General features: G+C 47.4%; 1 protein-coding gene and 1 long non-coding RNA gene across 2 annotated transcripts; both read left to right on the top strand.

Moving 5' to 3' along the window:
- The first annotated feature begins 19,864 nt into the window (after positions 1–19,864).
- Positions 19,865–24,315, top strand: LOC109781791 (uncharacterized). Its single transcript, XM_020340394.4, has 6 exons — positions 19,865–20,219; positions 20,307–20,369; positions 20,682–22,085; positions 22,708–22,905; positions 23,014–23,165; positions 23,619–24,315. The coding sequence occupies exons 3-6, from the start codon at positions 20,687–20,689 to the stop codon at positions 24,084–24,086; spliced, it is 2,217 nt and encodes a 738-aa protein (XP_020195983.1). The 5' UTR covers positions 19,865–20,219; positions 20,307–20,369; positions 20,682–20,686; the 3' UTR covers positions 24,087–24,315.
- Positions 24,316–36,210: 11,895 nt separating this feature from the next.
- LOC120962960 (uncharacterized) lies at positions 36,211–40,767 on the top strand. The gene is made up of 2 exons (XR_005754319.3): positions 36,211–40,203; positions 40,287–40,767. It is a non-coding gene; the product is annotated as an uncharacterized lncRNA (long non-coding RNA).
- The last annotated feature ends 31,322 nt before the right edge of the window (positions 40,768–72,089 follow it).

Here is a 72,089-nt window from a genome sequence, read left to right on the forward strand (position 1 = left end):
TCTGCTGTGCTATACTATCGGGCCGTGATCACCTGGGCGGTGATCACGGGTATATACTTATATACTATATACATGACACATGTGATGACTAAAGTCGGGTCGGCTCGTAGGAGTACCCGCGAGTGGATCTTTGTGGCGAAGCGACAGGGCAGGTTGATACCGCCTAGGTGAGAGGTGGGCCTGGCCCTGGTCGGCGTTCGTGGATACTTAACACGCTTAACGAGATCTTGGTATTTGATCTGAGTCTGGCCATTTGGTCTATACGCACTAGCCATCTACGCGGGAGTAGTTATGGGTATCCCGGCGTCGTGGTATCAGCCGAAGCCTTCGTGACGTCAGCGACTGAGTGGCGCGCGTCGTGTTGGACCGCTTTGACGTAACCGCCGTGATCGTGTGGGTTGCTAGGTCTGCTCGCGGCCGCGTTCGCAACATGCAGGTGTGCATAGGGCGATGGGCCCAGACCCCTGCGCGCTTAGGATTAGACCGGCGTGCTGACCGCTCTGTTGTGCTTAGGTGGGGCTGCGACGCGTTGATCTTACGAGGCCGGGCATGACCCAGAAAAGTGTGTCCGGCCAAATGGGATCGAGCGTGTTGGGTTATGTGGTGCACCCCTGCAGGGAAGTTTATCTATTCGAATAGCCGTGTCCCTCGGTAAAAGGACGACCCGGAGTTGTACCTTGACCTTATGACAACTAGAACTGGATACTGAATAAAATACACCCTTCCAAGTGCCAGATACAACCCGGTGATCGCTCTCTAACAGGGCGACGAGGAGGGGATCGCCGGGTAGGATTATGCTATGCGATGCTACTTGGAGGACTTCAATCTACTCTCTTCTACATGCTGCAAGATGGAGATGACCAGAAGCGTAGTCTTCGACAGGACTAGCTATCCCCCTCTTATTCTGGCATTCTGCAGTTCAGTCCACTGATATGCCCCTTTACACATATACCCATGCATATGTAGTGTAGCTCCTTGCTTGCGAGTACTTTGGATGAGTACTCACGGTTGCTTCTCTCCCTCTTTTCCCCCTTTCCTTCCTATCTGGTTGTCGCAACCAGATGTTGGAGTCCAGGAGCCAGACGCCACCGTCGACGACGACACCTACGACCCTGGAGGTGCCTACTACTACATGCAGGCCGCTGACGACGACTAGGAGTAGTTAGGAGGATCCCAGGCAGGAGGCCTGTGCCTCGTTCGATCTGTATCCCAGTTTGTGCTAGCCTTCTTAAGGCAAACTTGTTTAACTTATGTCTGTACTCAGATATTGTTGCTTCCGCTGACTCGTCTGTGATCGAGCACTTGTATTCGAGCCCTCGAGGCCCCTGGCTTGTATTATGATGCTTGTATGACTTAATTATGTTGTAGAGTTGTGTTGTGATATCTTCCCGTGAGTCCCTGATCTTGATCGTACACATTTGCGTGCATGATTAGTGTACGGTCAAATCGGGGGCGTCACAAGTTGGTATCAGAGCCGACTGCCTGTAGGAATCCCCCTTTCCACACTCCTTGGCCGAAGTCGAGTCTAGACATTACAAAGCTTTTACTAACATGGCTGTGTGTCTTACGGGCCCACGTCGCCATTGGGTGGTACTAGGATCTTTTACTCCTCGACCTTTACTCTGGGACTCTGAACTCTCTTCTACTCGGGTTAAACGAATTTACTAACTCTAACACTAGGATCCCGTGACCGCATTCACCCCAAAGTTGGATAAGCCATAGTTGTTTCCTAGAATAGTATTTTGAACAATTCACACACTGTCATTTGACTCCTTTGAAACGTCTTTGCTTTCAGATGGAACCCACGAGGCAGGTCGTGCGCCACACGACGGCCATTGGTGCCTCGGGATCACCGGCTGTGCTAGCTGAGATGATGACCTATCTGGGTTATCGCTGGCACCCTGAGTACACCGTCTACGAGGAGTACCAGGACTTTAACCAGGAGCAGTACTGTGCCATCGTCCACCTCTACTCTCGGGAGTATGACTCCACTACTGTGCTGCACACCGCACATGGTGTTGGTGTGACCATCGATATGGCTGTCCACGATGCTGCCTATGCTGCTCTGACACGTCTCCGTGGAGAGTATCGGGAGTTGGACACCTCCCCTTTCAGGAACATTGCTATCACATCCGATGTTGGTGCGGAGGGATACTATACTGCTGCCTACTCCACTGTCACCCGAGAGCCCTTCTACCATCAGAACCTGGTTCTGCATGCTGATGGGCTGGATCGAGCTAACCGAGCTCTTCGCCACGAGATGTACACCACCCGTCAGCACCTTTACCGTGCTCTGACGCTGCTGCACCCCTTTGTCCGATCTGGAGAGGTACCACGTACTGCGATCTACCCAGCCAGGACCGTGATGCCCCACGGTGTCGGCTGGCCAGAGGTGGGAGGCTACTCTCCCGCACTTGGTCCTCTTCTGCCACCTGAGCGTCGGGCTCTACACCTGAGTATCCGTGGCCCCAGTCTGCTGACGTGGAGGGCTATCCATTGCCTCACTACCAGCTGTCGGGCTACGATTACCTCCATAGTACCTCTTGGGACTGATGTGGGCTTGCTTGTAGTGTTAGATGCATTCGCCGCGAGCCTGTGTGCCGCCTATGATGTTTTAGTCTATGTACTGAACCCTATGTACTGAACTCTATGCATGACCCCTTTTGTAAGTTATGCCGACTACTATGTAGTAGCTATCGTGCTCCTTCCGTTATGCATGTTTCATCATGAATGATTCTTGTCTTTGCAAATATTTCTCAATGCTGAACTACCCCTGTTATATATTAGATGGATGGTTAGACCAGGTGGTCGTGGTCGTGGTGGCGATGCCCCACCACCACCTGAGTACATGGCTGGTATGATCCAACAGTTTGAACTGAACCGCCAGTTCATGGAAAATATGATGGCTCAGTTTCCTCGCTCCAATATGAACCAGCAGCCAGCCCAAGTGACTCTTCAAGATTTCATACGCCTCAACCCAACCATCTACCGCAGCTCAACTCAGCCTCTGGATGCTGATGACTGGCTCCGTGACATCACCTATGAGATGGAGTCTGCTGATGTAGCCCCTGCCAGCTATGTCACCTTTGCTTCCTTCTTCTTGAAGGGACCCGCAGCTCAATGGTGGGACAGCCACAGGCGTACTCTGCCAGCTGGAACAATCATCACCTGGCCAGACTTCCAAGCTGCTTTCCGTGCCCGCTTCATTCCTCAGGGAGTCATGGACCGGAAGAAGCGTGAGTTCCGCAACCTCACCCAAGGCAACAAAACTGTCGAAGCTTATCAGCGGGAGTTTCTGGACTTGTCCCGCTATGCTGAAGAAGACATTGCAACTGATGCACGCAGACAGGAGAAGTTCCGTGATGGACTACAAGCTGACATCAAGCTCGCACTTCTAGTGCATGACTTCGCCGATTTCGCCACCTTGGTGAATAAGGCCATCAATGTCGAGACTGGTCTGCAGGAATACCAGAGCTCTCAGAGGCGCAACCGTGACACGGGCTCATCTTCGGGCTCGCCCTCACAGAAGCATAAGATATGGATCCCGAACAGCATGTATCGTCCAAATGCACCTGCTCCAAGGAAATCTTATGCTGCACCGCGTCTGCCTCCTCCACCATCTAGGCAGTCAAAGCTACCAGCTCCCCCACCTGGGGCTCCTGTTCCCACTCCCGATAATGGTCTGTGCTTCAAGTGTGGTCAACCGGGTCACTTTGCCAGGAACTGCTATCAGAACCAGAATCAACTGGCCCTTCCAGCAGCTGGCCGTGGTAACAACCAGCCCCGCAACAACAATGCTAAGTCTTATGGTCGTGCTCATGCCAACCACGTTGATCTCAGCGAAGCTCAAGACCAGCCTGCTACTGTGATGGGTACACTCCTCGTAAATTCAGTACCAGCATCCGTTTTATTTGATACAGGAGCATCCCATTCATTCATATCAGCAGAATTTGCATTCCTGCATGGCATTAATTACGAAGAGATAAACACTCCGCTAGTGGTACACACCCCTGCGGGCCAATGTCAAACCTCTACGGTTAGTCACGACGTTACTGTTGAAATTGAAGGACTGGAATTTCTTGTCTCTCCCATCGTACTGAAGTCCTGTAGCATTGATCTCATTCTGGGAATGAATTGGTTAAAAGCGCATACTGCTTCAATCGTTTGCACCACTAAGACCGTCCATCTGCTACACCCTTCAGATGAGATAGTTACTTACCAAGCCCATCTGGTGCAAAATGCCGAGGCAAGGCTCTATGCATTGAATGCATTGAACGCTGCACCACTCGAGGGCATTGAAAACATTCCCGTCGTGCGTGAATTCCTCGACGTCTTCCCTGAAGAACTTCCAGGGATTCCCCCTGCTAGAGCTGTCGAATTCATCATCGACTTGAAACCAGGCACCACTCCTATAGCCAAGCGACCCTACAAAATGCCGCCGCATGAACTCCTTGAGCTTAAGGAGGAAATCGACAAATCTCTTCGCAAAGGATTCATTCGCCCAAGTTGCTCTCCTTGGGGAGCACCTTCTCTCTTTGTCAAGAAGAAGGATGGGACAAACCGGTTAGTTCAAGACTACCGTCCTATAAACCAAGCTACCATCCAGAATAAATACCCCCTTCCTCGGATCAATGATCTGTATGATCAACTGGCGGGTTCGTCAGTGTTCTCTAAGCTCGACTTGAGGTTGGGCTACCACCAGATCCGTGTTCGCGAAGAGGATATCCCAAAGATCGCCTTCGTGACTCGCTATGGTTCATACGAATACACCGTCATGTCTTTCGGTTTAACCAATGCTCCAGCCACCTTCTCTCGTCTGATGAACTATATATTCATGGATTACCTCGACAAGTTCGTCGTGGTTTATCTGGATGATATCCTGGTATTTTCCAAGAACGAAGAAGAACATGCTGAACATCTTCGACTTGTGCTGGAAAAGCTACGAGAGCATCAACTATATGCCAAGTTCTCCAAATGTGAATTCTGGCTACCGGAAGTAACCTATCTTGGGCATGTCATCTCTAAGGATGGTATTGCCGTCAACCCCGAGCGAGTTCAGGCTATTCTTGATTGGACTCCTCCCAAGAACGTTAAGCAAGTCAGAAGTTTTCTCGGTCTCGCCAGCTATTGCCGTCGATTCGTCGAGAACTTCTCCAAGATCGCCAGGCCTCTGACTAACCTGTTGCATAAGGGCGTCAAGTTCCATTGGACAGACAAGTGTCAGGAAAGTATCCAGGCACTCAAAGACAAGTTGACTTCTGCCCCAGTTCTAGCTCCACCTGATACTAAGAAGGACTTCGTCATTTACTGCGACGCTTCCCGTCAAGGATTAGGCTGTGTCCTAATGCAAGACCGCAAAGTGATTGCTTATGCCTCTCAGCAATTGCGCCCTCATGAAGAGAACTACCCAGTTCACGACCTCGAACTTGCTGCTGTCATTCATGCGCTGAAGCAGTGGCGACATTACCTTCTCGGTAATCGTTGCGAGATCTTCACCGACCACCAAAGTCTGAAGTATCTGTTTACTCAGCCAGACCTGAACCTCCGTCAGCAGAGATGGATGGAGCTTGTTGCAGACTTTGACTTGGGTATTTCCTATACGCCAGGCAAGGCTAATGTAATGGCTGATGCCTTGAGCCGCAAGTCTTACTGCAACCACCTCCAGGTTCACAAAGTTCAGCCCTCGCTTGTTGAAGAATTCAGGAAGCTGAACCTCCATATTGTTCCTCCGGGTGCACTCGCTCCCCCTCCTAAGGAGTTTGGCAAGGTGAACCTCCACGTTGTTACCCAGGGTTCCCTCAATACCCTAGTTGCTAAACCAGATCTCGAGGACAGCATCAAAAGGCTACAGAAGTATGACTCTGAAGCCCACAAGATTAAGCGCTACCTCGCAGAAGGAAAGCCCTCATTCTTCACCATTGCTGAAGATGGCACCTTATACTTCAAGGGCCGCCTAGTGGTGCCATGTGCAGAGAAAAACCTGGATATGACACAGGAAGTTATGAAAGAAGCTCATGATACGCCTCTATGTATCCATCCTGGTAGTACGAAGATGTACCAAGACATCCGTCAGAGATTCTGGTGGTCTAATATGAAGCAAGACATTGCTCGTTATGTTGCTGAGTGTGACATTTGCCGTCGTATCAAAGCAGAACATCAAAGGCCTGCTGGAACTCTGCAACCTATCTCTATTCCTGAATGGAAATGGGACCATGTTGAGATGGACTTCGTCACTGGATTTCCCAAATCACAGAAAGGTAATGATGCTATTCTTGTCGTCATTGACCGGCTTTCCAAAGTTGCACATTTTCTGGCAGTCAAAGAAACGATCACTGCTAGCCAGTTGGCAACGCTCTATATGTCCAGGATTGTTTCACTCCACGGTATTCCATTGGTTATCAGCTCAGACCGTGGCAGCTTATTCACTTCAAGATTCTGGGCAAGTTTCCAAGAAGCCATGGGAACTCATCTGTCATTCAGTACTGCGTTTCATCCTCAATCGCAAGGACAAGTTGAACGCGTCAACCAAGTTCTCGAAGACATGCTTCGAGCTTGCGTTATTTCCTTCGGCAAGAAATGGGAGGAATCTCTCCCGTATGCTGAATTCTCTTATAATAATAGCTATCAAGCTAGTCTGAAGATGGCCCCCTTCGAAGTGTTATATGGACGAAAGTGCCGAACCCCTCTGAACTGGTCAGAAACTGGGGAACGTCCACTCTTCGGTCCGGATATTATCCAAGATGCCGAAGAACAAGTCCGCATTATTCGCGAGAATCTCAAGACTGCTCAGTCTCGTCAGAAGAGTCAGTATGACCGTCATCATAAAGACATGGTCTATCAACCTGGCGAAAAGGCTTATCTTCGAGTCACACCTATGAAGGGTGCTCACCGCTTCGGAATCAAGGGCAAACTAGCTCCTCGATATATTGGCCCATTCCTTATTCTCGAAAGGCGTGGAAAAGTGGCATACCAACTGGAGCTACCGCCGAACCTTTCTCAAGTTCACGATGTGTTCCATGTGTCACAGCTCCGCCGTTGCTTCAAGGACCCAATCCGAGCGGTGGATCATGAAGTGCTCGAATTGCAGCAAGACCTCTCCTATAAGGAGCATCCGGTCAGCATTCTCGACCAAGCTGAACGCCGCACACGTCAGAAGGCGATCAAGTTTCTCAAAGTCCAGTGGTCGCACCATTCTGAAGATGAGGCCACTTGGGAACGAGAGGATCGTCTGCGCGAAGAATACCCCGCACTGTTTCCTTCTACCTCCTAAATCTCGGGACGAGATTTCTTGTAGTGGAGGAGATTTGTAACACCCCGAGAATCATGCTAGAGTAACTCTCTGTGATTAAGCTAATCATGTTGCTAAACAGGGCTTGATCACATTGGAATCACATTTCTTTTCAAACTCCTAATTCAAACTTCAATTAAATTTAAAGTAGAAAATAAAAGTTTTCAAAAATTTAAACAAAAATGTTCGGGCCATGCCAAATATTACAAGGGTAATTATACTAAAGAAAACATATTTTTATAAAATGCCTAAATAAATTAAATTGAAATAAAACAGAAAAGAAAATAAATAAATAAAAAGAAAATACAAAAGAAAACAGAACAAACAAAGAAAAAAAGAGAAGAAGAGAAACCCCCCTTCCCCCCCACTGGACCCTGGCCCAACTGGGCCGACCCCAGGCCCAGCCGGCCTAGCCCACCTCCCCGGGTCGCCCTCCCCTTCCCTGTTCCCCCGACCGGGGTCGGAACAGGGGCAGGTCCCCGCCGCACCCCCTCGCCGGCGACGGGGGAGGATAAGGACGCCAGCGCCCCCCGCCTCCTCAGGCCCCTCTCCCACTCGCCCCCCCCCCCCCGCTCACCCTCTCGGCCTCTGCGCCTCTCCCTCTCCCCCTAGCTCCACGCCGCTCCCTCCTTCCCCACCGCCCGACGCGGTCGCCGCCGTTCTCCGTCGTTCCCGCGGCCACCGAGCCCCGTTCTCCTCCCCGACGTGTCCACGAGCTCCGCCGCGTCGAGCCCGTCCTCCCCGACCACCTGCTCGAGCCGGGACACCCCCTACATCACCCCCGACGTCGCCGTCTCCCTCCTCTGCTCCGACAAGCTCCGCCGCCGCTCTTCACCAACTCCGGCCGCGCCCCTGCAGCTACTAATCCCCCAAGGGCCACCGTGTGCGCCGCTCGGTGAGCCCCTGCTTCCTCCTCTCTCTCTCGTGCGCCCTAGCTAGTTGCCGCCGAAGCGCCCGAACGCAGCGCCGCGGAGCTCGTCGCCGGCGGGTCTCCGGTGACCTTTTGGTCACGGGCTCAAGCCCGTTGCACTCCCCACAGCGCGTAGATGCTCCCCAGCCCCTCCGCTTGCTCGATAGCATGCCGTAGCCCCGTTTCCGTCGGGCACCCGTGCACGCCGCCGCCTCCGCCGCTCGCCGGCGCCGATTCCGGCCAAGTCCGGCGAAGCTACGGCCACCACTGGATGCGGCGCTGCGAGCTCCTTCGAATGAGCCTAGCCCCGCTCCTCCCCGAGCCCCGTAGCGCGATTCCGGCCAACTCCGGCGAGGGGCCGCCTCTGTTTTGGTCGCCGGAGTCGCTCCGGCGCCGGCCGCCGACGTGGCTGGCCTGGGGCCACCCCAGAGCCACTACCAGTGGGCCCCGTGGGTCCCAGTTGACTGGGTTGACCCGGTCAACTGCTGACTGGGCAGGCCCCAGCCACTGACGTGCGGGCCCCACCACTTAATCCGATAATTAAAACGTTTTAATAATTAAAACTAATTAGTTTAGGTAATTAGACTATGACAGGTGGGGTCCAGTTGTTAATTAATCTAATTTTAGTTAATTTAATCTTCTGATTAGTCCACTGTCTATGACAGGTAGGACCCACCTGTCTGGTTTGACTGGTCAGCCGACCTGTTGACCTGCTGACGTCAGCATTACCTCATGCTGACGTCATAATTCATTTTTGCTAAATTCAAATAATTCCAGAAATTCAAATAATCTTCGAAAATTCATATCTTTTAAACCGTAACTCGGATGAAAATGTTTTCTACATGAAAGTTGCTCAGAACGACGAGACGAATCCGAATACGCAGTCCGTTCGTCCACCACACCTCCCTAACCTATCGAACTAGCAACTTTCCCCCTCCGGTCCGTTTGTCCGAAAACGCAAAACATCGGGAATACTTCCCGGATGTTCCCCCCTTCGCCGGAACCACCTACTGTCGCGTTAGGACACACCTAGCACCGCTCATTGTCATGTCACGCATCGTCTTGTTTATGTTTGCATTGTATTTACTGTTTCTTCCCCCCTCTTCTCTCCGGTAGACTACGAGACTGACGCTGCTGCTGCCCAGTTCGACTACGGAGTCGACGACCCCTCCTACTTGCCAGAGCAACCAGGCAAGCCCCCCCCCTTGATCACCAGATATCGCCTATTCTTCTCTATACTGCTTGCATTAGAGTAGTGTAGCAAGTTATTGTTTTCCGATATCCTATCCTGATGCATAGCCTATCCTTGCTACTACTGTTGATACCTTTACCTGCAATCCTACATGCTTAGTATAGGATGCTAGTTTTCCATCAGTGGCCCTACATTCTTGTCCGTCTGCTGTGCTATACTATCGGGCCGTGATCACCTGGGCGGTGATCACGGGTATATACTTATATACTATATACATGACACATGTGATGACTAAAGTCGGGTCGGCTCGTAGGAGTACCCGCGAGTGGATCTTTGTGGCGAAGCGACAGGGCAGGTTGAGACCGCCTAGGTGAGAGGTGGGCCTGGCCCTGGTCGGCGTTCGCGGATACTTAACACGCTTAACGAGATCTTGGTATTTGATCTGAGTCTGGCCATTTGGTCTATACGCACTAGCCATCTACGCGGGAGTAGTTATGGGTATCCCGGCGTCGTGGTATCAGCCGAAGCCTTCGTGACGTCAGCGACTGAGTGGCGCGCGTCGTGTTGGACCGCTTTGACGTAACCGCCGTGATCGTGTGGGTTGCTAGGTCTGCTCGCGGCCGCGTTCGCAACGTGCAGGTGTGCATAGGGCGATGGGCCCAGACCCCTGCGCGCTTAGGATTAGACCGGCGTGCTGACCGCTCTGTTGTGCTTAGGTGGGGCTGCGACGCGTTGATCTTACGAGGCCGGGCATGACCCAGAAAAGTGTGTCCGGCCAAATGGGATCGAGCGTGTTGGGTTATGTGGTGCACCCCTGCAGGGAAGTTTATCTATTCGAATAGCCGTGTCCCTCGGTAAAAGGACGACCCGGAGTTGTACCTTGACCTTATGACAACTAGAACTGGATACTGAATAAAATACACCCTTCCAAGTGCCAGATACAACCCGGTGATCGCTCTCTAACAGGGCGACGAGGAGGGGATCGCCGGGTAGGATTATGCTATGCGATGCTACTTGGAGGACTTCAATCTACTCTCTTCTACATGCTGCAAGATGGAGATGACCAGAAGCGTAGTCTTCGACAGGACTAGCTATCCCCCTCTTATTCTGGCATTCTGCAGTTCAGTCCACTGATATGCCCCTTTACACATATACCCATGCATATGTAGTGTAGCTCCTTGCTTGCGAGTACTTTGGATGAGTACTCACGGTTGCTTCTCTCCCTCTTTTCCCCCTTTCCTTCCTATCTGGTTGTCGCAACCAGATGTTGGAGTCCAGGAGCCAGACGCCACCGTCGACGACGACACCTACGACACTGGAGGTGCCTACTACTACGTGCAGGCCGCTGACGACGACTAGGAGTAGTTAGGAAGATCCCAGGCAGGAGGCCTGCGCCTCGTTCGATCTGTATCCCAGTTTGTGCTAGCCGTCTTAAGGCAAACTTGTTTAACTTATGTCTGTACTCAGATATTGTTGCTTCCGCTGACTCGTTTATGATCGAGCACTTGTATTCGAGCCCTCGAGGCCCCTGGCGTATTATGATGCTTGTATGACTTAATTATGTTGTAGAGTTGTGTTGTGATATCTTCCCGTGAGTCCCTGATCTTGATCGTACACATTTGCGTGCATGATTAGTGTACGGTCAAATCGGGGGCGTCACATTGCTGTACGTAAGGATCAATATCCGGTTCCTCGTCATCGATCTTGGCAACTGCTTCAATGAAGGTGCCAATCTGTTCAGTTACAGCCTTGCACAGGTCATTGACCACTTTCGCAATCTTTGCCTTTTTCTGCATCAACACAAAAAAAAGATTCAGTACTGATTCAGTTAGAAAAAAATAAAAAGTAAAATGTCTGTAACTGACCATGATGTGATAAGCAAAAACCGACTAAGACACACTTTCTGGCCAACTAAAAACATGATTCTAGCCAACTACACATGCACTGTGGCACAAACTAAAACATGCATTCTGCCAAGTTGATGTCAATGGTTGGAAACGAACACTTTGACTGTCCAAAAGAACATGTGCAACTACAGAAGCTTATATGTGCAACTGAACATACATCACAGCCAACTGAATCATGTATTCTCGCAACTACAAAAGTTATACATGTCCAACTGAACATACATCCCAGCCAAAAGAAAATGTTGGTAAGTGGTACAAATTTCTGTATGCAAAACACTAACCTGCGGATTGTAGGTTATTGGTAACTTGGATGCCACGAATGCTTCAGCTTTCAAAATTCCACCAAACAGTGGTGTCTGCTCCGTGCCTCTATACTCCTCTTTAAGCTGATGTAAAAAAAGAGAAAAAGAAAAGAACAAGGTTATCAAAACAGATTTGTGTGTTGAACGAAACCAAACATTATAACCTGTGCAACTACAAATAGATACTGGGGTAGACAATTCGACTATACATATATGCAACTGAACAAAGACACAAAAACTGTGCAACCCACATGGCACCTAATTTTTTTTCTACCAACTGATGCCACACATCTGTGCAACAAGATTAGTAAAACTGTGCAACTTAAAAAAGATGGTGTGCCTTTTAAAATGAACATGTGTGCAGATGCCAAACTTAAAGCTACAAGTTGTGCAACTACATGCATTGTTGTGCCAACTGATGACAGTTTTTTGTGCAATTTCCAAAAAAGTGACCAGACATCAAAAGAACATAAAAAGAAGACACTGTTGGAAAAAAAAACAAAGAGAACTCACTTGTAATTTGCCGAACACACCAGGAGAGATAGTATCCTTCTTGATCAGCTTGGCAATTAGAGTACTATCCCATGCATTCGATCGTATCGCGCAGTTGCTTACTGGGATGTCATGTACGAGCGCATCAAGGTATAGTATCTGCACCAGACCCAACAAAAGAAAAGCCAAGTTCAGTTATTGTTATGAGTATTTCAGCAAACTATAACTGCACAGAAGAACAAGAACAGATGGAAGTGGTCGTTTTGACTAACCATCAAGTGATACAAGCAGCAGCAGACAGTTTGCTTCTCCTGGTCCATGTTCCGGAAAGCTTCATTAATGTGTTCTGCTACAAAGAGGCAGATGTTTGTGTTCTTGAGCATTTGATGATCTAGCACAAGTCCATAACACTTTGGGCTGAGCTTCAAGGCCGTGGTTGGTGCTAGAAAAGTGCTGAAGGCAACCGCAAGCCAGGCCATAAAGAATGTGTCATCCGTTCTTCTAGCCATATCCTGAATCATCTTGAGCCATGTAGTGATCTGGGGATGAGAATTTCCAGTTATGTTGAAAGCCTGTCTGAATCTCCTAGTGGCATCCTTGTCAACTAAATATCTGACTTTTTGACCCCTGTTTGGGAGATCAAATACCCTCTGAACACTGTCAGCGTCGACACGGATCCTTCCCCTTCCTGGGAAAACCATTTCAGAGGTCTGTGGCTGGTAGGACTACACCAGGAACTTAGTGAGGTCCGCTGGAAGTGTGTCTGATAAGTTCAATAGCCCCCCCGAACAACCTCGAAACTAGCTCTGACTTCTGTAGTGGGGTTAGAGAGGCGTCGAAATTTGCAAACCGCGCTGGTGATGCCCTTATCCTGCCCGCTTGTGATGGTCGCTCCACATCTTCCCCTGCAGCCACCTCAACTCCTTCACCGCTGGCCTGTTGATGAGAAAATAAAAACATTAAGGAAACATTAAACACAAGAGAGAAAAACAAGAATGAAAAAAAACTAGCAATCATCATTTGGATCAGTATTGGAATAAGCTATATATTCATAAAATGGATCATGCCAACTAATATGATGTATTTGTGCAACTAATAAAGCTCATGAGGACAACTGCAAGACTGCCAGTGTGCAACCTTCAAAAAAAATACGAGACCTGGCAACTACAAAAAGTTCTAGCAGATGTGCAACAATAAGAAATGATATTGCAACAAGATAACAGCAACTAAAAAAAGGTTTGCAAGGAACTGTTCAATAGCTCATAAACACACACAAAAACCACATACCTCAGCATCTGCTTCAGAAGATGCGACAGCTCCTCCAGCAACTGCTGCCTGCACAAAAAATTGACCAGTGATGTCAACTATAAAAGATGCCAACTTGTCAACTACAAGATGCCAACTAATGCCAACTAATGTCAACTGTATTTAGATCAAGATGACTAGAGATGTCAACTACAAAAGGTTGTTATTGACAAACTAAAAACAAAAATAGTGGTGCGAACTGCTGCATAATTTCATCAGCGTCTAAAAAGCGAGAAACACTTATATTCGAGAATTTACTTACCCTAGAAGATGACTCAGCTCCCTTTCCAAGTGCTGCACGTCTAGTCCGCTTTACAACACGGAACTGATCAACATCCTAAGAAAAAATAAAAAACATGAGCATGGGAAAAAACAAAAAAATGTTATATGACCCAAACAAAACCGAAAAATGGGCTTGTGTCATCAGCATGCCACTTACCTCAACATCCTCTCCCTGCTCAACACTCCGCGCAGGTCGTGGCTGGCGATTAGCAGGACGCTTCGAGTTCCGGCGAAGCGACTGACTTCCAGAACGCTGATTAAGCAACCAAAAGAAAACATGAAAAAAAAAGACATTAGCATACATGCATAAGTTGAAAACAACTTAAAAACACAGAAAAAGTGAAAAAATACATCTTCTTCATTGCCATCCGCATCTCCTCCTATTATAACCATTTTTGCCCTGCGGGAGGAAATTGTAACGCCCCGAGACCGACGCTTTCCATGTTTTGCATTGTTGCCGCGTGTTATTTTTGTTTGTTGCATTCATCATAGCATCATCCGCATTGCATCGTTGCCGTCATTGTTTTTAAAACTTGCATCCGCTAGTAGTTGCCGCATCCCCCCCTTGCTTTCGTGGACCGTTTCGAGACCAACCTCACTTGCAACGTTGCTCCTCGTTTTCTCTCTTGTCTTCTCCGGGGCCTTTTGTCAGACACTTTGTCTTTGTCAACCCCTCTCAGACCACCCCTCGCGCGCGTCCGAAAATTGTCACGAACCCGACCCGGGTTGTTGTTACCGTTGGATTCGGATCATCCCCAAACATCTATAAAATATCTTCGTTTTGTTATTTGGACGCCCATAGCCTATTTTTCTCGACCGTTGATTTCGATCGGAGGGACTAGGTAGCCCCTAACCTAATCCCCTGCTATATATACTCGAGGTCCAACCCTAGAAATTAGGAGCCTTGTCCCATCCCCATTCGGCCGCCGCCACTCCAAGATCTTCATCGGGATCCCCATCCCACCAACCACCACAGCCCGAGCTTCCTCCTCGTTTTCCCCATCACACCGATTCGCCCGCAGCCTGCCCTCCTTGCTACGCGAGCTGCCTCCCGAGCTCGTCCTCCTGTGGATCCCCTCGATCCCTGCCTTGCCGCGTCTGCCTCCCACTCCAACCTCGTCCACCAGCAGCTCCGAACGCCGCAGATGAGTACAACGCCGCCCCTTCCCTTCCTTCTACCTCTGCCTTCCTCGCTCTCTCAACTCGCTCTCTCTGCTTGTCAACAGGAGCTCCGCCATGGCCGCCCAGGGCCTTCTCTTGCCTCGATCCGTCAAGCCCGCCGCCGGGAACGACCTCCACCTCCCAGGGCCCCGGCGACCTCACCGTCCGGGCCTCCTCCGCCGCGCCCGCCGCTGCAAGTCCCTCGCCGCGCCGCTCCTCTGTTTCGTTGGAGCAGAGACGAGGCGACTGCTTCAGCCGCTGCCCTGATCCGGTCGCTCCGCCTTGGGTCCGGCCGGATCCCCTTTGACTTCGCCGTCTCCCGCAAGTTCCAGGGCGCCGCTGCTCTGCCTCGTCCTCGCTGGAGTCCAAGCCGCGCCTGCTGCCTCCCCTGCTTCGCGTCGAACCGCTCCAGCCCGCTCGCGTTGACCAAGCCAAGCGAGCGCCTCGGCCTAGCCTCCCGCGCAAGTCGGCCCAGCCCCGGCTCCAGCGCGGCCTGCCAGCTCCTTCACCAAGCTAGCCCATCTTCTCCTCTGGGCCCAATGTGAGCAGCGCACCAATTCCAGCCCGATCTATTTTTTTCTGCTCTGGACGATTTATCTAATTTCCAGAGAAACTGCATGTTTACAGCAAAACCCTCCATGTTCATGCTTTAATAACTCCACAACCATGCATCGGATTAAAATGTTTCAAACATGTAAAATGCTTAGAATTTTGTGTAGATTAATATTATGCCACTCTCATCCATGTTTAAAATGTTTAAAATGCTGTTTGTTTAAATTTGCTCGAATGCCATGTTAAAATGATTTATTTCATAACTAAATAACCGTAGCTCGGATTTTAATAAACTTTATATGTAAATGGGGTAGAAAAATGCCTAGTTTAACTTGGTGCACTTCATTTTGCTGTTTAACAACATTAAAATTGTGTTTAGGGCAGAACAGTACCAATTCCAAAATATGCATATGGGGATTTTCCGGAATTGTTGTTTGTCATTCCGGCCTCATTTAAATTGCCAAAAATGTGTAGTTTACTTATGCTTCACCTCTTGCCATGGTTAATAACATTTAATATTGTTGGGTACATAACCGAGAGAGAACTAAATAATTGATGTGGTGTTTCGTCAATATGCAACTCGTTGCATATTGAGCTCCACTTAATTTGTAGTGTTGTTTGTTGCACTTTGCCATGCCATGCTCATTAAACCGGACATGCATCATACTTGATTGTGCATCATGCCATGTTTCTGTGATGGTTGTTTACTATGTTGTTTGTTTCTTTCCGGGTTGCTTCTCTCGTTACCTTCGGTTTCGTTCCGGAGTTGTGAGGATTCGTTCGACTACGTCCGTTTGTCTTCTTCATGGACTCGTTCTTCTTCCTTGCGGGATCTCAGGCAAGATGACCATACCTTCGAAATCACTTCTATCTTTGCTTGCTAGTTGTTCGCTCTATTGCTATGCTGCGCTACCTACCACTTGTTATATCATGCCTCCCAAATTGCCATGAAACCACCTCTAACTTTTGTCACCCTTCCTAGCAAACCATTGTTTGGCTATGTTACCGCTTTTGCTCAGCCCCTCTTATAGCGTTGCTAGTTGCAGGAGAAGATGAAGGTTGCTCCATGTTGTATTATGTTTACGTTGGGATATCACAATATCTCTTATTTAATTAATGCATCTATATACTTGGTAAAGGGTGGAAGGCTCGGCCTTATTCCTGGTGTTTTGTTCCACTCTTGCCGCCCTAGTTTCCGTCATACCGGTGTTATGTTCCTTGATTTTGCGTTCCTTACGCGGTTGGGTGATTTATGGGACCCCCTTGAGAGTTCGCTTTGAATAAAACTCCTCCAGCAAGGCCCAACCTTGGTTTTACCATTTGCTACCACCTATCCCCTTTTCCCTTGGGTTCTGCAGACTCAAGGGTCATCTTATTTTAACCCCCCCGGGCCAGTGCTCCTTCGAGTGTTGGTCCGAATTGAGTAGACTGCGGGGCCCCCTCGTGGAAACTCGAGGCCTGGTTTTACTCGTAGGATGTCTCATCCGGTGTTGCCCTGAGAACGAGATATGTGCAGCTCCTATCGGGATTTGTCGGCACATCGGGCGGCTTTGCTGGTCTTGTTTTACCATTGTCGAAATGTCTTGTAAACCGGGATTCCGAGACTGATCGGGTCTTCCCGGGAGAAGGTTTATCCTTCGTTGATGGTGAGAGCTTATAATGGGCTAAGTTGGGACACCCCTGCAGGGTTTAAACTTTCGAGAGCCGTGCCCGCGGTTATGTGGCAGATGGGAATTTGTTAATATCCGGTTGTAGAGAACTTGACACTCGACCTTATTTAAAACGCATCAACCGCGTGTGTAGCCGTGATGGTCTCTTCTCGGCGGAGTCCGGGAAGTGAACACGGTTTCTGGGTTATGTTTGACGTAAGTAGGAGTTCAGGATCACTTCTTGATCATTGCTAGTTCATGACCGTTCCGTTGCTTCTCTTCTCGCTCTCATTTGCGTATGTTAGCCACCATATATGCTAGTGCTTGCTGCAGCTCCACCTCACTACCCCATCCTTTCCTATAAGCTTAAATAGTCTTGATCTTGCGGGTGTGAGATTGCTGAGTCCTCATGACTCACAGATACTTCCAAACAGTTGCAGGTGCCGATGATACCAGTGCAGGTGACGCAACCGAGCTCAAGTGGGAGCTCGATGAAGATCTTATTCGTTGTGTTGTTTCATTTTCCTGTTGATCAGTAGTGGAGCCCAGTTGGGACGATCGGGGATCTAGCAGTTGGGTTGTCTTCTTTTATTTTGGTTTCGTAGTCGGACCTATGTGTGTATCTTGAATGATGTATGTTTTATTTATGTATTGTGTGAAGTGGCGATTGTAAGCCAACTCTTTATCCCATTCTTGTTCATTACATGGGATTGTGTGAAGATGACCCTTTTTGCGACAAAACCACAATGCGGTTATGCCTCTAAGTCGTGCCTCGACACGTGGGAGATATAGTCGCATCGTGGGCGTTACAGAAATACAACAAAAGAAAACATAGTTAGAAGATGCGGAAACAAACTAGAAAAATCATAGAAGGTTGCTTTGATCTGCACAAAACATGTGGACAACCAACTATAAAACGTGTGGAAAACCAACTACTACAGTGATGCAACCAACTAGGTAGTCAACCTTGTGCAAACTGGATAGCATATAAGCCAACTAAGTTTAACTGTGGAAAGTAATAACTAGGCAGAAAATAGTTAACTAAAGGCAACAAGCTCATTATGATAACTTGTGCAACTGGGACAAACAAAAAATGCATAGCCAACAGGAAAATATATTCAGCAAAACAATTGGGTATAATATATTGGAAATTGGCAAGCATTGGTACTGATTTGCACAAATAAGGGTCCCTATTTGCACACATCAGGTGAAAACACATGAACAACCACATCCACAACAAAGACTGCAGATTTGGGTAGACCATATTGAAAAATTGGTAAGCACTGATACTAATTTGCACAGTCAAGAGGCCCTAGTTGCACACAGCAGGGGAAAAGCACACGAACAACCAGATCCAGCACAAAGGCTGGCAGAAAAATCAGTAGACTATATTGGACAATTGTCAATCATAGGTACTAATTTGCACAAGTGATTATCTCTATTTCCACACAGCCGAATAAAAACACGTGGACCATCACATCCACCACAAGGCTGGCAGATTGGGTACACTATAATGCAAAAAATTGGCAAGCATTGGTTCTAAACTGCACAAACAAGGGTTCGTAGTTGCGCATAGCAGCGCGAAAACACACAGACCATCAGATCAATCACAAAGGCTGACAGCTTGGATAGAGAATATTGGGAAACTGGCAAGCATATGTACTAATTTGCACAGGTAATGGTCCCTAATTGCAAACAAGAGGAGAAAACACATGACCCATGAGAACCACCACAAGGCTGGCAGATTGGCTATATTATCTCAAAAATTGTCTACTACTGCTCCTAATTTGCACGCAAGGGGCAACAGAGTTGCACACCGCGGGGAAAAACACTCATCAAAAACACCAGATCCACCGCGAGGCTTCAATCCACAGACGAGGCTCTATCGCCGCGAACCGCTCATCCTCCCTGAACCACTCATACCGTACGTATATGCATGAGCTCGCCCGCTACTACAACGCAAAAACGACGGGATGAGCACAACCCTAACCCACCCCTGCCAATCCGGCGGTTTTCCAAACGAAGTAGTCCGCGGGGGTGACCTCAACCTCGCCGGAAAATGAGTTCGACCTCCCTAACCCCGACCGCGACCTTGACTTTGACCTGTACCTCGACCTCCCTGACAACGACCGCGACCTCACCGGAAAACGAGCGACCTCACCAGAAAAAGGGAGGGCGGGCGAGTGGAGAAACAAGCAGGGACGAAGACGAGGAGTGCGCGTAGGAGCAGTACCTGTGCCGCCGCGGACGACGACCCTCGCGGCGCGCCCCGCCGTCGACCACAACCCGGCGGATTTGGAACCGCCTCCGAGCACCAACCAATGGCGAAAGCAAAGGGGGAAAGAGGAGGAATGGGCGGCGAGAGGTGGGGGGTGGACGGGGTAATGGCACAAAATTCGAAACCGCCGCCCACTACGCACGACGGCTAAAACGCTGGAGAACTGCCTAATCCTCAATGACATGTGGGTCCCACGGGCGGTTTATCTCGCGCGGCGCGGCGCAATCGGACTAGGCGACCGGTCCACGCGCGGGTCTGAGCGGCGCGGCCCCACCACCCGACCAGGGGACACCTGGACACGGCGCGCCGTTGATCGGGACGAGATCAAGCGGCTCTCGTTCGGCCGCTCGTTCTGTCTGTTTAGCGCGCGGCCACTTTTTAGATTTTAGGCTCTTTTATTAGTAGGTATAGGTATATAAAGGTATAGATATAGATAGATTTGGGAAAAAAGATAACCCAGCGCAAACACCGAAATTACTAAATAAATTTTGGTTCGGTCCTGGTTTTTTTTGGCTCGGCATATCGGTTCTCGGTTAATCTGCATCCACAGGTGACAGGTCCCGCGCCGCTACAAATGATCCCAAACCCACCCCCCTCTGTCGCCTCGCCTCTCCCTGCCCAGCCCCCGCACACCACACGCGCCCGCACATCCTCTTCTCCCCTCGCTCCGCCGCGACCCAAACCCTAGGCGTACAGCCGCGGGCGGAGGCGTTATCACCCAAATCCACACCTTTTACGCAGATTCCCCTGATAATCTAGCCCCCCCCCCCCCCCCCCCCCCCTCCCCCCCAAGCTGTGCCATCCCCTCTTCTATTTTTTCCGAGATTTTATTTGGGAATTTCTTTGGTGTTTTTGTTTCTTTGTTTCAGGAGCGAGCGGCCTCGGAGGATTCGAGCGGCTGGTGCGTGCAATCCGCTCTCTCTAACTCGCTTGCTTGCGATTTTTGGTACGACTTTTATGGTTCGATCTGACAGCATCTTGTTTACAGGGCTAGGGTTTTGGCATCTCCGTCAAGGGTGTCCCGTTCCGTGTCCCGCGCCAGGATTTTCAGGTAACCCTACTTAGATGTCCTACTATATTCTTCGTGGCTAGCTTGCTTCCTTTTTGTTTGTGTGTGCGCCTTTCCTCGAAGGACAGGGAGTTAGGGTGGTCAGGTGTTGAAGCTTGAGCATGCTGCTATTATATCTTGTTGTTGCTATTGATTAATCTGGCCATCCTGTTAACTCGTAGGTTTAAATCGATGCATTAGGCCACCTAACACCACTTGACATCTTTTATCAGATATACAGTTCTAGTCCATAAAAGAGATCCATTGAGATCTGGTGATGGCGACTTTAGTTTTTATTTGTTTCTGTGTTGGCAGTTATCATGTCATCATTCCCTGTGCTGAAGAATCGACCTATCGATCAATGGAAAGTTACTGAGTTGAAGGATGAACTTCGAAAGAGGAGGCTCCCTGTAAAAGGTCTGAAAGAAGAACTTGTGAGGCGTCTCTTTGAATCTATTCAGAGTGAAGAGGCATCTGACGAATCTGCTGAAGATGTTGGAGCCAATGAAGGCACACCCATTGGCAAAGACGCGAAAGATGTGGGGGCGAACGGACCGGCTGATCAGGTACCTGAAGAACATACTGCTAGTCAGAAAACTGCAGTTTCTGCTACAGAAGTTTGTCAGGAAACTAGGGTTCATGCAACTCAGGAAACTGCAGTGCCTCTCTCAGAAGTTACTCAGGAAATTATGGCTTCCTCTGTGGAACAGTCCCCCGGGGATAATGTAGTGGCAACCCATGAGTCTCTGTCAACAGAAGCTCCAACAGAAAAAGGAGATCGGCCAGAAGCAGTTGCTGGAGAAAATTCTACAGTACAAGCAGGGCACCAGCATTTTGAAAGCAATAAGATGCACATTGAGGAGACACCAGAGGTTGTCACCAACGGAACAACTGTTGTCGCTGATGTGACAAGTGCTGATCTAAAGTCGGACTTGATCTCTTCTGAAGCAAAGTCAGATACTGCTGAAGCTAGCAAAACTGATAAACAGGACACATTACCAAAACCTGTGGATGCCCAAATACCAGATGCTGATCCTACGGAAACTGATGTTGCAGCTGCATCAATGAACAATGATGGGGAGAGGTTTGTTCCTAAGAATGATATGGGCGACAATGCTTCGATCGATAATGAAGTGTGCAGTTCTGACCTCATGAATGAGGATCACAAGCCCATTGTATCAAAATCAAATAATCAGGTACCTGAGGTTAGCCCGGATTTAGGGTCTCCAATTAAGTGTGAGTCAATTTCTAGTGATGATATATCAAATAACAAAAAGAATATAAAGGATAACTTGAATGCTAATAATTTTGATTTAGAACTAGAGGTTAAGCCAGAGATGGTCAAACCATCATCCGGCATTACTTCCTTAGGTGGAGAATTGCAGCCATTGGATGGTGATAAAGAGCTGGTCAAGAACCAGTTCTCTTTGGAAGACATAGATTCCACTGCCAATGTGGATGAAGTTGGCTCTCCAGAGAAATTAAATTTAGACAGGAGTTCAGGTGATGAGTCAATGGAGGATGATGTTGTGGAGATTAAGCAACTTGATTTCAATGTTAAATCTGATGATCTCAGAGGGAAGACTGAGCCTAACTCCTCAGAACATGTGAAAGAGGTGTGTCTTCCTGATTCTGTTGTCAAGAGCTCCTCTGCTGATACAAAGGAAGTTATAGCTGAAGAAAAGCCATCAGCTTCAACTGAAAAGAGAAAATTTCAAGGTTTATATCTTTGTCTCCTGCCCTTTCACTTTCTAGTTTCATTTATTACAACCGTTGGCTCCCGGAGTAAATTCCACCTTGAATGATGAGTGGGATTACCTTTGTAGTTCTGATTGCTCGCAAACATTGCACCAAAGAAACTAAAAAGTGTACTGCATTGGGTGTGTTCTTGTGAGACAAGAAAGTTTGTGTAGGCACATTTATTTTTATTGAATTTATGTTTATTGTTACTGTGTATTGGATATGTTTCACAAAGAAATCATTCTCTAAAGTTTTTTTTGTGTTAGCACGTTTGTTTCACATAAAACAAATTTTGCTAGTGCTTGTGAGTGCAAGTTAATTTAGCAGAGGAAGCCACAGATGCTCTGTACTCTAGTATTATTGTTAGCTGCTAAGTATGAACTGAAACCCATATATGTTAGATAGTCCGGTGACGTTCTATTGCTCACAAGTTGTCACAAGTTGTCTAATGCTACTTAATGGGGATTTGTTCAATATGTCATTAAATTTCGATACGGAATTAGAATGCTAGTGAAGTAATGAGCATACGATCGTTTGGTCATTCTGCAATTAAATTGGCAGTGTCCCTGAGTTTTGTATTAACTCCCTGTTGAACACACAGCTCAAGAAACTGTTGCAAACACTGAGCCAATCAAACGTCAGCGTCGATGGGCTGCAGATAGTGGCAATGTTCCAGAAAGACAACCGTTGAGTCAAAGTGGTTCTGATGCTCGTAAGGATATTCTCCAGCCTGCCTTAAAACGTTCTCTTGGCAGGTCTGATTCAACAGCAAGTGGAGATTCTCCAAAAGAGAGGATTGGTGAGTCCTTGTTTCTTTACTTGTGCTTCCATTACCAAGTCTTTATGCTTCATCAGTTCATTGTTTTCTTTTGGAAGCTAATTGTTTTTCTTTGGTTTGGTCTTGCAGTGCCACCATCTCAGAAACCGGCAACAACTTCCTTGAGAATCGACCGGTTTGTACGCCCATTTACCCTGAGAGCTGTGCAAGAGCTTCTTGGTAAAACTGGATCTGTTTGTAGCTTCTGGATGGATCATATCAAGACCCACTGCTATGTTACAGTATGTTCTATTTGTTAATCACAACATCAGTGTGTTCTTGTCTTTTATTTCCTTTTATCATCTTTGCAGCAGCATATATTATTTTCTGACTTGACCTTCGTTTTTGCTAGGATTGTTTTTTGTAAGGTCCAATGCAGCAGACTTGCAGCCTTTCTTATGTAACCAAATTAAAAACCCATAGATTCTAAATGCGGTTTCATAATGCTTATAGTGAAATCATTTTGACATTTTATATTTCTCAAGTGGACTTGATAGTCAGCAAAGCCTGATAACTGCTGCTACTTTCTATTAATGACTTGTGTGGACTAATTGGATTTTAGTTTGGAGTGGATATGGTTCTTAAAGAATGATGCATCAGTTGTAGATTATTCTTAGCTGAAAAGCATTCATTGTGATGATGCTGGTTATTGTAAATATTTGTTCGCTGACTTTGCCTCCATGTCTTATTTGCAGTTCTCCTCGGTGGAGGAAGCTACAGCAACTCGTGATGCTGTCTACAACCTGCAGTGGCCCCCGAACAATGGCAATTATCTGTTAGCTGAATTTGTTGATCCTCAGGAAGTGAAACTCAAGCTTGAACCCCCTCCCCCTCCCCCAGCAGCAACAGCAGCGGCGGTTCCTATTAGCCCAGCCACTACACCAAGGGAGGCTCCTTTTCAGCAAGGTCAGGCAAATCAAAGTGTGCCTCGCCAAGCTGCTGCTACACCAAGGGAGCAATTGCCGCCTCCACCACCCCTTGTGAAGCCTCCTACATCTGATCCAAGGGAGAAGCTTCCACCCACCCCAAAGAAGGCAGAACCTCCTGTGGTGACACTTGATGATCTCTTCAGAAAGACACAATCCTCTCCAAGGATTTACTATCTGCCTTTATCAGATGAGGAGGTGTCAGCCAAGCTTGCTGCACAGGGCAAAGCAAATTAATGAATGGCCTCATGCTTTTGTTTTGCGGTATGTAGAAGCAGGCAAAGACTGGTTTTATCTCCTTTAAGATTGTATAATGTCGTCTGCTTTTTTCTTAAAAAAAAAGATTGTATGTCCTCTGACCCGAAGTTGTTCCGGAGTACTGAGATACTGGTTTTTAGTTAGAACATCCTGGAACTCTACTGGTTTAGTAGTGAATAAACATTCAGGAGAATGCTTATTCGTGTTACATTTGCGTTCTGCCTCGATGTGCTTGGGTGCTGCTGTCCGTCTTATAAGAAGCAAAGTTTTTCTCTTGAGTTTGAGTGAAAAAACGAAAATGTGAGAAAAATTGCAATCCCCACTGTAATCTTTTTGTCATACGTTGTTGGTGTTTGCAAGAGAAAGTCCTAGTGAATTACATATTCAACCTGCAGTCCTATTTTAAATGGCCTATCCAAGAAAATGTTTCGTTTATGCAAAAACGACCTTGTGATTTGGGGTATTCAACCCGTGGTCCGACCAAGTTTGTAAGAAAAAAAACACGACCACAACAATGCACGGGCTTGCCTCCTCTCCCTCTTGCCCATGAAGCCGCCACCGCCACCACCCATGTTGGCTGCTTCTTCGGCGAGCTTCAGGCCATGCAGCACGCTCCCGAGCTCCCCATGGTCCGCGCTTCCGTTCCGTCCCCTTCGGCCAGATTCTTCGCTCCCGGCCTCTACAGACCGCTTGCAACCCTCGTGGCTAGGGTTTTGGGTAGGCTTTGCCAGCGCGTTTCCGGCGGCCCCAGGTTCGTCCCTCCTTCCTTCTTGGCTGGGATCCGCCACCCCCACACCTCACCTTCTCTTCATATCATCTGCTGCAGATGCAGATGGAGCACGTCATGGGAGTTCCCCATCCATCACAGTCGCCGCCGTAAGGGTTTCTTCACGGAGATGTCAAGGACGCCATGGACTTGCAGCTACTCAAGGTTTTATCTTGTCCCCATCCTATCCCCTCCCCTTCCCGTCCCTTCCTCATCTCTCTTGCTAGCTATCATTTTTAAATAACATACACATTGGGTGACCAGATGCACAACCACATAAGTTTTTTGATCCATGCTCATAGGGTCTATATTTGAATGTAAAAGTACATAAGAATTCACTCAAGGTTGTAAAACAGAAAGGAAAATTTACATTGAAATTTGTCACATGCAAACTGGAGGAAGGAGCAATAAGTAGAGAATTCCCCTCAAGATGTGAACTGCACTGCTGCCCTCTGTATGTGTGTTGCTACTGCTGAATGATGCTCCCTTGTCGTTGTTGCTATAATATGATTTAGTACAACTTGTCTAAATGGGTTAGAAGAGGGGTGATGAACTGTTTTGTTGGAGTTTAAATATTCTTTCATGTGTTACACTGATAAATTGTGCACTTTTGTTGTTATATCAGCTGGTAGTCAGATTTTAAAACTATTGGCATACATAGTTAGCTTCAAGTATGAGATGCACAAGCGTTTTTTTTTGCAAACTTTTATCCTTAAAGGTACTCTCCATTTCTTTCTATGTCACATACATAAGGTTTTATCATTAGTTATTGCCCTAACTGTACTCTGCCATGTAAGAGGACGATGTCATTGCTAGCATGGGCTACCATCAGTGGTAGTTACCACCACTTAAGATTTGTATGTTGTATGTAGTATCTATCAAATCGGGTATGTACGCGTAGTATGTAGTATATATAATACTTTTTAGGTAATATGCATCATATTTTTAGAATGCTCCATTTTACATACAAATATAGACGTATTTCATAAATATAATAAAAACCATGGGCCAACTTGCAATTTTTTCACATTATCGACTTTGGATTATCTTATATATAATATATGAACATACCTATAATGAAAAAGTAGTATATATAATGTCATATGATAGTATATGAGACATGTGGAGTAACTACCACCAGGTGGTAGGATGGATTTTTCCTATATATATTTCCTACAAGCAGTGGTAGTTATCACCACTTCGTTTTATATGTTCTATGTAGTATCTGTCGAAACCAAGAGTATGTACGTATAGTATGTAGTATATAACAATGATTAGGTAGTATATATACTAATTTTTAGGTAGTATGTATCATGTTTTGAGTATGCTCTTTTTTACGTACAAATATATATGTATTTCACAAATATAACAAAAACTATGGGTTCATATGCAATTTTGTCATGAAACTTGTTTTGAAATATCTTAGATATAGTATATGAACATATTTAATATGATAAAATATTATATATAATATCACATGGTAGTATATGAGACATATGTGGTAACTACCATTGAGTGGTAGGATGGATTTTCCCTATGAGGATGGATTTGCTATCCACACTAGCTCAAGTGGTTGTTATCAGAACCATTCGTTTGCTTTGAGATCCGCATCTCTATGTGGATAAGGTTCCAATTTTACGAATTGCTGAATTTCGCCAAAACTGAAGAGGAATGGTAAGCTGAACCTTTCTAGAGGCGTAGTTCCAGAATGGGAGCCTACTCTCTGACTTTGCAGGCTTACTCGAGACAAAAGGTGTGGCGCCTTTCTCAACCGGCAGGGATGGACAGGAGCTACTTGGGGCAACCTTCTGAGTTGGCTGATGGTGGTCATTTACCAAAAGTTCTGTGCTGCGGCGTGCTGACATGTGAAAACGGTTATTTTCTTCTAGCCAAATGAAAGGGTTCAGCACCTTCTGGACTAGTAAGTGGACTTGGTCGCGCTGGTCCAGACAGGTAAACCGTGCCGTTTTCGTCTAGGTAAATTAAAACGGTTCTGCACCGTTCAGACTAGTAAATGAAACTCGGGCGTGATGAAGACGTTTTTGTAGACGAAAAGCCCTGCCATGCATCCAAAAAGAGTGTACATTGTAACTCGTCTCGGCCGCGCAAACAGCAGTACGTGCGTGTAATCAATACCGCCACTACTATCGTCTGATTGGAAAATGAAGGGTTTGGGAGATGGTGGCGCGAGCAACGGAAGCCGGAGTTCCACCGTTAGCTATGGTTCGGCCGCTTTGATTATGAACAGGAAATTTTCTGCTGAATATACTAGTTTTGTCTCCAGTACCTTGAACCGCCAAACAACTTGGTCCCTCTGACTGTGAAGCAAGTGTCCATGCTTATTCTTTCGGTTGAGTATGGCAGGGCGATTAACTGGCACTGGCGCTGTCGAGGCAGTATGGTCTTTTTCAGGTCGCCCGTCAGATATTGGTCAGTGCGGATGCAGACCAAATCAGGTAGAAAATCATCTCGCTGTATTTGTAGCAGCTAATAAATCAGGTTACACGGCAAGCTTAAAGAAACTCGCTACGAACTACGAACTGGTTGTGGGATGACCAACCTGAATAGTATGCCAGAGAGCGTCACCAGGTCAACCCAAAGGAATCGGTTGCTGGATCGAGTCCTAGCGCGAACAACCCCCCTCCCCCATGACCTTATCTCCCTCCCTCCACCCAACGCAAGGTAGCTAGAGTCCTATCCATCGCGTCCACTTTTTCTCCTCGCCGCCGACGGTGCCAGAGGTAGCTCGCACGCGACAAGAGCCAGGAGGCGACGGTGGCACGACTCCAGTGGAATTCGTCGCAGTTGCGCTGCACCAGTAGCCGCGTTGGGGTGGCTCCCGCGGGGAGGTCGAGCTAGAGGCGCACGTGGACACACATCTCCACGCCGGCGACCGCGATAGAGTTACTCCCACTGGCACGTGCGGCGGGAGGCGACTGTGGTGCGGGTCCAGCAGAAGCAATTAAAAGTTGTAATTCGCAGCGAACTACGGACTGCTTGTGGGATGACCAATCCAAATCGTATGGCAGAAAGTGTCGCCACGTCAACCCAAAGGAATCGGTCGCTAGATCTAGTTCTAACACGAACAAACCCCCTCCCCCTCACCGTACGCAAGGTAGCTAGAGTCCTATCCATCTCATCCATCGCGTCCACTTTTTCTCCTCGTCGTCGGTGGTGGCAGAGATAGCTCGCACGCGACAGGAGGCGACGGCGCCGTGGCTCCAGTGGAATTCATTGCAGTTGCGTTGCACCAGCAGCCGTGTTGGGGTGGCTCCCACGGGGAGGTCAAGCAGGAGGCGCACGCGGCTACACATCTCCTTGCCGGCGGTCGTGACAAGGTTTCTCTTACTGGCACGCGTGGTGGGAGGCGACGGTGGTGCGGGTCTAGCAGAAGCAATTAGAACCTGCAATATCAATACTACACAAATATCAATGCCCGGGAGACCTTGCTGATGTAGAATGGTGTCAGTGGGTGCAAATCCGGTAGTTTTCTATCGCCCCCTCGCGTAAATAATCAGGAAGCCTTGACGAGTTTTTTTAGGAAAATCTTAACTAGCGACCGTCAGTTATCAAGGAACTCGCAGGGAACTACGAACTGCTTGTGGGATGACCAACTTGAATCGCATGGCAGAGAGCGTCACCACGTCAACCCAAAGGAATCGGTTGCTGGATCGAGTCCTAGCGCGAACGACCTCCCCCATGACCTTATCTCCCCCCCACCCAATGCAAGGTAGCTAGAGTCCTATCCATCTCATCCATCGCGTCCACTTTTTCTCCTCGCCACCAACGGTGCCAGAGGTAGCTCGCACGCGACAAGAGCCAGGAGGCGACAGTGGCATGGCTCCAGTGGAATTCGTCACAGTTGCGCTGCATTAGCAGCCGCGTTGGGGTGGCTCCCGCGGGGAGGTCGAGGTAGAGGCGCACGTGGACACACATCTCCTCGCCGGCGACCGCGACAGATTTTCTCCCACTGGCACGTGCGGCGGGAGGCGACTGTGGTGCGGGTCCATCGGAAGCAATTAAAAGTTGTTATTCGCAGCGAACTACGAACTGCTTGTGGGATGACCAACCCAAATCGTATGGCAGAAAGTGTCGCCACGTCAACCAAAGGAATCGGTCGCTGGATCTAGTCCTAACGCGAACAACCCCCTCCCCCTCACCCTACGCAAGGTAGCTAGAGTCCTATCCATCTCAACCATTGCGTCCACTTTTTCTCCTCGTCGTTGGTGGTGGCAGAGATAGCTCGCACGCGACAGGAGGCGATGGCGGCGTGGCTCCAGTGGAATTAATCGCAGTTGTGCTGCACCAGCAGCCATGTTGGGGTGGCTCCCACGGGGAGGTCGAGCAGGAGGCACACGCGGCCACACATCTCCTTGCCGGCGGCCGCGACAAGGTTTCTCTCACTGGCACGCGTGGCGGGAGGCGACGGTGGTGCGGGTCCAGCAGAAGCAATTAGAAGCTGCAATGTCAATACTACACAAATATCAATGCCTGGGAGACCTTGCTGATGTAGAATGGTGTCAGTGGGTGCAACGTCCACCCTATAGGAGGGTTCTCATGGACAAAAAATAGGGTGCCCATATGCGCGTATGCAGGTTCTAACAATCTAAAATGCAGGTTTGTGTGTAATCTAACGACGTGGTGATACTTTGTACCGCTCTCCCACTCGCAAACAATCCTCTCCCTCTATATTTATCTATCTACCAAATATGTCATGTTATCCTTTATATTTTGTATTATTTTTTAAATATGTTAGTCAATTTGTAACGTCCACCATGTAGAAAGGTTCTCGTTACACATAAGAGGGTGCCCCTGCAATTATGCATGGTCCCAACAATGTAAAATATAGGTTCCCGTGCAATCTAAGCGATGCGATGAAACTATACCGCTCTCTCACTCACAAACAAATCCGCTCCCTCTATATATCTATATATCTATCACTTTTTCTCTAATCCTTTGTCATCCAGACCAACACTCACGCAACATATAAGGGATAGAGTGCGAGTCAAAGGGTGACAGTGGGTGCAACGTCCACCCTTTAGGAAGGTTCTCGTACTAAAAAAATAGGATGCCCTCGGAAGGGATATGCATGGTTCTAACAATGTGAAATGAAGGTCCCCCCTTTAATCTAACGATGCAATATTACTATATACTGCTATATCGGTCACTAACAACACAAATACCAACGCCCGAAAAACATTGCACAATGTAGAAGGGTGTTGATAGGTGCAACGTCCACCCTACAGGAAGCTTCTCGTAGAAAAAAATAGGGTTCCCATATGCAGGTATGCATGGTTCTAACAATCTAAAAATGTAGGTTTGCATGTACCATGGCAACCAACCCGCACCTGAGCCGCGAGATCTGCCCACGACCACCGCGACTCCCACCACCTGGCCTGTTGACCCGGCCTCCGGGACCACACCTTAGCTCCAGGCACACGGAAGCCGCCGACTGTTAAAGGAAAAAGTGCCTCTGAGACCACCCCACCGCATCATCAAGGACTACGGCCACCGTCGCGACCAATCTGTCTCGTCCAGATTTCGGCGATGGCAAGGCTGGGAGGCCCCCTCTGCCTCCCTCCCCTGGTAGCCTCTGCCACCATCGACCATCCACCTACGCAAGCTAGTGGAGATCACCGTCTAACATGGTCCACCACCGCTCGCGGGTCCAAGCCACACGAGCAGAGGAAGGAGAGGCCAACCACCACGGTCGTGCCACCAACTCCGCCAACAGACCAACATGGAAACGGCGGACACCCCGTAGCGCTCGCCACGCACGACCCACACCACTTGAGGACATGATCTGGTCACACCGCCGCATGCCCGCATCTATCATCTCTGGCCCCCAAGCATGCACCACCTCCACGCCGCCCGTCATTGTCGTCCCGACTTGCTCCGGCCTAGCGCTGCATTTTACAGGCAGTATCAGTCACGTCATTTTTTTGCAGTCCGTTTTAACCAACCTGGTTGGATGGTTAGGAGAACAGTGGTATCCCCAACCCACTGGGCTTCAAATTCCAGACTTGACATTGGTGCTTGCTTTTCTCTGGATTTATTTCTGGCTTCCGGCGATGTTCGTTCATTGGGAGGAGACATTCTCATCGACTGCGAGGCCACTGAGGTGACTTCGTAAAATCTCACAATGGTATGCCCGCTCAGTCTCTCGAAGGTGCTCATAAGTGTAGGATGTCCGTGCGTGCATTCATAGGATGAGTGTATGCTTATGTGTGTGAGCGACTTTGATTGTATAGTGCTAAAAAAAGTTTCATGTGTTGCCATATAATCAAAACTAAAAAAGAGGGAAGAATATTTACCGCAAGGTCCTAGTAAATCTCTACTCTTATAAAAAACCGAGTTGGTGATGATGGTGTGCCTGCCATCTTGTAATATAGACCGTCCGATCTATATCTGACGGATAGAAATCAAATTATGATAATTTTACAAAAAAAACCCGCACCTCTCTCCACATTTACAGATAAGGCCTTATCTCGTTCATCCTTATCTCCCACAACCTCATTGCTGAGCAATTAAAAAAGGAAGTCTCTGAAACAATCTGGCATGGTGGCCGCTGCCGGCGCCGTCCATCCCCATGCATCCGCCCAGTCCGACCACCAGTCACCACCACGCCCCTCCTCCTCACCTTATCTCTCATCTTTCTCGAGATATCATTTTTTCGATGAAATTCTTGAGATACCATTTTTCCGATAAAATTCTCGAGATATTATTAGTTTTTAACATGGGATTACTTCTGCATGGGTCAATCACAACAGGTGTTTTGTAAAAAAATGCATCTTGATGTTCCGTACAATGCACGGACATCTTGCTAGTACTCACCAAAACTGGTTGTCGAGATAAACGGAATAAGTCAATGCTCAACCCCCGAGACAAACGACAGAGACTTCCTGGAATCCTGGGATCAGAGATTGCCTCACCTATTCTGTCGGCGCTCCTTTCAACGATGCTCTATAGCAAAGATGGATGTGGTCCGTGATCCCATTCACGAGCAGCTATAGCCAGCACCACTATGTCACCGGAATGCAAGTAGGCCATTGTCGTTATCCCGTGGATGTTCATATATGGAGCGACGTACGCCAATAGAAGGTCAGGTCGAGAGACTACTTCTCGTGCGTTTAATTTTGTAGCTTGAAGCTATAGACTGTACCGCAATACCACTACCCTCACATTCTCTTTTCAAAAATCGTCGCCATTTTACACCTACCCATTCTGCTAGTCGCATTTTCAAGTTCAAACATCTGTTAATAGGCAGAGCACCTTTATGTTATCATCTTAAGGCGGGGCTGTGTGCATATACCACAAAGCTTCATCGTTCACAAGCTGCTTTATGTCTTCAGAGTAGTTGTGGCTGCGGTGTTTTTGGACATAAAACAGTCCATTAAGGAAACTTGAAAATCATCGAGAAGACCGATTACTCGTGATGTGCATGCGCGCATGATGGATGGGCATGGGACTCTGCCTTCGGGGGCGAGCGTGCCGCGTCGGATTAATGATTTATCTTCTGAATCAGACGAAGAAGGGATTGGTTACCCAGCTGGATCGGACGTAAATTATGTTCAATACGATACAGAAAATGACTAGGAATCTTAAAGTTTGCAAGTGAACTAAATGTGAAACTTGTCCACAACATAAGAACTGACGCGATGGATTTTCCTAACAAAGCAGTCAAGTCTATTGGAAACTTCGGCGGCCAGCTAACAGTGACTGGGAACACTTTGGTCTACACTTGTGGTTCATTGTGTCGATCATATCTGATGACTGCTGTGACAAGTCGCTGATGATCTGCCCGCTGTGTGCAGGGAGCCCGCCATATCCACCTCTCCATCGGTGTCTGCCGCTGGTGGTTGCCAAGCCAAAGAAGAGTGGCGTTGCTATTAGCCTGGTAGTACAATTATCTTCGATGCTACTGCTGGGGCTTACCAAGCTAGTGAGTCAAACTAACTGTAAAACTGGGACATATCCGTTTTAATCTAGCCAAGCGAGAATGCCCCACAGAAACAATTGCAAACTGAACTGCACTTCTATTGGCACTGATGCTATTGAACAAGTATCTTGCACTTCCATTTTCTTATAAACTGAATTGCAAACTCTCCCAGGGCAAATAATAAAAAGGTCATGAGCACCACGTTACCTTTATTTACTTACTCTACACGCAACATTTGACAGAACACGGAACTATGCTTCAGAACTACTTTACCGAGGATGGAAACAATTTTTTTGTCATTGATCTCATGGCCAAACATGGAACTAGAAGGTAAGCAACTGAGACATCCGCAGGAAGAGCTTTCAAGCATCAAGCAGTCTGCCACATTTCACTGAAACCGTAGACCAAATCAGTTTTGACTGAAAAGGAATCAATTTCTAACTCCCTCACACCCAGCTTGAAGAAACAAACCTGGGCAAGGAACGGCTGGAAAAGTGGAGATATGGGATACCCCACTCGCAACCTCCCAAGAAGCAGCCGGAGTATATAACTGAACCGGATAAACCCGAAGCGGGAAATTGGAAGGGAGGCACAGTAGGAGGAGCAAGTCCAGAAGTAATTAAACTTACACACACAAAATATCTTCAGTTCATCACAGAAAACACATTCAAAGTACCATCATAGTACACAGTACCAAACTACCAATCTTACAATTCTGTTGTAATGTCAACCTCGGGGCCACTACAGAGGAGCGGGAGCTTGGCGGCATTGATGGAGGAGGCCACCGTGAGGAGGAGCTGGGCCTACCATGGTGAGGAGGGCGCGATGCTGATGCTCGTCGGCCGCTTTGCCGGATCTGACTCCGTGGGAGGGGGTTGGGAGGTGGGAGAACGGCGACGCCGAGCTTGAGGAGGAGCGCGGCTCCAGGAGCAGCATGGGTCGCCTGCACGTCGTCCATGACCACTGACGGGGGGGTGTGAGATAAGGGGAAGTGGGGAAGGTGACCGACTGGGGAGGGACACAGGGCAGCTCCCTCGACGGCGCCCAAGGGGAAATAGGCCGGCTAAAACAAGATGGGCCCACAAGAACAAAAAGTGTATAATAAACAAAAGGAAAAATAGGTGGAAGGTGCACCCTTGGCCGAATGGTTCTCGAGCAAACCTGAAACCCTTTGAACAGAACGCGGGCGGGCCCCTGCCTGACCTGCTGGACTGCCATCACGCCAGCCTAGTGCATGCGCACCACTGTGCGCCTGCGCAGGGAGCATGGCCCATCTTCCACTATAACCGGAAATAACCATCTAACGATTAATAACATGAAAATGCAAATAAGGAAAGGGGAGGGACCAGATCCCAACACGCACTAGCGCTCGTGATTGCATCCGCCGCAACGAAGTTTCCTAAGTTTCATAGGACGGCCATTTGGGACACTAGGTGCCCCGGCACCTTACCTCCTAGCCGTTAGATGGTGACTTCCTACCGTTGGTTCAAGTACTAGTGGGTAAACCCGTTATGAGTATATATATGGTAGTAAGCAACAGTAATGGCACGCATGCGTGCATGCATAGAAACTACTTCCTCCGTTTCTAAATATAAGTCTTTGGAGACATTTCACTATGGACCACATACGGAGTAAAATGAATGAACCACACTCTAAAATGCATCTATATACATCCGTATGTGGTCCATAGTGAAATCTCTACAAAGACTTATATTTAGGAACGGAGGGAGTATTTATGGTTTCAATACTACTGGATACTCATCAATGCATAGAAGTTACCAAATTATAGTGCATGTATGTGTACTATAGGATAGGGAAAACGCTTCAAAAGTAGAAAGGTAAAAATCATTGGAGGTACGTGATAATCATACCTGTTATTATATTACTCGAGTACCGTACCTATAGTTCTTCGTATTTATTGTATTGTACATATCATCTGTCAAGGTATTCAGTTTACGTACATGTGTCCAACTATCAAAAGGTAGTTTCATTTATGGGTATATACCAATGAATTTCATATCAAGGTATGCACATACACATACATATTTTGAGTATGCATTTTTTCCAAGGACTTCAGTATGCACCAACAGATATCACGGTTGGGTATTCAACTTTCGTTTCATTTAGAATAACTGAGATATATCCAATTTTTATTAGTTATAATACCTCGGCTATGTTTACATTTTCAATACATATAAATATGTATATTTTCATTAGGTATAATACTTCTAGTATGTGTGTTATTTTATTTAATATAATGGCCCCGGGTATGTGTATATTTTCATTAGGTATAATACATTACTTATGTGTATTTTCATTGGGTATAACACCAACACGTATATATTTTTATCACGGTCTAATAATATGTACACACGGGTATCTGTTATTGGACCGTAATATTAGGTACCCACCAACTATAATATCTATTATTGGACCGTAATATTTGCATCTCGGGTACATGTACCACCTATTAAAAATCTGACATGTATGGGTATATACAAAGAAAATTCACATCAAGGTATATACGTACAGAGAAATACCTTGAGTATGCACTATTTTTTTTGCGGAGATTTGAGTATATACACTTTAAAATATATTGACTACATTTGTAGGTACCAAAAGGTATCAAAAGTCTAAAATAAACTATTTGGTATATATGTACCCAAGTACGAGTGTTCAGAGTATTTTAATAAGACTATAGTATAATTCTTAATAAAATAAATCCTTTATGAGGCAATCAATCGCATGCATTTGTTTTGGAAACCAGTATCCAATCAATGGTCGTGAGTCTAGTAAATGCAAGCACAAAATGGAAAGTAAATTATTTGGAAGGCACTAGTGATTATCTATATGTAAGAATTGCGTTAATGGGTTGGACCCGATCAAGGTGTCCAGGCACCTAGGTGCCCCACACAATTTATATATATACAGCCGATCTATTCTGCTAATATTAGCAGAATAACTATTTTGATAACACTTCCGCACTGCACGCTCAACGCGAGGGCACTGCATTTTCGGTAACAGAGGTACTGCAATACACAGACTAGTGAACTTCGTGTTGGAAAAAACTGCATGCTGTGCTTTTTCGGTACTGTTTTCGCTCTAATTTTTTAACCGTTTATCGGAACGACTCATGTAATATATCGTTGAGAAGCTATGGATTAAGCGCAACTTCTCCATATTGAACACTTTTCGAGATTCCTCACGGTTTAAGAGCAGTTTTGAAAACGGTGCGGCGCATGACGAGTGGCAGCGAGTGTTTTTACGCGTTTTTTTAAACCGCTTGTCAGAATAAAGCAAATGATACACCGTTGGAAAGATATCATCGAGACGCATCTTTTCCATAACTATTATTTTCTCTAATTCGTTACGGTTTAAGAGCAGTTTTAAATTTAGTAAATCGCAGAATTGTGTTTTTTCGAATTTTTTGCAATTTTTGATACTGTTTTCGCTTTAGTTTTTGAACCGTTTGTCGAAACGAGGCGTGTGATATGCCATTGTAAAGCTACGGACGAGACGCAACTTTCATATGTAGAAGTGTTTTTGGAATTCCTTACGGTTTTAAGTTAATTTTGTAAATCGTGCGGCGGACGACGAGTGGCAGAGGCCGTTTTCGTGAAATTTTTATAAACCGCTGGTCGGAATGATTCAAATGATACACCGTTGGGAAGATATCAACGAGACGCAACTTTTTCATGTAGAATACTTTCTCTAATTCCTTACGGTTTAAGAGCAGTTTTGAAATTACTGAAATGCAGACACTGTTTTTCGCGACACCTAAATCGACGAGTGAACCGCATCGAACAGAAAACCGCACTGGTTCCGACTGAAAACCGCACTGCATCGGACGGGCAACTGAGCTGCATAATTTCTTTTGTCGGGCGTAAATTTTCTCAGACGAGTTTTTGTTGTCTTTTTTTCAACTTTTTTTATGAACGAGAGTGGACCGCAGAGACGAGGGCAAGTGAGCCGCAACACTATCAAAAGTGAACCGCGTTACTTTTCTTTATCATTTTTCTTTCACGTTGGGCGTAAGTGAACCGTGACACTATCAAAAGTGAACCACAACAATACCGAAAGTGACCCGCATGAGTTTTTCTTATCTTTTTTCATACTTATTTTACGCAGGCGAGTGGACCGCAGTGGCTGAGCAAGTGAACTACATCTAATAAGAAGTGAGCTTCTTTGAATTGTTTTTTTTCAGTATACCAAATGACGGCCCATGCATTTAAAAAGACGGTAGTATTCTTCCATAACTCCAAAGAAACCAAGCTACCCAACGAACATAAGTAGTTGTGTAGAACGCAACACCAACATGATTAAGTGGCAAGACCATTGATCTGCAATGAAATTGTGGATTTCTGTCATTAGATTCTTGTGTTTAGATTTTTGGTAAGATTGAGCGAATCGTAACATTTCTTTTCATACATTTTTGAAATTCGCCTATAGGCATCTGATTGTCATCAGTGCATTCGGTGGGGGGAGACCTTCCCGTCAAGTAGAAAGACGTTTGTGCGATTTCGTCAATTTCAAAATAATATGCCGGCTCAGTTTTTCGAAGGTGCTCATAGCGGTAGGGTACTAGAGTGTGTGCGTGCTTGCGTTTATAGGGCGAGTGTATGTACGTATGTATGACCGTTTGCGTTTGTAGTGTGTTCAAAAAATAATATTGTCATCAGTGCATTCCCACTGACTGCGTTTCGGACACAGCTTAGCATGCATGGCACGTGGAGTATTTTTTACTAACCATTGCCTACTTATCAACTATGGAGGCTGTTCTCTTTTCTTGTACTACAACAACATATATGCAAAGGATAAAAAGCTCATACATACACTGATACATATATACGCGTACACTCATGAGTGAACACTTCTGTTCTGCACTTGCACACACACGCGCAAGCCATCCTGTAAGTCTAGCATTTTTTATTACCTATCCCCTTGCGCTCTCGCACATCGCTCACACTAGCGCGCGGCTACTCATCTCTAGCTACCATCTCAGCTCCACTACCGCATCACCTCTGCTCCACCACCACCACCACCACGCTGCCCACTCGACGGCAATGGCTGCTACTCAGTGATGGCCCCCACCGGCCGGCTATGCCGGAAGACAACGCGTCCTGCCTCCTCTGTGCCAAGGACGCCTTCTTCTTCGTCGACACCACCGCCAGCACCTGCACCACCGCCGAGCAGGACGGTGGCTGGTACTCCGGCGCCGAGGAGGAGTCGGCGTCGTCTTCGGCGGCGGCCTTCGTTGCCGAGCTCATCGGCGGCGAGGCCGACTACTCGCCCCTGTCCGACTACTCCGACCGGCTCCGTCGACCACGCTGCTCGGGCCGCCTCCATTGTATGGATTCTCAAGGTGACATGCACAAATCGCTGGATAGCTCGACGAGCTTCTCTGATTGGAATATGGATGGTGCATGTTTGTGTGTGTAGTTTTCTGCCATCTGTATCACATCCCATATTGTTATGTTTTCAGGTGCAAGAGTACTACAGATTCCTTCCCCTGATGGCCTACCTCGCCGTGAACTACATGGACCGAGCTTCTCTGCATTTAAAAAACTGGATGCGCCTGCAATCCGTACTGCAGGATGCCACAAGGGAACCACAAACAAGGTGAAATTAAAACATACAGCAAAGATGAACTACTAAAAAATAAGTATGTCGCCGGCCACCCTAGTGCAGTGCACTTGTCTCCCGCCGCGCGCGACTGTGTAGAAGAAAGCTGCAGGTGAGGGCCGTAAACTGCACACTAGGTCGAGCTGCACTGCACGCCACACTCAACAGCACTGCACGATGTGCTCGCTGGAAAGGGGCGCCACACTGGCCGCTCTTCAACTTGACGACCTCGTTTGTGGACTGCACGGGTGCGGTCGCCGGGCTGCAGGGAAGGGGCGCCCGCACCCTCACGCTGTTCCGAGATGCTGTGCATGAAGTGAGCTGCAGTTTGAAGAAAAAAACCACCCGTACGGACGAAGTGAGCTGCATCGACGACGGGACATCAACATTCGCCACCGGAGGACGTCGGAGGAGCCCTGGAGCCATCCCTTGCCCGCACACTGAAGATTTTCAATAGCAAAAACAAAACAAAAGTGAACCGCAAGACTCGTGCGGCCAGGACCAGTCCGGTGGCGGAGGGGCAGGGTGGCCAGAACCGGCGCGTGCCTAACGGATCTGGGCAGGGGCGGAGCACCGGTAGCTCCAACACCGATTGTGGACAGACAAGGGGCGGTGGCCAATCCTTGAAGGCTGATGCTCGTCGGGAAGGAAGGAGCTCACACTTGCACGCGAATTACACGGCCGTGGGACCCCTACTGCACGCATGCAGTCCATCACGAGGGCCGCAGAAGGGGATAGGAGGTGATGACAGGCGCAACGCGACGGTACTGGAAGAGGTGTGCGGCGCGGGCGCGGAAGTCTAGGAAGAATCTCAGCGGGAGTTGGGGTGATACGCAGCTGTATGGGAGATTGGGAGGGAGGAGGTGGAGGAACGGGGAGGGGTTGGTCGCGGCGACCCTCGAGCTCACCGGACCCCTCCAATCCTTGAAGCCGGCTGCCCCTGACGCGCCCCGGGACGGCTACGAGCGGATCTGACGTCAGACAGCCGCGGGAGGACGGCGACGAGGCGGATCCGGCGGCTGGCCGATGCGGGGGTAGGTGGGCCGAGGAGGAAGGTGGTTGGAGAGGGTGTGGCGGCGCGGGGAGGGGGTGGTGCCGCGGCACGGTAAGAGAGGTGGTGCAGTGGCACCGGGAAGGAGATGGTGCGGCGCTGGGGTGGTTGGGGTATGGGATGGCGGGGGTGGGATCGGGGGAAGAAGGTGGAAGGGGATCGGGGGAGTGACGCGGGGAAGAAGGTGGACAGGGATTGAGGTGTGACGCGGGGAAGAAGGTGAGGTGGGTCGAGGGATTAGTCTTAGCAGAATAAGGCGAGGTGTTCGCAGAATAAGACTTTTAAGGGTGTGTTAGCAGAATAGACCCACCTAGTGGTAGTTACCGCCTAGGAATCCACCGTTGATCTCATGTGCCTAGATGGGTTGCCTACAGAAACCTAACGGGCTAGATGAGGTTCCACCTGACCCGTTTAGATTATCCCATTGTACGTGAGCTTATCCCTTATTTTGAATCCATCGTAAGTCATCCTTATCCTACTACTAACAAACCTAGCTGGTCTCACTATGTGAAAATAGCTTTTATCTGTACCTTCTAGTTACCAATAACAAACAGGCTGATCTCTCTTTTCTCTATCTGATTGTTCAATATCTCCGGAGCTTCTTTTGTCACCGGTTGGCGACGGCTGGCGTCGTCCCTAGTAGTTTTCTGCCACCGGCGAGACAGCAAAATAACGGCTGACCAGCGTTGGCCCATTCTGCTTTGTGAACAGATAAGCGGTATCATGTTTCTTCTTTTTCCATCAAGCACATGCAGATCCAAATGCTAGACAAGCTCATGATATGATCCTTTGATATGTTAGCACCTGCAGGAGATCGGTTGAAAAATTAAGCGAGATCCACCTGCTACAACACCAGAGAGCCCAGCAGCAACTTGTGAGTGACTCCCTTGGCAACAACGACGCACCGTGCGAACGCCCAATTGGTGAATGAGTGGTGTGCCCCCGGTGAACTATATTGCATATGGATGTGCAGCGACTAAGACACGGTACGACGGTACACAAGGACCATGCACGTAGATCAGTGGAGGCAACTAGAGGCAACGACGACGACCACGAAGCTGCAACCTGTAACCGAATTCCCACAATAGACAGAAATCTCATGAGAACACGGTCATATGCATGGATGGCAAACCGCATGATGCATGGATAACAACACGTGCATGTATACGTACAAGACTTTGTCATCTCATATTTCCATACTAGAAGTATAGTTAAATATACTCCGGTGTATACTCTCACTACACTGTTTGTACTGAAGCATGTACATGTTTATTGTCCCATTTCCCCCAAATTCCTCCGATGAAATGGCAGACGCTTTTGTCGTTCGCCGGCCGGCCGACCGCGTATACGTACACTTGTTTTTATATACACCATGATGATACACTACTACATACTTGCTTATATAAATGATGTATACTCCATACTTCCTGTAAAACTAAATACTCCACACTACATATGCTATGTACTTCATACTTTCTGTATTTATCCTCGCAAGCTGCACATAACATTCTTGTATGATATACTCTTTACTCCATACTACATACTTTTTCCAAAATACAATATACTCCTTACTCCATACTACATACTTTTTCTCAAATACAACATACTCCTTACTCCATACTACGTATATTTTTCTCAAATACAATATACTCTATACTCCATATATACTACATACTTTTTCTCAAACACAATGTACTCCTTACTCTATATATACTACATACTTTCTCTGAAATGCAACATACTCCGTGCTCCTTATACCCCCCACTTTTAAATTCAAATCAATACAACATGAACTTCCCTCTGTAGGAACCCGACCTTCGGGCTATCTTCACAATCGTGTCTCTCCGCACGAATTATTCTGGTTAGTCACATTCTATGTGATGTTAGTGTAATCTGCAAACGATTTTTAGCAACTAAATACCCGTTTTAAATAGGAATCTCGCTCATAGGCGGATTTTGCACTCGGGTCATGATGAACTCGCGTTTTTTGCAATTTTACTGCCTGAGTTGTTCGACATGAACTTCCCCTTGTGCTAGGTTGAACTTTCGCCAACATTGCCAAAATGGGGCTTGCTATATACCGTTGAAAAGCTATGGACATGAGTATCATGACCCAAGTTAATTTTTTGGCAAAATGTAAGCGGTTTAAGAGCAGTTTTGAAAACCGTTTTTTCTTCACACAAAAAACGTGAATCTTAATTTCGATCACATTTCTAAACCGTTTATCGGAATGAGGCAAATAATATGGCGTTGGAAAGTTGCTGCAAAACCGCTCCATCCACATCTTGAAAGTTTTCTCTAATTCCTTATGGTTAAAGTGTAATTTGGAAAATCGTAAAATTTTGCAAACTGAACAGCCGAGTTGTTATTTTCGATGCCATTTCTAAACGGCTAATCCAATTGAGGCATATGATATGGCGTTGGAAAGATTATGAAAATGCGCCACTTATCCATGTTGAATTTTTTTTTTCTAATTTTGTACGGTTTAGAAGTAATTTAGAAAATAGTATAAGTTCCACCGAGTTCGTATTTTCGAGATAATGTTTTAACCGTAGGTTCGAATGCAGCAAATGATACGGCGTTGGAAAGCTTGGGGAAATGCGAAACATTTCGGTATGTATTATTTCTCCTAATTCCTTACGGTTTTAATTCAATTTTGAAAATGATTGAAAACGTATTTTCACCGTAATTTCTACAAACTTCATCGAAATGAGGCAAATAATATACCGTTAAAAAGCTACGGAAAATGCGAAACTTTTTCATGTTGACGGTTTTCTCTGAGTCCTAGCCGTTTTTATGTAATTTCAAAAACGGCAAGATCATTCGTTCTGCCTTTATCGCGAAACAGATTCGTCGAAAATGCACCGCGTGAAAACTTGAACTTCTCGGCATGTCTACTTGAACTTCACTCTATTTTTCACGTGCTTTTTTTTGCTTGTAGATCTCCATCCACTACTCGTAGCTCTACATCCACTCACCGGAATTGAGTAAGGGATATATCGATGGAAATCTGCTGTAGTCACACAACTTTTCGTGTTGATCATTTTTTCATACTCGCGACCGTTCTAAAAGTTTTTCATGTAAAATTCATTCAGTGTAGTAGTTGAACTTCCTGCTGTTTTCACGTTGAACTTCTGTGACATATTTTTGTTTGTAATTTTTCTCACCCACTCGTTAGTGTTACACAAATGATTTTCCTTTTGTACAAACCCTTCTCACAATAATACTTTTAACTTTCTCCGACCGAGGACTTGAACTTATAACAACAATTTTTTTTGACTTTGCCTTTTATTCATTTTTTCTCATATGAAACACACACGTGATTCATATTTTGGACTTTGCCTTTTCTCTGTTATTTCAATTTGAATTTCACCTTTTTATATTTTGAGTAAAGAATTGTATTCAATTTTTATACGGAAAAAACCGAACATGGAAATACAAGGTGAATCTCTCTCGCAAGAATTTTTGAACTTCTCCGAACAGAGCACTTGAACTTCTTTCAACAAACCTTTTAAGCTTTTATTTTTCTATACTTTTATTCTCACCTGAAATGCATTCCTTGCAGTGGTTGAACTTCTCGTTGTTTTCACTTTGAACTTCTGTCACGTATTTTTGTTCAACCTCTCTCACAAGAACTTTTGAACTTTCTCGGGCCGAGCACTTGAACTTCTAGCAACAAAACTTTCGGCCTTTACTTTTTCATTCCTTTTTTTTCATACAAATGCACACCGCGTAGTACGTAAACTTCTGTCAGTTTTCAAAATGAACTTCTCCCGGTTAGTGAAAATATTTGAGTTTCTTATAGACATTGAACCACTCTACGCTTTTTATTTGAACTTCATTGTGTATTTTTAGAAATGTGAAAATTGGAGGTTTTGTATAAACATCGAACTTCTTTGTTATTTCAAATTGAACTTCTTGTTTTATTCTTTAGTAACTGGAAAATCTTGTTTTTTCAAAAAATATCAAACTGCCTCGCTTTTTCCAATTGAACTTCTTGGTTTTGTTCATTAGTAACGAGAAAACCTGAGTTTTTTATATACATTGAACTGCTCCATTTTTTAAAATTGAACTTCTTGATTTTAATCTTTAGTATTAGGGAAATCTAAGTTTTTTATAGACATCAAATAGCTTCATTTTTTTTAATTTGGACTTCTTGGTGTTATTCATTAGTAACCGGAAAAGTCCTAGTTATACACAATTTTTATTATTATTTCAATGCGAGTTTCTTGGTTTTGTTATTACAAACAGGAAAATGTTTTTTTATTAAGATTGAACTACTCCGTTTTATTTTAATTTGAACTTCTTGGTTTTATTTATAGAAACGAAAAAATGGAATTATTTATTAAAATCGAACTACTATATTAGTTTAATTCGAACTTCTTAGTTCTTTTAGAAAATGCGTAAATTGCATTCCCCCTTTCATTAATTTTTCTTTTTGCATTCGATAACAAAGAGAACACTCTTTTTCTTTTTAGTGTTTTGAGGTGATTTTTTCTAGACTTAAATTTTGTTTTTTGCTCTTTTTCAAATTTGTTTGTCACTTGAAGTTTTAAAAAATCGCAACTCTCCGATGTTTTACCTTGCATGTTTAATTTTTATTTGAACTTGGTGAGATAACACACTCGACCTTCTCGGACACAACATTTTGACCTTCGCAAAACATAAATTAAAGCCAAAATTTTGACCTACAGAGCATGTACACTCTTTTCCATGTTTTCAAGAATAGCCAAAGCTACATCATCGGATCCGGATTTCAGAGCAAATGCTTTCCAGAAAAAAAAAAGAATACAAAATTACAAGCAAGATCTAGCTGAAGGAATCAGTGTTGAGGTGGAGCGATGGAACTAGATGCAACCAAGAAACATCGGTATTATTTGAACGGTGATGAAGACCCTCTTAAGAAAAAAATCAGTAGTGGCAGCAACAACCACTGAATAATCCATCAACTCCCCGTAAAGTTGTTGTAGGCTCTGTACATGTATATATCTAATTTTCTTTACACGTGACTACAACATTGGGACTATCATATTTTATTGGCAATATGGTTTTGAGGCTAAGGGAGGCCATCTCAAGAATACACAGGATGTGATATCGCATACCCATGTTAATTTGCACCCCAAAAACAACACAAAGATCACACACCCCGTTCCTGCACTCTAACAATCTTCCTGCACCTTACGTGACCTTCTCCCTACCTCTATGGTGACCTTCTCCCTGCCAATGTGGTGACCTTCTTCCTCCATATGTTCACGATGGTAGCGGCACCAGGCGTGGTTCGTCGTCCTTCCTGTTCTACACGCATATACCTGCCTCTGAGGTGAACTTTTTCATAGTAACTCAATCGAAGCAACTCATGATGACCTAAACTTTTGAAGAATACACAAAAATGCAGAAGATTCAGTGGGGGCAAGGTGATGCACATAAGACAATTGACCTTCTGGAACACAACATTTTGCATGTTTAAATTATTTGAACTTGCTGAGATACACATAACACACTTGACCTTCTCGAACGCAACATTTTGACCTCCACAATTTTTTTTAAAAGGTCAAGTATGTGTTTGGAGAGAAGGTCAGTACGCATTTGTACCCCAAACATATGCCTATGATTCTTTTACTATGATATATAAGGGATTGGAGCAAACCTTGGGCCACACAAAATTCAGCATGGAGAAAAACTTTAGCGCCTAGAAGTACCCCAAACATACATCAAAACTGCCTGACAAAATATCCAATGCGAAAACATACTGCGCGGGGAGTTTTATCCAATCCTTATGGGTGCCCAATATGGCCCAATTGCACAACAAAACTAAAATTAAACTAAAAAGTGCCCGTATGTATGTGTCAGGCACTTTGGACACCAATGGAAGAAATATCTACATATTCTATCTGACAAATTGTGCCACAGTTGACAACATAATGTCAAAGGGAGTTTGCCTGCACATTCACGCGCGCATGCTAGAAAACAAAATCTGCACATCTTGCACTTAATTTCAGAACCAATATAGTATATAAAACATTGGCACATATATACATACACACTGGACACACAAGCAAATTGAAGGTCGGAAACCACAGCTGGCTGCCAGAACCTCTTTGTTAGGAAAAGAGGTGTACTGCGAGTTCAAGTAACAAATTTGTACTCTTTAACCACGGACAACAGCAGGTTCAAACAAAAAAATCCCAAGGACAACACCGGCAACTAATCCGCCTCAGAAATCTTTCCTCTCGCACTCAAGGTGATCTGCAGCAGTAGTGCACCAACAGCAGCTCGACAGTGCTTGAGGAGAGGACGATGCAGACAGTAGCTCACTGCTCGGAGGAGCTCGTCACTGCTGCGGTCGAAGAGGAAGGTCGGGACGAACAGGACCAGAGCTAGTTTTTCTGCAAAGGAACACTAGAGGATGGAGGAGGGGCTAAAAAGCTCAGCGTCATGTGCGCTCTGTACGGGAGGTAGGAAAGACGACCTGCTGCTGCTTGTGGACGGTGACCCAGTAGCTCGACAGCCTCGTGGCCGGAGGGCGGCGTGCAAGATCCATCACCCAGCCGCCTCTATCCTCTCTGCCGGATGTGGCCACCCAGCTGCACGTCGTGTCGTCCTCTTGCTGCAGGTCAAGCCCTCCTCTAGCTGCAGGTGGATGCAGGTAGGCACGGTGGACGTCGGGTGGTGGCCGCCGGCGCACGGCGTCGATGGGGAGGCGGGGGGTGGCCGTCGGTGTGTCGCATCAAAGGGGACGCAGGGTGGCCGATGCAGTGTGGGCGACGGGCTCACGCTGAGGTGGGCAGAGGTGGCTCGCCCGTGGTGGCACTGTCGCAGTAGAAGGCCGGCGACAACATCTAGGGAGGAAACCGCCGGCGATGCTCGATCCCGCGTAGGAGGTGGCAGTGGGATCCGATGGACATAAGATGGGGTGGGGGCGGGGCGGCGCACTGGCCGGACCAGGGAACGGGGGCGGGGCGGGGCGGCGGAGTCCGGGTCCAGGGCGCCGGTGGCGCGCGGGATCCATGGCCCGGGGGAGGGGGGCAGGCGGTGGACCGGGAGGTTGCCGAGGGGCTGGTGGGGGATCGTGGGATCAGGGGACACTGGTGGGGATCGTGGGATCGGGGGAAGTGGTGTACCGGTGAGGGCGTGGGTGATTAGGAAGTTCGGAACAACTAATCGCGTCTATATAGGGCGCGCCGTGATCTAAATAACTATTCTGATCCTTGTCTCATATATATATAGGGCTGGACTATTCTGTTACCCCGGCTCTATATAGGCGCGACGCGCCTATACAGCAGAATCCCCCGAGCCAGCCCGAACCCAACCCGCCTTTTTCCGCCGGAGGCAGCCGTCACGGGCGAGCGAGCGACGGCGGCAGCCGGAGCGAGGGAGCCCGCGGCACCGTGACTGGCCGACGACTGATCCACCGCTGCCATCCCCTTCCTCGCCGGGATCCTTCGCCGGGGCCGTGATCCGCGCTAGCCGCCTCCCTCCTTCGTCGGGATCCTTCGCCGGGGCCGTGATCCGCGCTAGCCGCCTCCCTCCCTCGCCGGGATCCTTCGTCGGGGCCGTGATCCGCGCCAGCCGTCTCCCTCCCTCGCCGGGGCTCCTTCTTTGGGCCCGTGATCCACGCCTCCTGTCTCCCTCCCTCGCCGGGGCTCCTTCGTCGGGGCCGTGATCCCCGCCAGCAGCTGCCTCCCCAGACCTCATCGCCGGACATCCACCACAAGCAGGAGCACCGTCGTCTCCCCAAGCTCCTTGCCTGCATCAATGGCGCCGCCTCCCAAGAACATGCCAGTACGCCGCCCACGAGAGGAAGAAGAAGAAGTCAGATCCAAGAACATGCCACTTGAGGTGATGTCTGCTTCCCACACTAACTTTCCTCAAGAATTGAATCAGTTCAAAAAATGTGTTCATGTCTGGGTTTGCCTGAAGAAAAATACCACGTTTGTGTTCAGTTCATCAGTTCATCAGTCCTGCAATGAAGAAGATTCAGTTTAAAAATTGCACACACTATGATCTGCCTACATGTTACACTATCAGATTCATCAGTACTACATGTGTGCTGCATCAGTGACACATGTTCCTATGATGCAGAAGCAGATAGTACATTGCAAAAATGCTTGCATCAGTTCATTACACCCCTGCCACTTGATGCACAATTTGGGTGTCGAGGTTACCGTCAGTACCTCTAATATGCTAGCTTCAGTTCAAGCCAAAAAACATAAACTTATGCATCAGTCCAGGTAGCTACTAGGCTTTATATAAGGTTCAGCTACCACTGCAAGTTGTATGATGTTATTTTTACTAGTGCATGCCGTGTAGTTGCGTCAGTTCGAACTAGTAAAAGAATGTTGTTGAAAAAAATATACACTTGTTACACAGTAAGTTCAATGATACATAAACTAGGAGTACTTCTAGTGTAGTTGCATAAGTTATAGATGAAAAAAAAAGACATGCATCAGTTCAATGTTCAGTTTGCAAGCAGTGCACCAAATGTTTATGCATCAGTTATAGGGAAAAGGATAAAAAACTTTCCATAACAGATGAAGTTCAATGTTCAGTTTACAAGCAGTGCTAAAAATCAGTACATCAGTACATCAGTGCTGAACACGTACGTTCATCAGTTCGACTGAAAACTAAACCAGATACAAAATAGAGAACAAAGTTTAATAACAGCCAGCGATGCAAGTTCAACTTGTACATTGCCTTCAGTGCATGACATGTTACCCATAGCATGTATACAAGAAAAATGCAGAAAAGATTAATCCCAAAACTGTTGAATGTCATTGCAGAAACATGCATGGCGACACACGCAGCGAGGGTTTGATGAGCCAAGCAGATATGGGGCACCGCCTGGTTGGGTAACACCAGAAATAGCACCTGGATACTTCAACAATACATGCAGATTTCAAGCTACACCAGAATCATCAGAAGTGCGAACAGGTTCTTCTATGCAGCAAACACCAATATCTAGGAATACAAGCTTTGCCACTGCTGGGTTGCAACAAGGTCAACAATTTCCCCAACGACAAATGTTTTCCTTCCCTAGCGCATCCAGAAAGGCAAGGACGCACAGGCTTCCACCAGTCGCTCTGTCAACATCAATCATCCGTGCTGCAAAAGCGGTTGCGACGGAAAGACCAGGCCAAAGAGACAGAAATTTTGGCCACTCTAGCAGGGTGCAAAGTACAAGATATGAGCCATATAGACAGGAGCAACCTCATAATGAATCTGAGGGGAGACGACCATACAATGAGAGACGGAGAGCTTCGTCAACATTGCTCCCTCCAAGAGATGCATTGCTGCATGTGCCAAGGGTGACACCACCCGCGCCTATACACCAGGGTGAACAGCAAACACTGGAGGCAGCACAGAGCTATACACATGTAAGTATCCACATTCAGAAAAAACATACAAGAACAGTCCATACCATGGTACTGTGACCACCCCATCTAACATTTTCATAACTGCGTTTTTGTTTGCTCACTGTTGCCTGCAGCCACCTAACATTGAAGCTTACGTTCTGCCAAGGCTAGATGCGCTTTGAAACTTTCAAAGAAGCAAAGGACTTCTACAACGTCTATGCAAAGCACGCGGGTTTTGCTGTCAGGGAAGGCTCCAAGGTTGAGACCAGAGTCTACCTTTATTGCACGTGCTATGGAGTCTATGAATCGAAGGTGTCAGAAGCAAATAGACAGCGGAACAAGACGACAGCCAGGACTAACTGCAGGGCTAAAATGAGGCTGAAGAGGGAAAAGGATGGAACACTTGTCGTAAAAGAGATAGTCTTGGAACACAACAACAGGCTACAGCTCACCCCCCAAATGCTTGTCTTTCTTGCACTCCCACAAAAACTTTGACAAAACAATCTTGGAGTACGTCTAGTACCTGCAGTTCAAAGGCATTGAACACGCACAAATCATGAGCATACTGGGCGGCGATGACCCCGGTAGCTACTTCCTCAAAATGAATGCCAAAGACCTGATTAACCTATAAGTACAAACTTGTTCTCCTCCCATAAACCCGCTCCGTCTTTTTTCCTCTGTTAGTACAAACATATTATGCAACGCATGACCTGACGCCAGTTCAACATGCATTTTTGAATGACTGTTCACTTTTAATATGCAACAAAACAAAGAATTCAAGGATGGATGATGTGGACGATGTCCTAAAGACTGTCAACTTCTTTAGGGAGATGAAAGCTATAAACAGGGAATTCTTCTGTGACATGCAACTTGATGAGTCCGACAGAGTTAAGAACATATTTTGGGCAAATGCAAGCTGCCGAGGGGCGTATCAGGACTTCGGTGACTGCGTAACGTTTGACACCACATATAAGACCAACAAGTACCATATGCCACTTGGGGTGTTTGTGGGTACTAATAACCACTTACAGACTACATTCTTTGGTTTTGCCCTGATAAGAGATGAGGATGCAAATTTATTCAGATGGCTGTTCAAGACATTTTTAAGGTGCATGAGAGGGAAGGCTCCTGAAAGTGCTAGTTATCGACTAGAGGGGGGGGGGTGAATAGGCGATTTTTATGAAAGTCTTCAAAACATGAGAGTTTCGAAGACAAACAATAGAAATGAACCTATTGATATGCAGCAGAAGGTAAACTACACTAAGCAAGCCATAGTCAAGTATGCAATGAAGTGAAAGCACGAAGACTAATATCAGCTAGGTAGTAAGGATCAGGATGGAAGATGGTATGAAGCCAAACAACGATAGTAGTCACACAGTGAAGACAAATAGGTAAAGCAAACATGCAATGACTTCACGAAGACAAACTGTAAGTAAAGAGAGGGAGACGATAGAACCAGTCGCTTGGCCAAGACAAGGATTTGTTGGACCAGTTCCAGTTGCTGTGACAACTGTACGTCTGGTTAGGGAGGCTGAGGTTTAACTCAGAAGACCGCGTCTTCACCTTATTCCCCTTGAGGTAAGGACACCCAGTGCTCGCCCAATCACTCTGGTAAGTCTTCAAGGTAGACTTCCAAACCTTCACAGACTTCGTTCACCGGCGATCCACAATGACTCTTGGATGCTCAGAACGCGACACCTAACCGGCTGGAGGATTCACAGTCCTCAAGTGTAACAAGTCTTCAGGTCACGCGGACAGAAAGACTTCAGTGATGCCTAACACTCTTTGGCTCTGGGTGTTTGGGCTTTGTCCTCGCAAGGATTTCTCTCTCTCAAAAGCTTCGGAGGTGGGTTGCTCTCAAACGACAAAAGCCGTGCACTAACTCTGAGCAGACACCAATTTATGGTGTAGGGGGTGGGCTATTTATAGCCACTACGCAACCCGACCTGATTTGTCCGAAATGACCCTGGGTCACTAAGGAACTGACACGTGTTCCAACGGTCAGAGTTCAAACACACGCGGCAGCTTGACTTGGGCTACAAGTAAAGCTGACTCATCCAACTCTGGATAAGATTTGCTCTCATTGTCTTCGCTCGAAGACATAGGATTTGTATGAGCATCACTTCAGTCACTCTGACTTTGTTCACTGGGACCCCACTTAACAGTATGGTGGTTCCTATGACTCAACAAAGAAGAAAAGGAAACAACAAAACAACTAAGTCTTCGCGCTCCATAGTCTTCATGCAATGTCTTCTCTTGTCATAGTCTTCAATGTGAATATCTTCACATACCACCATTGCCTTCAATGTCTTCATACATTTTTAGGGGTCATCTCCGGTAGGCAAACCGAATCAACGAGGGACTACTACCTGTGTTATCCTGCAATTCTCACAAACACATTAGTCCCTCAACCAGGTTTGTCGTCAATACTCCAAAACCAACTAGGGGTGGCACTAGATGCACTTACAATCTCCCCCTTTTTGGTGATTGATGACAAACTGGTTGAAGTTTTCAACGGGGATAAAAGTATGTGAAATTGTAGAGGATTTAGGTATTGTCTTCATAAGTAGCAAAAGGCTGCCCCTGAAGATGTGCATATAAGTAATTTGCTTTTGGAATGCAAATGCACATGGCAGGCTGTACTTGTGGAGATCCTCTTCAACTTATGAAGACAATTCATCATGCATGATTTGATATAACGAAGATAATGATATGCATAATGAAGAATGGACGTCTGCAATATGACTTCATGCGGGATTTATCATCGCACATGCGGAATTTATCATCGCATCACATAATAGCAAACAAGTAGCAGACGACCATCAAGTTTAAGTGTTACAACTCAAAGAACCAAATGTAACAAAAGGGAGAGTTGTAAACACTAGGCAAAATATAAAGCAACCGCCCATTTGGACCCGCTTGAAGACTATCAACTCATATGCTTCTCCCCCTTTTGTCAGTAAGGACCAAAAAGGTTTGAAGACATAGAGCCTCTACTCGTTCCCAGAAGGAGTAGGAGAAGATGCAGGGTCGGCGTCGGGGTTTGGCGGTGCAGAAGAACTTGGAGCAGTGTCGATACACGCTGAATTTGGAGGTGGTGAAGTAGCATCATCTTGATCATCTATCACTCTGGCATTCACCGTTGCAGCAGAGGAGGAATAATCAGAGTCTTCAAGAGACGGAGTTCGATGCAAGACATCATTCCTTGGAGGAGTGGAGTCAAACTTGAATCTTTCAGTGAAGCCATCGTCTTGAAGATCCGCTTCAGCACTCAGCAATGTCAAACTCTTCCATGACCTCCGACAGGTTTCATGTGCAACAAAGGAATTCTTGGTGGCAAGATTGCGAATGCGATTGACGTCCACCAAGAGGCTTTGCATCTGCCACTTTAGCCAGTAGTGATGCTTATCCTGTTTCTGATGCAGGGCAACAAGAAGTTCTCGGTCATTGAGAACACGAGATCGCTTCCGAGGCCTTTGAGCAATAGTGCTTTCAGTGGCTTCAGTGTGAGCACGGTGAGGTAAGCGTGTATTGCCAGCCAAAGGATAAACACGAGTGACTGCCTGGACTCCTTCAATGGGTTGCGTGAAGCTTTGGTGATCAGCATTGTGAAGACAAACAGGCTCCTTCGCAGGCTCTGGGTATATGGCTTCAACTGACATATCAATCTCTGGCAGAAAGATCAGATGGTTGCGAGCAAAGGGCTGATAGTTGACAGCTGAATGTAGCTTGATGAGGCGCATGACCCATGGAGCGTAGAACTTCAGTCCAAAGAGATCAGAGCCTGATGCAGCCAACTGCCTGATAAAGAAGTCTTGAGCATTGAAGCTGATGCCGTTGAAGATATAAAAGACCAAAGTCTTCATTGCTCCTTCAAGTTTTGCTGCTGAAGAATGTCCTTTGACAGGCCATAGAGTTCGCCTGATGATATGATAAATAGTGCGGGGCAGATACTCTAGGTCTTCGACAAAGAACTCCTTTGGGTAATCAGCGTCATGTGGCAATGGCTTCATCATGCTCAGCATTTGGCTCATGTTGGGCTCTGGCTTCTGAAAGATGCTCTCCAAAGCATGCTGACAACCAGGTTCATATAGTTCACCTGGAGTGGGCAGACCAGTGAGCTCAATAAAGTCAAAAGCTTTAGCTTCATGGTGTACGTTGCCTGTCATCCACTCAAGGACCCATGTCTTCGGATCCCCGTTGTAGCCGCGAATGTGGAGGGTGGCATAGAATTGCAGCAGAAGCTCTTCATTCCAATGCTCCTTATCAGTCACAAAATTCAGCAATCCAGCATCACGGAAGCAGTCAAGGGCTTCTTCAAGGCATGGCAATCCAACAATGGCTTCACAGTCAAGACGCATATGAGGGAAGATGCGCCCTTGATCATAAAGAACACAAGAATAATAACTGCACTGCTGATAGCTCCAGAACCGATCTGATGAAATCCTTGGCTTGGAATAGGGGTTCTTGGCGCTATCAAAGAAAGTGTTGTGCGCAATGAAGCCATTTGCATTGAAGGACCCTGGTGAAGTGGCAGTACCTGGAAACCTGGGCAGTCTTGGCTTTGGCTTCTGGACCTGAGGCCTGTGCTCAACATGATAATCAAATTGCGGACCAGCAGCAGGTGGAGGAACCAGAATAGGCCATCTGACAGTGACCAGCTGACCATAGTTGTATGCTTGCTCAATAGTATGTGGCGTGGGAGGCGGTACAGGAGCAGTGGCAGTGGCAGTGACTTCAGGCTGCAGATTGGCATCAGGTGCAGCATTGACTTCAGGTGCTATCACTTCGGGCACCACATTAGCTTCAGCCATGACAACGTCATTGGCTTCAGTGTTGGTGTTGGTGGTCGCCTCAATGTTGTTAACCTCCACTTGAGTAGCTGGAGGGTCAGACACGTTCTCCTCGAGAACAACTTGGTTGGTTGGGGGTGTAGCAACACGTTCTTCTTCTTCTCTTGGTTCTTCTTGGTCATCGGCAGATGCAACCGGAATATCTTCAGCCATGTTGGCTTCAGTCTCGGGGTTGTTCACAGTTGGAGAGGCTTCAGGAAAGACTTGGCGTGAAACGGATTGGCGCTCTTCTCCTTCTGGAACACTTGACAGAGTGACCTGTGGCCTTGGTCCTTTGCGAAGCCTGCGAAACGCTGGCAACGCTTGTGGAGATGGAGTTGGTTGGGCCACAAAGTCTTCATCTTCAATCACCGGAGTGGTGACTTGAGTTGGGGGAGTAACTGGTGTTTCTGCTTGACGGGGGGGGGGGGAGGGGGGAGTCTTGTGGGTGATCAGCCCATGGGTCATCCTGAGCAATTGGCGTCAATGGACGACCAATGCTGATGAGTTCACTATTCGTGAGAACAGGCGATGATACCACATTGTGCTCGATCTGAGGAAGGACTTCATCATCGTCAACATTGTCTTGATGACCAATGTCTTTAGCTGCGATGGGGTCAACAGCTGGAATGTCTTCAGCTTCAGGAGCCTCTGGGGAAGCAGGCTCGTGAACTATCAAACGGCGTTCTTGTTGTGCAGATGGAGGACGAGCAACAGAAATTGGCTCGACGACAAGGGGCTCTGTGGGAGCAGCCCGATCTCTCTTCTTGGTCTTGCGCTTCGTGGTGGGTGGAGCATCATCAGTGGTGTTCTTGGTCTTGCGCTTTCTAGCTTTGGCTCCAGCTGCCCTTGTCTTCTGAAGCTCTGAAGCCACTGTGGGGGCCTTAGGCTTCACGCCTGTCATACTAGCGGGGAAGACAATGTGAGGTTCTTCCCGCCTGGATGGTTCAGCTTGGTCCACAACAGGCTTCTTCTTCTGCTTGGCAGCCATCTTAGGGTCGATGCCAGGACGCCCAAGTGCCTTGCGCTTCTCAGCTTCATTGTAAGCTTGAACACACTTGGCTGCGAGAATCTTCATGCGCTCACGAGAACCTTTGGCTTCTTCACGTTTCTTGTGAAACGCTTCCTTGAGCTCATGCAGCATGACCTTGAAGTTTTGGACGTCTGCCACGCTGAGCTTGGCCATGTGCTTCTTGAACTAAGCCTTTTCATAATCGATCTTATGCTTCAGCTCAACAATTTTCTGAGCAAGAGCCAGCTCAGGAGCAATGGCTCCATGGAAGGAGACGCTTAGGCCAATGGGAAGTTGTAGATCTTCAAAGCTGAGATTGGGGGTGTCAAACCACTCATCAATGAAGTTGTTCAATACTTCCACATCAAAGAGAGGCAAATCATTGAAGATTTCCGCCTCTTGCTTGCTCTTTATCAGCTGCTCAAGAGCGTCATCAGGAAGATCGTCGTCACTTGACAGATCAATGGCGTCATTCTCGTTCCTCAGAACAGCAGCAGGGGTCAGAGCTGGACCAGTGGTGTGCATGGGCTTCTTCTTTTTCTCATACTTGGAGATGCGTGAGAGATCTTCAGACTGCACACTTGGTGCAGGAGGAGCAGTGGCCAGAGGTTTCGCTCGCGAAGCTTTTGGTGCAGTGGAAGGCTTCGAAGCCTTGGGTTTCTTCAGCTTCTTTGGCTTCGGTGGTGCAGGCGCTTCGTCAGAATCAGCGTCGTCTGCAGGTTCATCCACGGCTGTCCCTTGAACCATAATATGGGTGATGAGACCTTCTAGGTTGTAGAAGGGCCCAAGAAGACTGGGTTCAGCTTCGCGTGTGCCATCGGCACGAGGAGCAGAGGGACCGGGGTTGAAGTCTAATCCCCGCGACTTCTTGTTTTCTTTGGCCGAGTTCTTGGCAAACTAGAAGTTGCGCTTGAACAGATTGTGGTCACGACACCATAGCAATGAAGATGGGTCAGCATCTGCAGGCTGTGGTCCACGGACCATGCAAGGGTAGACGCCTTGTTCAATGGCTTCAGCTCTGGACCTGGGTGGAAGATTTTTGTACAAGATGTCTCCCCAGGGTCGCTTGCTGGCATTCTTCTCAGCATATTCCTGGGTCACGAACCTGTACTTGTACCATTGTTCTGCCCAATTTCTCCGAATCCATTGGATTTGGGTTTTTTGCTGATTGTAGTCCTCCTCTGGATCTGTCTTGTACAGCTCATAGAGGTCAGGAGGCAAATCTCTTGATGTGTTCCCATGGCGCTGTCTGCCACGCTTCCTTGCAGACTTCTCTGTTTCCATGAGGTTCAGACTGAATGGCTTCAACACTGTCAAAGGCTTCCGTCTGCTGGTCAGACAGGAACTGACTTCGGGAGAGTTGATGTGATGTTGTAAGAATTCTGCAAATGAATGCAGACTATGAGAACCAAGGGATTCTCCCACAGACATGTACCTGTGACAGCATTAGAGATGCGAGGGAAGGGGAAGAGGTCATATGCATTCTCAGAAGGTTTTGAAGATAAATCAGTTTAGAAGACATTGACCTCATAGCGCGAAGACATTCACTTATATGTTGAGAGTTGGTTCCAGATTTGTACGAATCCAAGAATAAGTACAAGTGAGGAATCTAACTACGTGTGAAGCATAAGTGAATATACTAGGCATCATATGAGATGCAGACATGATAGATCCAAATTTGTGGAGGCAGAAACCACTTTTGGTAGAAAGGATGAATCTATAGGATCAAAAAGACGGTAAAAAGAGGGTTTTAATTTACCACACGATGAACTGCTAGACGGAGTAGAAGATGAGGCCGAGCAGTTCAATCTTCCGTGCCCTAACTTGGCGACGGAGGACACCTACGGCGGCGGCGGAGAAGACGATGTCCGCGGCCGGCGTGAAGACGGCGTCGGAGAGGTCGCGGCAGCTAAGCGCTTCGTCGCCGGCGTCGTCGAGAGCTAGCGGTGGCGCTAGGGTTTGTCGAGGTGGAGAGGTAGAAGAAAGATTTTGACCGCGATTGGATGTGTATTTATAGGGAAAGGGACGACACAGCGGAATTACGCTGGTGCCCCTGGCGGTTCACATCTGAGGGACACGTGGCGAACATGCAACACATTGAGAGTTGTCCCACGTTCCCACGCCGGCCTGGTCTGTCGGATGGTCGTTCCGGCTTCTTCGGGTTTCAGGCAATAAGAATTGAACATTTAGAACAGATTTAATGTTTGTCTCTGTATCTTCTGCTGACAAGGACGCAGAGAAGACATTCGAGAGTTTCAACAGAATGCATATGATTTGGATAGATAGAGTTTGAGGTAGAAAGCATAGAGAGGTTAGGGTCCGATCACATTCACTTAGTTCAAAAGATTCAAATGAGAAGACATAGCTATAAGTGAATGCTGTAGAGGACAGAACACTAATATATGTATATATCAGAATACAACCAAATCAACATAGTGAAGATAATCATGAAGACATGTTGAAACTGAAGACAAACCAAATGCGAAGACATAGCAAATGTAACACCATGAGAAAAACACTTCAAACAAAAGAATTTGGTGGTGGCGTTACCTACCGTATAGGAAGTATTAGACCCAGACACGACGCACAATTATCGTGGCGCTCCGAAGTCAAATTCTGCGTTAATGTATTCACACTTAGAATGTAAGTCTTCATTGATTGAAGATATACTTTACTTCGTGTGTTGCACATCTAAGTCATCAACATGCATAAGTGTGAGGATGTGTGCCTGATCACATGACATTTGAGGATTCCAAGATATTTAGCTCACACCGCAACTTGCAAAACCTTTTCTCACCCAAGGGCTTTGTGAAGATATCTGCCAGTTGCTCTTTAGTGTTGACGTGTATGATATCAATATCTTCCTTCATGACATGATCTCTGAGAAAGTGATGATGAATTTCAATGTGCTTTGTCTTCGAGTGCTGAACTGGGTTGTTGGCAATCTTGATGGCGCTTTCGTTGTCGCAGTAGAGTGGTACTTGTTTCAGATGGATGCCATAGTCCTTGAGTGTTTGCTTCATCCATAGAAGCTGAGCGCAGCAAGATCCAGCAGCAATGTATTCAGATTCAGCAGTGGAGAGTGATACACAGTTCTGCTTCTTTGAAGACCAACAGACAAGTGATCGTCCCAGAAAGTGACATGTGCCTGATGTAGACTTGCGATCCACCTTGTCACCAGCATAATCAGCATCCGAGAATCCAACTAGATCAAACTCTGAGCCCTTTGGACACCATAATCCTAATGTTGGGGTGTAAGCCAAATATCGAAGAATTCGCTTCACAGCTAAGTGATGCGATTCCTTTGGTGCCGCTTGGAATCGAGCACACATGCAAACACTAAGCATAATATCTGGCCTAGATGCACATAAATAAAGTAGAGAACCAATCATGGAGCGGTATACCTTTTGATCGAACTCTTTACCATTGGCGTCAGGACCCAGATGACTCTTGGTTGGCATTGGCGTCGTGTAACCTTTGTAGTCTTGCATTCCAAACTTCTTCAGGCAATCCATCATGGACATCTGATATTGCTCTTGCATCATGTGTCCAAACTCATCACTGTATTTCTGGTTGGTGCAGCCGAAGATAATGTCATCCACATATATTTGGCACACAAACAGTTCACCATCATATGTCTTCGTGAAGAGTGTGGGATCCAGGGAACCAGGTTTGAAGCCTTTGCTCTTCAAGAAGTCTTTGAGTGTGTCATACCAAGCGCGAGGGGCTTGTTTGAGGCCATACAGTGCCTTGTTAGCTTGTACACCATATCAGGATGTTTTGGATCTTCAAAGCCAGGAGGTTGTGCAATATACACTTCTTCTTCAATCTTGCCGTTGAGAAATGCACTCTTCACATCCATTTGATACAGCAAGATGTTGTGATGGTTTGCATAGGCTAGCAATATGCGAATAGCTTCAAGCCTAGCCACAGGAGCAAATGTTTCATCGAAGTCAATCCCTTCAACTTGAGTGCATCCTTGAGCAACGAGACGAGCCTTGTTTCTGACAACTTGACCATGCTCATCTTGTTTGTTTCAATATATCCATTTTGTGCCTATTATGTTGTGCTTGTGAGGGTCAGGACGCTTGACAAGTTCCCAGACATTGTTCAGCTTGAACTGTTGAAGCTCTTCTTGCATAGCTTGAATCCATTCAGGTTCCATGAAGGCTTCAACAACTTTCTTGGGTTAAGATATTGAGACAAAAGCAAAGTGCCCACAGAAATTTGCTAGTTGTGTTGCTCTTGAACGAGTGAGTGGACCAGGTGCATTGATGCTATCAATTATCTTCTCAATCTGTACTTCATTTGCAACACGAGGATGAACTGGACGAAGATTTTGCTCTTGCTGATCATTGTCATCATTGGGAGGATTGTCTTCGGGCTAAGCATTGTCTTCAGGTTGACTACATGCAGAAATGATAAGTTCCTCTTCAGGCTGTGCTTCAGACGGTATGATTTCTCCAGTTCCCATTAGCTTGATGGACTCACTGGGTGGAACTTCATCTAGCACATTTGGCAGGTGCTCTCTTTGCCAGCCGTTAGTCTCATCGAACCACACATCCACAGTTTCAACCACTTTATAGTGAAAGAGGTTGAAGACTCTGTAGGAGTGTGAATCCTTTCCGTAACTGAGCATAAAACCTTCATGTGCTTTCGGTGCAAAATTTGAAGTGTGATGTGGATCCTTGATCCAGCACCTAGCACCAAATACTTTGAAGTAACTGACATTTGGCTTCTTACGAGTGAGGAGTTCATAGGATGTTTTCTTCAGAAGCTTGTGAAGATAAACACGGTTGATGACATGTCATGCAGTATCAATAGCTTCAGGCCAGAACTTTCTTGGTGTCTTGTATTCATCGAGCATCGTCCGAGCCATCTCAATGAGTGTTCTGTTCTTGCGCTCCACGATGCCATTCCGCTGAGGGGTGTATGGAGCTGAGAACTCATGAGTGATGCCTAATGTATCCAAGTACAGATCGAGGCCGGTGTTCTTGAACTCTGTGCCGTTGTCACTCCTGATATGCTTGATCATGACGCCATAGTTGTTCATGGCACGGTTGGTGAAGCGTCTGAAGACATCCTGCACTCCAGTCTTGTAGAGAATTATGTGCACCCATGTATATCTTGAATAATAATCAACAATGACAAAGCCATAGAGACAATCAGTAGTAGTGAGAGTAGAGTAGTGAGTAGGGCCAAATGAGTCCATGTGTAGCAGCTCGAAGGGTTGAGATGTCGTCATGATTGTCTTCGAGGGATGCTTGGCCCTAGTCATCTTTCCAGCTTCGCAGGCACCGCACAAGTGATCCTTCTTGAACTTGACGCCCTCGATGCCTATGACATGCTTCTTCTTTGCGAGAGTGTGTAAGTTCCTCATGCCAGCATGCCCTAGCCTCCGATGCCAGAGCCAGCACTCTGAAGCTTTTGCAAGAAGGCATACGGCAAGCTGTGGCCCTGCTGAGAAATCTGCCATGTACAGATCATCTTTCCGGTACCCTTCAAAGACTAGAGACTTGTCAGATTCCATTAGTACAAGGCAATGATATTTTCCAAATATCACAATCATGTTCAAGTCACAAAGCATTGAGACAGACATTAAGTTGAAACCAAGGGATTCAACAAGCATCACTTTATCCATGTGCTGATCCTTTGAGATTGCAACTCTACCTAGACCTAATACCTTGCTTTTACCAGTGTCAGCAAATGTGATGTGACTCTTTTCAGATGGACGTAAGGTTGAGTCCATGGGAAGACTTCGATCACCAGTCATATGATTAGTGCATCTGCTATCCATAATCCATTCTGAAGAATGAGGTGTCATACCCTTGGCACCACGTGCCATGAAGTAGTAGGTGGGAGCAGAGTCGTCCTTGTCATTAGCTTCAGCGTTGGTGACGGGGCCATTGTCTTCAGTGTTGAAGATGGACTTGGCAACGTAGGATGTAGCTAGAGCCAGACTTGCAACGCCAGGGTCGGACTCCTCCTCAGACTCCACCTCCGCCTCCTCAGAAGCAGACTCCTCCTCTGAATCCATCTCCTTGCCAACAAAAGCACGAGCCTTGCCAGATGAGCTCTTCTTATGAGATGAAGACTTGGAAGAAGACTTTGAGGATTTCTTCTTCTTCTTGTTGTCATCAGAATCATATTTCTTGCTCTTCTTCTTCTTCTTCTTCTTCTTGTTCTCATTGTCCCACTGTGGACACTCAGAGATGTAGTGTCCATGTTTCTTGCACTTGTGACATGTTCTCTTCTTGTAGTCATGAGTGGAAGTTTCATCATTTCTTGAGCTGGATCGTGAAGACTTTCTGAAGCCCTTCTTCTTAGTGAACTTCTGGAAATTCTTCACAAGCATAGCAAGTTCCTTTCCAATCTCTTCAGGATCATCAGAACTGCAGTCAGATTCTTCTTCAGATGAGGAAACAACTTTTGCCTTCAAAGCACGAGTTCGGCCGTAGTTGGGACCATATATATCTCTTTTCTCAGATAGCTGGAACTCATGTGTGTTGAGCCTCTCAAGTATATCAGACGGATCGAGTGTCTTGAAGTCAGGGCGTTCTTGTATCATGAGGGCAAGGGTGTCGAACAAGCTGTCAAGTGATCTCAGTAGTGTCTTGACGATTTCATGCTTGGTGATCTCAGTGGCGCCGAGAGCACGAAGCTCATTTGTGATGTCAGTGAGGCGATCAAATGTGAGCTGGACATTCTCATTGTCGTTTCTCTTGAAGCGGTTGAAGAGGTTGCGAAGAACACTAATCCTTTGATCTCTCTGGGTTGAGACGCCTTCGTTGACCTTGGAGAGCCAGTCCCAGACTAGCTTCGACGTTTCCAGAGCACTCACACGGCCATACTGTCCTTTGGTCAGATGACCACAGATGATGTTCTTGGCAGTAGAATCCAGTTGAATGAACTTCTTGACATTAGCAGGGGTGACACCTTCACCAGTCTTGGGAATGCCATTCTTGACGACATACCAGAGGTCGACATCAATGGCTTCAAGATGCATGCGCATCTTATTCTTCCCGTAGGGATATTCAGTTCCATCGAAGACGGGGCAAGCAACGGAGACTTTGATTATCCCTGCAGTCGACATAGCTAAAACTCCAGGTGGTTAAACCGAATCACACAGAACAAGGGAGTACCTTGCTCTGATACCAATTGGAAGTGCTAGTTATTGACTAGAGGGGGGGGTGAATAGGCCATTTTTATGGAAGTCTTCAAAACATGAGAGTTTCGAAGACAAACAATAGAAATGAACCTATTGATATGCAGCGGAAGGTAAACTACACTAAGCAAGCCATAGTCAAGTATGCAATGAAGTGAAAGCACGAAGACTAATAGCAGCTAGGTAGTAAGGATCAGGATGGAAGATGGTATGAAGCCAAACAACGATAGTAGTCACACAGTGAAGACAAATAGGTAAAGCAAACAGGCAATGACTTCATGAAGACAAACTGTAAGTAAAGAGAGGGAGACGATAGAACCAGTCGCTTGGCGAAGACAAGGATTTGTTGGACCAGTTCCAGTTGCTGTGACAACTGTACGTCTGGTTAGGGAGGCTGAGATTCAACTCAGAAGACCGCGTCTTCACCTTATTCCCCTTGAGCTAAGGACACCCAGTCCTCGCCAAATCACTCTGGTAAGTCTTCAAGGTAGACTTCCAAACCTTCACACACTTCGTTCACCGACGATCCACAATGACTCTTGGATGCTCAGAACGCGACACCTAACCGGCTGGAGGATTCACAGTCCTCAAGTGTAACAAGTCTTCACACTACAAAAAAAAGACACATCCGTGACATTTTGGGCCGAACGAATTTTTTTTCTGTCATACATATGACACTTCTATGATGATAATTGTGACAAAACCCGGTATCATCATAGATGTGGTGGGCTCCTACTTCTATGACAAAAAATCATGACAGAAAATGGGCTTTTCGTCTTGGGCGGGCCGGAGATGCAGCTGCATGACATTCTTTGGGCCGTCCATGACAGAAAAAACCGTGGTAGAAGCGAGGGGGAGGAAAATTTCGGGGAGTTTCCGGTTATGGTGGGAGGTCGGGGGCCGAGCGATGCACGTTTCTCTCGTACACGTACGCGCGTGTGTGCGAGGCGTTGGCTCTAACTGAACCCGAGCGAGGCGTTGGGCTCTAACTGAACCCGAGCGATTGCACTGCAGGCTACGCGTTACTGAACCCGAGCGATCGATCGATGGCTGTTAACTGAACCCGATCGAGCGATTCCTTCGCTACTGCTGCTAACTAAAGCCGATCGATTGGATGAACAATGAGCGTTGCGGGGGGGGGGGGTGGATGAACAGTGACCGGTGGCGTTGCCTCTGGATGAACAGGACCCCGTGGTGTGGAGGGCTGGATGAAAAGTAGACGGTAGAGGGGTGCCCGTGGAGGGGTGGTTGAACAGGACCCCGTGGTGTGGAGGGCTGGATGAACAGTAGACGGTGGAGGGGTGCCCGTGGAGGGGTGGTTGAACAGGACCCCGTGGTGTGGAGGGCTGGATGAACAGTAGACGGTGGAGGGGTGGTTGAACAGTAGCCGGTGGAGTAGCGTGCGGTGGAGGCTGGATGAACAGGAGCCCGTGGAGGCTGGAGGAGGTGAACGGTAGCCTGTGGAGGCTGGAGGAGGTCGACGGTGGAGATGAACAGTATCCCGTGGAGTCCCGTTTTGCGGTACGCCACACCCCTCCCGATGAACAGGACCCCCGTTTCGACCGTAGGAGGTCCGTTTCGTCCGTTTTGCGGTATGCCACACCCCTCCCGATCAACAGGACCCCCGTTTCGACCGTAGGAGGTCCGTTTCGTCCGTTTTGCGGTACGCCACTCCCCTCCCGATCAACAGGACCCCCGTTTCAATCGTAGGAGGTCCGTTTCATCCGTTTTGCGGTACGCCAGACCCCTCCCGATGAACAGGATCCCGTTTCAAACGTGGCCGGCCGAACACAAGGCCGTTTCCTCCGTTCTGCGGTACGCTAGGCCTCGTTTCCATCGCCTGTTCCGTCCAAGCCCTCCCGATGAACACGACCACGCATTCCGTTCCGACCCAGCTGGTTGGCTCCCACGCGTTCCGTTGCCTCACGATGAACACGACGCATTCCGTTGCCTCCCCATGAACACGACGCATTCCGTTGCCTCCCCATGAACACGACGACGACGCTGTTTCTCCGTTCCGACCCAGCCATGTCAACGAGCCCTCGTCGTACGTATGCGCGAGTAGGCGCTCGAGACCCCGCCCGTATGTACACATACGTGGCCGTATTTTCTTTCTTGCACCCTGGCCGCTGTACGTACGTATACATGCTACGTGCGCGCCTCTACTACGACACGTGCGCGCCTCTACATCCACCAGTATATATGTACGTACACGTTCGCAACCAGAATGACAACGCTTCGTACGCTTCGACCAGGTGGGTCCCGACTGTCAGGCACTTCCTTGCGTGCGAAGATGTAGCTGGTGGGTCCCAGCAGTCAGGGGGCGAATCATTTTGTTTTTTTGCCCGGACGCACTTCCTCGCGTGCGAAGATGTAGCTGGTGGGTCCCAGCAGTCAGGGGGAAATGTTTTTTTCACGAAATACGGTGGCCCGTCCGGTGGGTCCCCGCTGTCACGTGGAGGAATAATTATTTTGCGCGTAATAAGGAGGCACTTCCTTGCTGCGGCCGTGGACCCAGCTGTCAGCGTCTCCACGCACAGTACTCTTCCGATGGAAGTCGGTCGTTGACCACATTGACCACGCCGCGCCGAGAGCACCACGGCGGTAGACGACGGCGAGGCCTAGTAAGGGGACGACACGGAGGCAGGGAAGACTCGGCAGTTGTTTCCCACGCGGAGGGGAGTACGACTGTACAAGGGTTTACTGGTTCGTCTGCCGTCGCCGGAGAATAACAGCAGGTGTGGGTGAGTAGAGGGATGGCTAGGCCAGCGATGGGAGTACGATGGGGCGGTGAGGCCTGCGCGGCAGCACAGCCGGCCGCGGGGAGGAGGGAGCAGGCAGTCCCGCCGGCGCTTGTTTGAGCGGCTGGAGCAGGAAGAGCAGAGATTGAAGAAGCACGACGGCCGTTGGATGGACATCCAATAGTCAGTGCTTGTGCGTCAACCTTTTTTTAGGAAAGCCTCAAATCTGTGGAAAATAGAATACAGCCTATCTGCCATTATTTCTAATAATTTACAGCCCATTTGCTAATTCTTAAGGTTTTTTTGGAGCCCATATTCTTTTTGTTAGCATTACAGCCCATATTGTGGCCACGGTTAAAAAATTATACGAAATTTTGCATATTTCGGTGCGGTCCGAACTGTTTTTAATCCCGAAATTTCGACTCACATTCAAACTGATTTTAAAAATAAATGTATATCAATATAAAATCCAACAAATTCTCCACGCATAAAAATTAATGTAATTTAAAATCTTGAAATGAAAAAAAAAGATATTTGAAACTAATTGCTGGTTTGATGTGTTTTAAAAATGTACAACCCATTTCTCATTACTGATGGGCCATTTTCTCGGCCAGCCGAATGAAAGCTCTCCTCGTCTTGAAAGATTTGCAGCCCAACAGGCCTGACAAAGCGACTTACTTGGAAAATCACAAAAAAACTGGGCTGTGGCCGTGGACCCAGCTGTCAGCCTCTCCACGTACAGTACTCTTCCGATGGAAGTCATTCCTTGACCACGTTGACCACGCTGCGCGGAGAGCACCACGGCGGTGGACGACGGCGAGGCCTAGGAAGGGGACTACGCGGAGTCGGGGAAGACGCGACAGTGGAAGCCCGCGCGGAGAGGAGTACGAGGGTTCATTGGTTCGGCTGCAGTGTGAGGCTGCCATCGCCGCAGGGCCTGGCCAACGGTGGGAATAGTAGGGGGCGGTGAGGCCTCTGCGGCAGCACAGCCGGCCACGGGAGGCAGGAGCATGCGGCACGACCGGCGCTGCTTTGGGCGGCTGGAGCAAGAAGACCAGAGGTTGAAGAAGCACTACGGCCGTTGGATGGACATCGTACGGTCACTGGAGCTAGACTCGTTCATATTGACTAAGTTGACAAAGCCCTTCGTCCCCGTCAACTTAGTAGGCCCACAAGTCAGCCTCCCACCAAGGTGGGTCCCAGCTAGCCGGGGGAGTATTCATTTTTTTGTGCGTAATAAGGAGGCACTTCCGGTGGGTCCGAGCTGACAGGGGGGAATGTTTTTTTCGCGAAATACGGTGGCCCATCCGGTGGGTCCCAGCAGTCAGGGGGAAACGATTTTTTCGCAAAATACTGGTGGCTCGTCTGGTGGGTCCCCGCTGTCAGGTGGAGGAATAATTATTTTCCGCGTAATAAGGAGGCACTTCCTTGCGGCTGCCGTGGACCCAGCTGTCAGCCTCTCCACGTACAGTACTCTTCCGATGGAAGTCGGTCGTCGACCGCATTGACCACGCCGCGCTGAGAGCACCACGGCGGTGGACGACGGCGAGGCCTAGGAAGGGGACGACGCAGAGCCGGGCAAGATGCGGCAGTGGATGCCCACGCGGAGAGGAGTACGAGCGTTCACTGGTTCGGCTGCCGTTGCTGCAGAATAACAGGGGGTGTGGGTGAGTGGAGGGATGGCCTGGCCAGTGGTGGGAGTAGTATGGGGGCGGTGAGGCCTCCGCGGTAGCACAGCCGGCCACGGGAGGCAGGAGCAGGCGGCACGACCGACGCTGCTTTGGGCGGCTGGAGCAAGAAGACCAGAGGTTGAAGAAGCACTATGGCCGTTGGATGGACATCATACGGTCACTAGAGTATTAACTAAGTTGACAAAGCCCTCCGTCCCCATCAACTTAGTAGGCCCACAAGTCAGCCCAACAATATGGTGGGTCCCAGCTAGCAGGGGGGTATTCATTTTTTTGGGCGTAATAAGGAGGCACTTCCTTGCGTGCGAAGATATAGCTGGTGGGTCCGACCTGTCAGCGGGGGGAACGTTTTTTTCACGAAATACAGAGGCCCTTCCTGTGGGTCCTAGTTGTCAGGTGGAGGAATCATTATTTTGTGCGTAATAAGGAGGCATTTCCTTGCGTGCGGCCGTGGACCCAGCTGTCAGCCTCTCCACGTACAGTCCACTTCCGATGGATGTCGTTCATTGACCACGTTGACCAGGCCGCGCCGAGAGCACCAGGGCGGTGGACGACGGCGAGGCCTAGGAAGGGAACGACACGGAGCCAGGGAATACTCGGCAGTTGTTTCCCACACGGAGGAGTACGAGGGTTTACTGGTTCGTCTGCTGTCGCCGGAGAATAACAACATGTGTGGGTGAGTAGAGGGATGGCTAGGCCAGCGATGGGAGTACGGTGGGGCCGTGAGGCCTGCGCGGCAGCATAGCCGGCCGTGGGAGGAGGGAGCAGGCAGTCCCGCCGGCGCTTGTTTGAGCGGCCGAAGCATGAAGAGCAGAGATTGAAGAAGCACGACAGCCGTTGGATGGATATCCAATAGTCACTGCTCTCGTGTGTTGACTAAGTTGACAGGGCGTTGTGTGTGCGTCAACCTTTTTTTTTATGAAAGCATACGCGTCAACCTATAGTAGGCGCACAAGTCAGCCTCAAATCTGTGGAAAACAACATACAGCCCATCTGCCATTATTTCTAATAATGTACAACCCATTTGCTAATTCTTCAGAATTTTTTTGGAGCCAGTCTTCTTTTTGTTAGCATTACACCCCATATTGTGGCCACGGTTAAAAAGTATACGAAATTTTGCATATTTCGCTGTGGTCAACTGTTTTTAATCCAGAAATATCGATTCACATTCAAACTATTTTGAAAAATAATTTATATAAATATAAAATCCAAATAATTGTCCACGCATAAAAATCAATGGAATTTAAGATCTTGTAATGAAAAAAAATTGAAACTAATTCCCGGTTTGATGTGTTTTAAAAATGTACAGCCCATTTCTGGGCAAACCGAATGAAACTCTCCTCGTCTTGAAAGATTTGCAGCCCAGCAGGGCCGATAAAGCAAGTAGGCCTTGTTTGGGTATTTCTTTTAAAAAATAGAACTGGGCTAGCCATTTTCAGCAAGAAAAAAACACAACTGGGCTCATGATGTGGTAAACATAAATAAAACCCTGGCTAGACGGGCCACAGCCCCCGCACAGCCCCGTTGTTACCCTGATCCATCGCTAAAACTAGTATAAATAACAACTGCTTGTTCCTCAAAAAGAAAAAAAAACGCGCGACTTGCTGGGTCCCTGGTGTCAGCCGCTCGTAGTGTAATTCTCTCGTTTATTGACTACATTGACAATGGCGTGAGCCCCAGATGTCCAACCATTAGGAGGAACCATATTTTTGGGCTTGTACTATAGAGGCACTTGCTTGCGTACTGCCATGACGCTGGTGGGTCCCTATTGTCATCCTCTCCACGTACAGTCATCTCCTTGTTCCTCTCGGTTGTTGACGACGTTGACAACGCAAGAGGGCGGCGCACCGCGCACGGCGAGCGAACCAAGACCGCAAGGCAGAGGACGACGGCGAGGCCTCAGACGAAACGAACAGGAGCCGTTGAAGATGCGCCGGTCCAGTCGCAGGCGGAGGGGAGTACGAGGGTTGACTGGTTCGGGCGCGGGTGCGTGTTGGGGCTGACATCGCCGGAGAAGAACAGGATGTGTGGGGGAATAGAGGTAGGGACTGGCCAACGTTGGAGGGTACGTACGGTAGGGCGGCGGAGGCGCAGCCAGCCATGGGAGGCGGGAGCAGGCGGAGCCGACGGGGTGGTTTGGTTTGGGCGGCTGGAGGAAGAAGACAAGAGATAGAAGATACACGACAGATGTTGGATGTCAATCCAACGGCTGGTAGGCAGAATCGTTTGTTGACTGGCTAGTAAGTCGACACCACCTTGGATAGGCTATTTCCTCGCGGGTCCCAAATGTCAGGATCCAAATCTGTCACGGTCATGCAACCTTTCCTATGAAAATTTACAACCCATTTGATGTGCTAGTTCGAAATAAGTTTGTGGGTGCTGGTGGGGGCTAATCACTTGGCTTCTGTAATGCACAGTGAGCTCAAGCAGCCGGCGAGAGTGATGTTATTTCCCTTGGTTGGGATTTGTTACAATATTTCACTCTAAATTAAACGAATGGCAAGCCATTTGCCTTGTTTCAAAGAAAATATGACAGTCACAGCCGAGTTGAAAAGGGCAGGAACATCTAACTCCAGCTTACAAACTGTACAAAAGCACGAGGGTTAATTGTTCATCAGGTTTACAAAAAAAACCAGATTGAAAAGGGCAACAACATCTAACTCCAGCACTGTTTTCGGCAGTCACAGTCAAATGGATCGGTCAGGTCCATAGAATGAACATCCTGGGTCGTAAAATTTACTGGATTATGACCACAATATGTTGTAAATAGAAGCCCGACACGTTCAGAAGCTCTTTTGCCCACCCGAAACTCCTTTTTTGCTCTTCGACATACCCATCCATCAAAACCATGCTGCTGATAAACTTAAGCCTGATGGATAATAGTAACCTCGCATTCAACAGGAAGAATGTGACAAATCTTGTGTTTGCACGGTTGGCTACATATCGTTCTAGCGTTATTGTCTTCAATCGAATCCCATGAGAAGTGAGAAAATCCCGATGCTTACGAATCCACCGATTGGTTATAACTTTCTTACCCCGTCCTGTTGCCTAAATGGACATGAAGATTGAAAACAGTTAAGGTCTAAAAGAAGAGTGTCGAAAGAGCAACAGCTAAACGGTTAATTCTAGTACACATATGCGGGCTTCCAATGTGCGTGAAATTATCACCTTTATATACAACTTCTCCAGACATGGAAAGCATTGCAGCAAGCCAATAATCTTGTTCAGATCAAAACTATTCATTTGGATATATAAGATCTTGACAGAATCCAGCACCATTGATAGGCCATCCATGGAGAAACTCTTCATTGAGCATAGAACATAATATTAGTACAAAATGTGTACTCCAAGATGATATATAAATTATGCGCAGAAATTTAAAATGCAGCTTATGGTTACAAGTGTAGATGATAATATAAAGTACCTGAAGAACTATGGAGCCAAACACCATATTGAAATGAGCACAGAGATCATGTATTACACCCAAGGTCTCCAGTTTAGGCGCAGAGAGGACGGTTATTTGCAACGGTGAATAACTAGAATCAAGGATCAACCTTTGAAGTGAAGGGGCATCTTGGATGATGAGCTGCCTTCCGTCAAAAGAAATTCCAATTCTTACAAGGTTAGGTGACTTTATTTGGAGACAACCGATTCTAACTGTGAAAACAAGCACCAAGCACTCCAGCGCAGGGCAACTGGAGTGGATGATGCTGTGCAATGAGGCCTCCGATATACGAACCCGCACAAGTGAAAGTTTCTTGAGAAATGGGAGTCGAAGGTTTAGTACCAGATTGTCTGGTAGGTAGCACAACGCAAAGGTGGCGGTGTGGAGAGAGGACGAAAACCGCGAGATGGACATCGGTGCTGAGGGCACAAGTTCATGGCGTTCGGTATGTGGTATGTGATTTCCAGGGGAATAGTAGAACTCAAGCAACTGTAGTTCTGTGAATTCAGGGGATTTCAGCCAGGCGTCCACCGTGCAGGGCATGGTATGCTTGCTCAGGTAGCATGATGGGATGCAGAGGCTTTGAACGGAGCCCTGGTGGGAGGAGATGATGGCTCTGGGGATTTCAAAATCATTGAAGAGAGATAGCTGACGACAGTCGAGATTAAGGGGCACGGCGCGCCATAGAGGGCGCCACCGAATTGAGAGGACTTGGGTGTGGCAGCAATCCTTGGTGGGGAGAAGCGAGATGATCTCCCCAAGGACGGCGTCCGGGAGATCGCTGATGCGGTCCACCCGAGATTCTACGGGTTCCTAGGATCCGGTGGGGGCGGGGTCGCCGCTTCTCCCCGCGCTGCCGGGTGCGGGATCTACAACAGGCGTCGCCGCTGGCGGGAGCCTCATCTTCTTGGCGCTGGGGTCAGCCGAATCCATTTTCCTCGAGGGCGTCACATCACGCTCATGGATTTGAGCAGAGTAACGAATGACGAGCCTAGTTGTAGTGTGAGCGAAGAAGAAGGGGAGCTGGGGGTTTTCTGTAGGAGTGAGGAAGAAGGGGAGCTAGGGTTTTCTGTAGGAGTGAGGTGAGGAATTTGGGGGTACGAGTGGAGCGAGCTGACGTGAAGTGGGTGGGAGCGAGGAGGAAGAAGAGCACCCAGTGTGGATGGGCTTTTGAATTGATTTTACTATTTACTAGTGTGGATGGGCTGTTTTGTCTTGGGCCCAGAGAAACAATTACTACTAGTACAGTGGAGACACTCTACAGCTACCCAGAAAAACAATTACTACTAGTACAGTGGAGACACTCTACCGATTCTGGCTCCTCCTAGGTCATTGAAACGTATCCCTCTACTGAATGCCGTTATACTTTTGTTCACCGACATGTGGGCCATGCAGCGCGCGGGCCCAATTGCCATCCACCAAATTAGAAGGCAGTATGCAGGCGGAGAGTCACCCCGGTCGTAGCGCGGCAGTAACGAGCCGTCGTATCACAAAACCCCACCTCCCCGCAGTCTAAGTTTGACGGACGAAGCAACCATCATTTCACTCTTCGCTGAATCCCCTTCTCCCTCACCGTCTTCAAGAAAGGCAACACTCGCATCTGCCACTGTTCTTCTCTCCGAACGAAGGGAAGGTAAGCGGATCCGTGATGTTGGTATATTTTCGTTCAGAGAAAAAAAAGAACTTTTGCAAAGCAGTAACCGATCCTCACTCTCTTTTTTGTTTCATTGTCATTGCGATTGTGTTTTCCTTTCAGTGGTCTCCTAGTATTCGTCAGTTTCATGATGGACCAAGGAGAACCAGGCAAAGATCTACCGATATTGGAGCAGACGCGGGAGGCTGATCCCCACGAGACAAAGAGCTCCAAGAAGATGGAGGCAACCACCGAGCTGACCCCAGATACACTCACGACCACTACTGAGATGGTCAACGCCCCGTTTGAGGTTACAACCCCCGTGGCACTGCAGGAGCAGTTTTCCCCCTTCGAGGATGTGTCCCCCCCGCTGAGCTGCCCAAGGTGATTTCCTTATTTGCCGATCTCGATTGTGGTTTTTCATCTAAGTATGAGGTGATTTTTTTAGAAAAGGAAGTATGTGGTGATTAATAATGCAAAATTTTATGAGCTTCGATGCCATGCTATACATAGTGGTTTAAATAACTTGTGTTTCTTATACTGAAAAGTAATTCAGAATTTGTTTCTGTTTCAATTAGAGCCCTGATGCAGACAAGGATTGTGTGGTTGTACATGTCACTTGCTATGAGGCGGACGACCTAAATATACGCACTGGGAAAACAAAGTTCTTAGGCTGTTGGATCCTGGAAGCCATTTGCGGTTATACCAATGAAGAGTTATATTCCAGCCTCACTG

The sequence above is a fragment of the Aegilops tauschii genome, chromosome 4 (genome assembly GCF_002575655.3).
Source record: "Aegilops tauschii subsp. strangulata cultivar AL8/78 chromosome 4, Aet v6.0, whole genome shotgun sequence".
NCBI lineage: Eukaryota > Viridiplantae > Streptophyta > Magnoliopsida > Poales > Poaceae > Aegilops > Aegilops tauschii.

Coding starts and splice junctions, on each gene's coding strand:
- LOC109781791 (XM_020340394.4), top strand. CDS start 20,687: ATGTCATCATTCCCTGTGCTGAAGAATCGACCTATCGATCAATGGAAA. Junction 22,906..23,013: donor TTCTCCAAAAGAGAGGATTG/GTGAGTCCTTGT, acceptor TTGGTCTTGCAG/TGCCACCATCTCAGAAACCG. Junction 23,166..23,618: donor AGACCCACTGCTATGTTACA/GTATGTTCTATT, acceptor TCTTATTTGCAG/TTCTCCTCGGTGGAGGAAGC.